Source organism: Gossypium raimondii, chromosome 2 (assembly GCF_025698545.1).
Source record: "Gossypium raimondii isolate GPD5lz chromosome 2, ASM2569854v1, whole genome shotgun sequence".
Taxonomy (NCBI): Eukaryota; Viridiplantae; Streptophyta; class Magnoliopsida; order Malvales; family Malvaceae; genus Gossypium; species Gossypium raimondii.
The window spans coordinates 13,847,217-13,919,305 of NC_068566.1; the positions used below are offsets into that span (position 1 = coordinate 13,847,217).

The following is a 72,089-nucleotide window of genomic DNA, read 5'->3' on the forward strand; positions in this document are numbered from 1 at the left end:
GATATTATTGGTTCCATTGTTTTTATATATTTATTTGTTACTTTATATCTTAAAATAATGTATTTTAGAATATGACTTAAATTTTATTTTCATAATAAAATTATATATATATATATATAATTTATATGCAAATATTTTTATTTTTCATATATATATATACATGAAACGTAGTTTTAACTTTGAATTATTTTTTACGTAGTTTTAAACATAACAATTTGTCGCACAAACTTTGTTTATTTTATTTGATTTATTGGTTGTTTATTTATTGTTATTTAAGTTTGTATAATATGATTAAAGTCAATGTTGGTATTTGCATAGCACTTAATTGTTTTTTAGTTTAAATTTAGATTGTATTTCATCTTTTACGTTATTTGTATCGTTATTCGATCTTGTGCCATTTGTAAGAGTTGAATTTAATTAAAGCTTATAATCGTCTTATTTCATAATCCTAAAAAATGTTTGGTTCATAGGTTCTCGAGTGAATTGTGCCCTAACTTACTGGGCTTTAATTCTTCTCGATGAATTTAGATAGCCAAGTGCTTATTTTGTTAAAACCATACAATTGTTAAAATAAAGTTCTTAAGATTTCAAAATGTTGGATCCTAACTTACTGGATATGACATTTTGTTATCTCGATTTTAAAATAAAGGCAATATTTGATGTTTAAGAATTTCGAGAAATTGAACCCTAACTTACTGGATTCTGATTTCTCGATTGACTTAAAATAATCAAATATCCTTCTTAAAACATACGATTTTTTTTAAAAAAAATTTAAAAAAGAAAAAGAAAAAGGAAAGACGAATCTAACTTCGAAGATTGAATTGTTGCACTCTAAGTTACTGAGTGTGGCGATTTATCTCTTTGAAATAGGTCTGTCTATTTAGTCAATTCAATTATTTAAGCTTTCATTTCATGAGATCATATTTAAAAATCTTTTCAAGTTTCGACGCTAAGACATTAAACAATTAATTCGGTACCAATTTTGGGCGTTACGAGGGTGTTAACCCTTCCTCGTGCGTAACCGACTCCCGAACTTGTTTTCTCAAAATTCGTAGACCTAAAATCATTTTTAAGGTGACCCGATCACACCTCAATAAAAGATTGGTGGCGACTCCCACTTTATTTTCAAAGTCGATCCCCGTTTTTTTTTAAATTAAAAATGGTTTTTTTTACATATATATATATATATTATTACTCCCCAACTCCCCCCTCTACAATGAAGGGAGAGGCACCTATTTATAGTTGAGCCACCCCAAATCTAACGATACAGATTAATTACATCAACGGCTAAGATTAAAAGGTATCTACAAATTAAATCTCTAAGATTACAAAATCATATCTTCTAAGATTGCATATCATATCTAAGATTACATATCATATCTAAGATTGCATATCCTTGAAGATTATGTTTCCATATGCATCAAGCTTGTAGATAGACCATCAACCTTTTCAAGTAATGGGCTATCCCGATCGGGCCAAATGATATAATTTTGGACTTTGTTTTATTATTTTAGGTTTTTTTTAAGCCCGGGCTAAATTGGCCTATTATATCCCATATATTTTAAGATAATTTTTAAGTTATTTGGGTATATAATCTTAGAATAATCAAGTGAGATTTTTTAAGAAAATTTTTTTATTTTTTAGTAGTTTATTAAAATGAAGGAACTATTTTTTTAGTTATATTGTGAGTTTTTTTTTTTTTTTCTATTTAAACTCAATTGTGTATGTAATGAAAGATAACAGTTTTATTGAATATAGTCTCTTTCACTTTTTTCTTCTCCTTGAAAAAACCCTAACATTCAAAGTCGCCGCCACCACCTCACCATCCGACCACCACTATTCTTTTTTTTTTTTTCTCTCTCTTTGCTTTTATTTTCCTCTCATTTTCTTCCTTCTTCTTGCCTTGACCTGAGAAAATCCTAAACGTAGCCATTAATTATCTGCTACAACTGACAATGCCACCAAACTCCTCTCACCTTCCCTTCTCTTTCTCGGTTTGAATCTCCAACGAAAGCATTCGAATCTAGTTTCCCTGTAAGAATGAATGGACTTCGATTTGGTCACTTCCACCGTCGAATTGAGCTGGTTTTTCACGATGTAATTATAGAAAAATATTTTTATATATAATTATAAATTAAAAGCTAATGGATGAAAGCACAAAATTCTATTAAAAAAATATTTAAGCTCAAATTCAATCCAAGTACTTTAAACCCAACTCCCGAAATCAATTTTCACAAAGTGCCCAAACTTAAATTTATAAAATAAATCCAATTAAACCCTGATTTAGCCGAAAAACCAATTTTAAATAAAAGTTAAGGATTTGAATCGATCTCTTTTTTTTTTTTTTTTTGAAAGAAATAAGCCGTCTTTGCTAACGGGGACACACTTCTTTCTAGTAACTTGTTTGCTTTGAATAGATAATTAAACTGTTGGGATTTTCACTCATGTGCCCAAGTTCTATCCACCACTAATAATTATAAGTTGCTCAATTATTTAATAAGGACCACTTTTTATTTATTTATTTACGAAAATTAGGACCACATTCCTAATAGTATTATTATCATGAGAACAAATATATTATTAATCTCTTGTTTTATATATTTGTACAATATTGTACCAAATTATTCAGTAATATCAAAATATAATATGTTCATCTTACATGTCATGAAAATGAATCTACATTGTTTGATATATAAAAAATATTAATATGCATGTATATAAAATTATTTAATTAACATTGTACGCAAAATTAAGAGTTTATGATAGATGAAGAGAAGACAATGTGGATGGTGCTATTTTGCATTTCATATATATATATATATGATAACGGAATTTTTTGGTCGAAATTAAGGTGTTCAGTGCCAACTGGCATGACTAATTCCTTAGTCATGAGTATTTTCTAAAGAGGTAAACAATTGACCATGAAATGTGTTCTATTCTCATGGGTGGAGATCAAACTCCGACCTCATAACTAAAGGATGAGATGAGCAACTACCACATCACACCTCATAATATAAAAAAAAGAATTTAATAATAATCATAAATAAATAAATAAAATTTGATCCCAATTAAATAACTGAGCAGCTTCATTGCAATTGTTATTGCTTGAGAAGCATTTGAAGTTATACATTTTCTGAATTTCGTAATTTGCATCTACTACTCATTACCGTTAGCTATTTGTCAAACTTTACATCAAATTAGTGGGATAAATATTTTAAAAAAATTATATTCACCAAAAAGCTGCCACAAGTTTGAAAATTTTACACAATTTTGTTGAAAACAAAATATTGATAAAAATTTGACCCAAAACATAAGTAGGAAACTAACATAATAGAACAAAGCAGTAACAGATAAGATGTAACCATTACATTTTATTATTATTATTATTAAATTCATTTCTTTCCTTTTGTCACCTACCGACTCTCATCATGTTTTAGCATCATATAGAATCAACACAAAGGATGGATCCTACTGTTAAACTATTCATAAATTTTAAAAATTATAGTTTTTTTTAAAAGAAAATTTCATAAACTAGGTTAATTAAAATATAAGAAAACTCTAAGCCCCAGACAATAACCTTTACTTTTAACTCCCCTCCTTCTCAGTGGAAATCGTAGAATAATCAAATCACAAAAGATCAGAAACAATACAAGGACAGATAACATGATCTGACAAGTTTGCTTCATGCTGACAAAAGGGCGAACATAGAGCTTAACCGAACCTAATCCTGGAGCAATAAACCAGAGTCTGATACATCAATATTTCGGCAAGGGCCTGCCAAAGACGTTGGCGATCCCTCCAAAATAATGTTATCCACCTACCAAGCCCGGAGCCAAGAAACAGCCTCGCGCACCCCGAAAAGTTCCTGTAATGCAGACTACAAACTCCCCCGATTCATTCCAAACCAAAGCTGCCCACCCAGCTGCCTGAAGCGTAGGGAAAGCAATGTTGCATTTCAACTGACCAGCAGGAGGCCTGCACCAGGAACTCGGATTAGCAGGGGACGACTGGCGGGGAAACAGCAGCGAGTCCTGCACCGTTTGAGCAGCAGTCTAGCTCTGCAAAAAACCGAGACAGCATGCTAAAGAATTTGAGTCGTGGTCGGAAAAATCTGCTTCTAAAAAGCCAAATTCCCATGATACTAGATACTCCAAAGAATGCAGAATGTAGTTTAAACTAAAAATCTTCTTTAAAAAAATTATTATAGAAAGTATAAATATATCATAATAAAATTTTTTTTAATATATAATTTTAACTAAATTGATATCTAATTAACTCGTGACTAGCGATAAAATCATGATAAAACATAAGGAAATATAAATATAAATAATAATAAAAGTCATTATTTTAAACATGTTAAAAAGTAAATTATTTGTTAAAAACATATCCCAAATAATGAATGTCTAAACCATTTTTTTGAAAAAAACAAAAATTTTAGGTTATCGACTTTAAAAAATGAAAATTGGGAGTCACCACCAATCTTTTATTAAGGTGTGATTGGGTCACCTAAAAATGACTTTGGTCTACAAATTTTAGAAAAACGGGTCCGAGAGTCGGTTACGTATGAGGAAGGATTAGCACCCTCATTACGCCAAAAAATTGGTACCTAGTTAATTAATTAATGTCTTAATGTCGAAAATTTGAAAATCGTAATCCTTAGCAAAAACTTAAAATGTTACGTATTAAGACCCTTATCATTTCAGAGAAATAAAATACCACACCCAATACGTTAGGGCACGACATTCTAATTTTCCCAAAAAATGAATTAGGGCAAAATACTAGTGCAATAAAAAAATGTAAAAGAATATCCATTTATTCAAGATTTAAGAAATCGCAGCCCAATACGTTAGGGCACAATTCATCTAAAATCTCAAACTCGGAATATTTCCTTTATTATTTTTTAAAAAAAATATTCATTTCGAGAAATCAATGTGTCACATCCAATACGTTAGGACACAACATGTTGAATTCCCAATAATGAGTTCTTATTTTTTTGATTAAAGAGAAATCCTCGATTGTTAGATTTTTAAAAAAATCGGAACCCAATACATTAGGGCTCAATTTCCTTGAGAAATCCTAAATACGAGTATTACCTCTATTTTGAAGCGTTTTATTTTAAATTAAATAAGAGATAGGGTAATGTTATGTTGAATATGTGAATGAATGCCCTTAAACAAATATCAATAATAAATACAACAATTTCATAGAAATAATATAAATAAACAAAATAATGACGTGCAAAATATCAAATAAATAGGCAAGACAATAATAAAAATATGCAAACATAAATTAATAAGCGAATAAAAAAATATACTGTACACATAAAAAAAATACATAAGTTTTAAACAATTAATATAATATTAAAATTAATTAAATAAATTAAACATGTGTATATAAAATATAAGTATCTAAAATTTTAGTATAAAAAACATAAATACATGCTTAAATATACATATAAAAAAATAATAATAATTGCATATGAGAATTATAAAATAAAAATTAAAAGAATACAATTGCATTATCAAAAATATTGATTTTTAAAGAAAATATGAAAATGGACTAAATTGGATCGCCAGTAAAGATCTGGGGTAAATTTGCAAATAAATAAAGTCTGGAGGACTTAATTGAACGCTCGAATTACATAGAGGGGCTGGAAGGACAATTTTCCCTTCTCCTCTAAACGACGCCGTTCAAATTAGACCAAATTGAAATAAAAATAAATAAAAGGGTAAATTAAAAAAAACTTAATTACAAAAATATTAAAAGGCGGAGGGGTTAAATAAAATAAATAAAATTCACAGTGGTATCACCTTCTCCCTTTTTTTAAAATCGTAAATAAGTAAAAAATAATCAAAAGAAAAAAAATAGTAAGCCACCTTTAAAAAACTGCTAATCGTTCTCTTTTTATATTCCTCCTCTCTTTTTTTTTCTTTTTACAATGAAGGGAGAGGCCTCTATATATAGTTGAGCCTCCCCAAATCCAACGGTACAGATCAATTACATCAACGGCTGAGATTAAAGGGTATCTACAAATTAAATCTCTAAGATTACAAAATCATATCTTCTAAGATTGCATATCATATCTAAGATTACATATCATATCTAAGATTGCATATCCCTGGAGATTATGTTTCCATAAGCTTGTAGATGGACCTTCAACCTTTTCAAGTAATGGGCAATTCCGATCGGGCCAAATGATATTACTTTGAGTTTTTTTATGAGTCCCGGGCTAAAATTGGGTATTACAATGAAAAAATGGAAACAAATAAATTCTAAAGTTATAAACCCCTAAAAAGAAAAGAGAAATCCAAAAACTAGCTATTAATAAACCCCTAAAAACAAAGTAGATTGAAAGCTAAAACTTGTTGAAGAAGAAACGGAAGAAAATGTTTGTTGGAACTTGTCCTTTTCTTAATCATGTTTTAATGGGTTAAAGATAATATTGAAATTGAGCTTCGACCTAAACCCTTAAAAAAACAAAGTTTTGAAGGTAATAGATGGTACCAAATCCAGGGGGCCTTCTCATTATATACCTACTCAGTGACTCGCAAAATAAATAAAATAATAAATTAGAGGAAGTAAATATTATTTGCTTTCTAGTAATTCAAAAAATATATCAATATCAAAATTAAATAAAGATTTTTTTAGTTAATTAAACTAAACAAATTCAAAACTGTTGTGGAATAAAAATTTAAATTACATGTCACAATGTTTTTTTAATGGAATGTGGGCAATGTTCTGAATATATAAAACCCTAAACCGAAAGATATAGACATACTTTCGTACTATCAAAACCATTTCATCTTTAATAATTACACACGGATGTTGTCCAGGACCAACATTATTGATATGATGTCATGTAACTATGTTGTTTGTTTTATTTACAAAACCAATAGCATTCATGTCTATATAATTGCCATCCACATCACATACCTCATCAAGTTTAAAAATCTCAAAATCAATCCTACATGAATAAATTAAATTTATTATAAATTCATTCAATATTTGTCCCAAAACTTATTATCTGTACAAATTAAAATGGAAGAAACTCATCCTGGGTTAGTGACTATTATATGCGCATGACATTCTTCTATAAATAGCCTACTCAACAAGCCAACTTGATTTATCTTCAAAAATAAAACATTTCTTCTATTAATTCGTTATGGGTTTGGAATCAGAGATGAAGCTTCCCGTCATCAATTTTTCTGAGGAAAATCTAAAGCCAGGAACAAGCGGTTGGGCATCGGCATTCAAGGATGTCCGGCGAGCTCTGGAAGAACACGGTTGCTTCGAAGCAAAATTCGATAAATTACCTGGTCAGCTTCACGACGCTGTTTTCGCCACAGCTGAAGAGCTGTTCCAGCTCCCAACCGAGGTAAAAATGCGGAACACCAGCGACATGCCTTTCTTCGGTTATTTCGGACAATACAAAACTGTTCCACTCTACGAGTCCTTGGCAATCGACCACCCAACATCTCTTGATGGAACTCAAAGGTTCACCAATCTCATGTGGCCTGCTGGAAACGATCGCTTTCGGTATAAATTTCTTTTGTTTTTTTCAATGAGATTTGCAGTTAAATATTTTATGGAATTTCTTCAACTTTGGATTTCATTTCTTGTATGGATATTAGCGAAAGTGCTCAAAGGTACTCAGAGGTTGTGGCAGAACTTCATCGAACCGTGATGAGAATGTTGTTTGAAAGCTATGGTGTTGGAAATTGCTACGATTATTACATTAAAATCACCCGCTACCTTCTACGATACTTGAGATACAGTGAGCCTAAGATGGGGGAGAGTAATGCTGGTTTATTGCCTCATACAGACAAAACTTTCTTGTCTATACTTCATCAAGGTGATATCAGCGGTTTGCAGGTGCAATTGAAAGATGGTCAATGGGTTGCGCCGCCACCATCGCCAACTTCTTTCGTTGTCATGGCTGGGGATGCTTTGATGGTCAGTACTCCAATCTCGTCTTTCAACTCCGTATTATCTTTATATCATCGTTCCACCCCTTGGACTAATTAAAATTTTCAATTAATGAACAAGTTAAAAAGGTTAAAATCCAAAAATAACTTTGGCAGAGGTTTCCATTTACTTGTAGGTCCAATTGTAGGCAAAGTTAAAATTATTTTTTTTGTTTTTAAATTTAAGTTCATAACAATGATATTTTCTTACTATATGGCTATCAAATGAGAAATTTTTTATTTCAAAATATCATAACAACAAATTTAATAGAAGAATTGTAATGGAGTTAATAATTAGATTTAAATTTTGAAATACGAAAAGTTTCTTGAAAATAAAAATAGATGGACTAAATTTCACGTGTACGAAGAGTAAAAAATGATAAGCTTAATGATGTTGGTTTGATTAGGCATGGAGTAATGACCGAATACCATCTTGTAATCATCAAGTAATCATGAAGGAGAAGGGAATAAGATACTCATTGGGCATGTTTACATTCATGGATGGGATCATACATATACTTGAAGAGGTAGGGGACGAGACTCACCCCATCAAATACAAGTCCTTCCACCACTTTGAACTCCTTCAGTTTATGAATTCCAATTTGAAAACCAACCCTAACATGTGCTTTATCAAAGCCTTTTGTGGTGTTTGAGACCTACACAACAAGGATGCTGGAGGAAGTGTTTCTACACAATCCCACCCCCTATCAATAATCATCTAGCTATTGTTTTGAATGTTTTAATCTCTTTTATTACCCCCAAAAAGAAAAAAGATTGTACTTCGTTGCCAACTCAATGTTCACTAGTGGCAATTTTTATGTTTTTCATATTTAAACGTTAATGTAATATAAAATAATGCTAAATTAGCTAAAATGGCCCATTTTGAACAAAAGTTGGAGATTTAGGTCGATTCTTTTATTATTTAGAGAAATAGGTCGCTAAAAAGTTAAAAGCGTGCCTTTTAGGGCGTGCTTCTGAAAAGCACTTTATACAAAAACGTATTTTTCTTTAGCATGTTAATCTTGAATAAATTATTAAACTATTAGTATTTTCACCTATATGACTTAGGTTCGAATCCTCCTCAATAATATTTTTTTACAAATTACAGTCAAATAAAGCATCAACATCAAGGAAAACATTGTTACAGTAATAAAATTAAACAAATATGTGCTTAAATACAAATGTTGTTAATGAAATAGAGAAAAGCTTACTTCTTTTTACTCTTAGTTTCACATGTGATGATAACCCTATCTCCATATGTATAAACATAAATTTTATTTTCTTGAAAAAGTAAAGCAATATAGTTTAAATACATTTGTTGATAATGAAAAGAAATTAAATTAGGCAAAATCTTACTACTTTATACTCCTCGATGAACCTTTCTCCATGTGTATAGTAATACAATTTTATTTGTGATAAAAATTAATTGCTTGCATAGTTCTTCTCATTCTCAACTCATCTCCTAACTCATTACTCAAATCTGTTACACCAAAATTCAATTTCTCTAATCAATTAGTTAAAATTATTCAAACTCTAGGAGCATGTTTGATTGGGGGAATAGGAATGCATTCCCCCTATTCGGTGGGCCCACCACCAAACCAACGTTTGGTTGGCTGTAATGCCATTACAGTCTGATTCCATTCAGACCCTATTACATGAAAAGGCTGTAATAGCCATTCCTTGCCCACATATCCGATTGGCTATTCCATCCGGCTCTCTTTTTCCATTTTCCAATTTTTGCCCTCCTTCATCTTCTCCTTTACTTTCTTGCCATATTTCAGATTTTCTCATTCATCTTCTCCCACAGATCTGTAACTTTCTCTCCTTCTGTTCCCATATTTCAAGTAATTTTTTCCTTATTTGATTTTTCCATTCTTTTTAAGGTTTCTCTTCTGTGTTTTTTGTCGCTTTTGCAGCCATGGTTCTCGAGGTAAGCTATTCAATTAGATTCCTCTTTTGATCTCCTTCTTCTAAATCATCAATTATTTTAGTATTTTCTTCTTCTTTTTTCGTTACTCAAAAGGGTTTTGTTGATTTTTCTTTTTTGGTTTTCAATTTTCAAATCGGTCAATTAGGCTACTATGATATGCATTGATAACTCAGAATGGATGCGAAACGACGATTATTCTCTGTCTCGATTTCAAGCCCAAGCTGATGCTATTAGTCTTATTTGTGGAGCTAAAACCCAAGTAAAATGATTGCCTTTTAATGGAATGTAAAATTATGGGAATTTGATTTCATTTAATGAATTAATGGCAGTCTAATCCGAAGAATACGGTAGGGATTTTGACTATGGTGGGAAAAGGAGTACGTGTATTGGCTACTCCTACTAGTGAACTTGGAAAAATCTTGTCTTGCATACATGGTACTTATTTTTTTTAGTCATGTTTGGAGACTATTAGAACCTTAGAAGTACGTGTATTGCTTTACCATTGCACTCCTAAAGAGAGAAATTGGGTTCGAACTTAGAACCTTAGAGACAAACCCAAAAGGATTAGTCTTTATGAACTTATAACGGACATGGAGGATACTTTATTTACTTCTAATAAGAAAAATTGACGTATATGTGGAAGGAAAACAGCATTAATAGTTTTACGGCTTGATATTTGGATCATACGAGTACTTTACTTTACTTAACTTTAGCAAATTTGTACCATGACCTATGTAAAGCATGCAGTTCTGTGAGAAATCCATGTTTGATAACCTCTGTGAAAGACGAGCAGCTTTTTATTAGAGTTTAGAAATGGAGAACTTGTCATTGCTGTTGGGTTTCAGGAGTTATATTTAGTGTAGCTTGTCATTTTTATGCAAAAGTAGCATGTAATTAATGAGTAATCTATGATATTTTATTTACATATTTCTGAATTAAAAGTCATCTTCCTTCCACTCTATTAGCTATGTCATCATCGTTACCTTCTTATTCTCCATGTACGTTTCAATGCATACAGGTCTTGAAATGAGGGGTGAGATGAACCTAATAGCTGGAATTCAGATTGCTTAGTTGGCTCTAAAGCATCGCCAAAACAAAAATCAGGGGCAAAGGATTATAGTTTTTGCTGGAAAGTATGTTATATTGGCCGTTGATTTACTAGAAGGTATGCAACCATCAAGTACTTTTGAAAGATTAAGATGCAGTTTACTGGAGAAATTCAATGCATTTACTTTTATTGATCTGTTTATGCTTTTTTTTGTTGAAAAACCAATGATGATGAGTAATGGATGTTTGGTTCTGGAACATCTTGTTTGAAGAAATTGTAATGATAGTTGAAGAGGATGTGAGAGGAGACATTGATGTGATGATTTTGCAATTATATATTTGTCATTGAACCATATTTGACTATGATCTTAAGTTTTGGTGCTAAATCGCCGTTGGTACAACAGTTTAATAGATTTCTACTTCAAATTAGACTGTGTTCCTAGTTTGGATTGTGTGTCACTTTTAGAAGGAAATCTGATTAAAAGCATAGAACATATGTGCAGACCTTGAGAGAAAATTGCAAAATTTTACTGCTGTATACTCCCTTGGCCTCAAAGCAGATGGTTAAAATGCTTAAAACCCCTACAGTTTAATCCTTGAAATTGTTGAGTTTACGGTTTTCCTTTGAAATGATTGGAAAGTGCTTGATGTGGTGCAAGGACTCGTAGCTTCAGCAATGGTGTTTGCTATACAAATATATGTTGTTAATAGAGGAGGCCCTTTGTTTGTCTCAATGTATTTGCCTCTGCAAACCTTACTTGCGGCTTTAATAGCTGCTGTTACATTGGGTGAAGAATTCTACTTGGGAGGGTAAGCCTTAACTTTTAACCCATACATTGTTGCCTACAATCATACTTTGCAGGGTTGGAGTGACATTGAATATAGCTTGCAAAATATGTGAAACTTGCAGGGTAGTAGGAACAGAATTGATAATAGCTGGATTGTATCTGGTTATCCTAGGAAAAAGTGAAGAGAGCAAGTATCTGTCTGAAAATGAACCAATTTATTCAGTGTCTGAAAATAATGACATGGAATCCACCTTCATTCGGCCATTGCTGGGAAATAAATTGCAGAGCTGAGGCAAATGGATGAATTTTCATATCTGCTCCATGGCAAAGTCAGTCATCCAATCCACACTAATGCCATTTGAAGCAGCTTGCTGCTATTGAAATTGAAGGACAACAAACGTGAATGATGGAGTTTCCAACAATTGAAATGGGAAAAAGAAAAGTTGAATTGTTTTGATCAACAAGCATCATGGATGACATATGAAATCATTTTTTATTATTAATTCTTAATGGAACACAGAGGGTGCCTTCTCGAGCTCTAATGACCATGCTTATGTATTTATTTATGTTTATTTGACCTGTTGGTTTGGATCATCATTTTGTGAAGAAATTCAATGGTAATGTTGTAACTTTTGATGTTGTAAAATTTTATAACATATGGATTATGACATATAAATTAATGAAATCATGTAACCTTTTGTTAATATATGAATATTATATTTATGCAAAATATAATTCTCAAGTTATTTATTACTTCTAATATTTTTTTGTAGAATAATTAAATTATTTCATCCACTAATGATATTTTAGCACATTAAATATGTATTGCGATTTAAAAATAATAAATGATATTATATATTATTTTATACTATTATATATTATGATTTTAGTAAATTCATATAAGAATAATTATTTTAAAAATTTTATTAAATTATATATTTTTATTAAATTATATTTAATAATAATTATGTTAAAATATGATTAAATTATTTATTATTTATATTAATAATTTTATTAAAATTTAATACCAATAATAATAATAATCTACCTAAAAAAATTCTACTAAGGGTATTCTAGTCATTTTAGTTTTTTTCCTTATGCTATTATAACATCATTCCATTCAACCAATCACAATAATACTATTACAGTTCTATTCTATTCCATTCAACTAAACAATTGAACTATTCCATTACTGCTCTGTTCAATTACAGCTCTATTCTATTACAGCGAATCAAGCGTGCCCTAGGTGTTATGCCCACACCCAAATAAGCGTAGCCCACAACAATGAGCCCACTGCAATCAAATGGCATTGCCAGTAGTGTACTTGCATGCCATAAGAAAAAGGGTATTTTTCCTCCCTTACCAACTAATTAATTTTTAAATTTTAAAAATACTTTTATAACGATTTTTATCACTTTTATTTTTAAAATAAGTTAATTGTTGGCATACATTCACGAGACAATTCATATGTATGTGAGATTAGTAAAGTTAACATATGTTATTTTTTTTCATATTAGTTTGTAAATAACGCACATTTAAGAACTAAGAAAAGACGAAAAATTAAAATAATATTTTCATTATACCTTATTAAAACAATAAGGATGAGCCAATTGATTTGATTTAGCTTCTTTGGTTCCAAAATGGAAGAAAAATACGTGCACATTAAATCCTTTGACCAAAAATCCCTAATGCCGTGCCTTTTGGGTGACATAAAATATTTATCTTTCATTTGTTGTAAAAGAGTAGTAACTTTTATTACATCATTTCCTTATTTTCAAATTCAAACATTAGATTTTCAACTTTATAAAGCTTAAAGCAACCCATTAATAAACTTCTTATATACAAAAGGATAAAAGTGCCATTGATATTGCTCAATTTAAATTTTAAATGAATTATTTTAAGGATATTTGGCATTGGCAAAAGTTTTAATTTGAGGGACAAGGGCTTTTTTTTCTTTTTCTTTTAATTTTAATTTTTTCCCTATATGTTCATTTTGTTATTAATGTAATAATACAAGGAAATTTTTATTTATTACATATGTATTATAATATTAAGACATAAAATAAAAAATAGTAAGAATAAATTTAAAATTAGAATTAGAAAGATTGAATAATAATTCTTGTAAGGAAATAAGACCGCTTCAAAATAAGCGAAAAAATTTCCTTTCGTTTGCTAAAATAAGTAATGGGAGTGACTAAATATTACAATTTGAATTGGTTTATTGCTAACACATATATTAAAAATGTGTAAAAATAATACTCCTATCAAACATAACATTTATTTATTACGTTTTAGTCTTTATATAGAGGTAGGATCTAGTTGCACTGTATAAAACTAAAGTGGTTTTACACCTTTCTATAACATCTTATACGATAAGTATTTTTACACTCCAATCATTGAATTTATCGAATATTTGTATTTGTTAAGCATGCCAAGTTTGACGTAAATTAAAATTTTCTAACTATTTGCTTTATATAAATAAAAAAATTCAACCGTTAAATATAAATTGATGCGGACAATATTTTTATATCGATATGATAAAGATATCGATCAATTTAAAAATTTACATGCATGACAAGTACAATTATCTTGATAAATTCAATGATTGAATTGTTAAAATATTAATCATATAAAACTTACGGAAGAGTGGTATAAACTTTGATATATTTGTGTACATATGTCAAATTAACGTTATTTTTCATGTCATGTCTTGTTTGAACATTTTATTGTTATGATTCAACTTAGAGAATAATGTATTAGTCAATAACATGTTTTAATTTTCAACATATTCTTACATAATTTATCATATTGGTTTAATTTTAAAAAGATTTGGGAGTTTGTGTTAAATATCATAATTTTATAATTTTTCATGTTTGAGTTCAATTTATTATAATAATTGATTTAACTCTAAACTCAATTATTGATTATATATGAATATAAAAATAAATAATTATATTATGATGGATAAAAATTTACAAACACAAAAATTAAATCATAAATGTGAATCAACTCGAAAGATATGGAAGTTTGTCAACAAATTATATGAGATAAATATCAAAACTATACATGAACTTTGATTCAACAAACAACATTATTGAATTAGCACCATTTTAGATTGATATATTACATACACAAACAATTATATAAATCTAATATGAAAATAAATCAAAATTTTATGTAAATATGAATCAGAATTGAATGCACTAAATTAAAATTCATGTACAAATTTAATATCCATCTCCAAATTATATTTATAATTTAATATTCGAAAAGAAAAGAAAAACGAATAGCGGGGGATAGTAAGTTAAAAATATCAAGATAATGACAAAAAAGAAAAGAAAAGGCATTTACTCAACGATCCACACCCTAACGTTAACAAAGGAATTTCGAAAGGTACCCTCTCATTCAATAATGTAAGATAATTCATTGAAATATTTACGATGCTAAATCCTATTCATCCTATTTTTGGTGGAAAATGCCAAGTATTTAATTTTTGCGTGGGACCAGCCCAGCAAATGTAGAATAATGTAGCCGTTGCACTCCCCCCTTCGAATTTCGCTTACGTGGCACCTCTTAACTTAAAGCTATCAACAAGGAAAAATCTTATATTATTGTTTAATGATACACACAATTCGACCGTTACCTTCTATTTCTTAATTCCCAAACCAAAAACACCCCATTTTCTCTCATTCGTCTCTTCCATCTTCACAAGAAAAACACCAACAGCAAAATCTCACTGATAGAAATGGCAGTGGAATACGCCTTCGCCGACGAGGAAATGGTGATCGATGAGGGTCTCGGATACCCCAGAGCCTATGCCAAAATATGCCGGGGCCGTAGTCTTGGTCCCTACCCCCATGGCCCTCCTTTCACCTTCATTCCTTACGTTTTGCACCAAAACGAGGTCATTTTGTTTACCACTTTTTTTTTCTTTTAAGAAGAAATGGGTTTTTGGCGTTTTGGGTGATTTTGTTCTTCTTTTCCTTTTTGATGAAATGAGAACCGAGGCAATGGAGATTAACTACTAGTTTTTTTTTTTTTTGTATTTTGCAGAATCTGAGAGCAAAGGAACTGGATGAACTGTTCCCACTTATTGATCCAAAGGCAAGACCATCAGCCAAGCCAAAAATCTTCATTAATCTCTTGTGGAAGCAGCTTAGTCATTTAGGGTAATTAACTTGAACTGAAAAACTTACGAATATATATATTTGTTTTGTTTTTCTGATATCTATGGGTTTGTTTTAAATCAGGAACGCGGGGTTTGATCCGGAAGTAATCCGAGTGGATCCGTACGGAAATGTCCTGTATTACCATGCTGACTCAGCTTCGCCTCTTTCATGGGACATTGATCACTGGTTTCCTTGTTCAAGTACATCAACACCAACCTATCTATTGTTTGTTTGTTTTTATCTTGGGATATGTTTTAACCATGGTGCTGATTTGAAATCTTTAGGGGGTGGATTGACGGTTGCAAGTAATCTGCGGATACTACAATGGCAAGTGTGCAAGAAAAAGTATAACAAGCTGGAATTTCAAGTTCCTTGGTGGGATTTCCAGTTGGGGATTTCTGTGAACCAGTTCTTATCAATTTTCGCTTCTCGAAACTCCGATTTCAGGCACAGGGCATTTTCCTTCTTGTTTGCAGAAGGTGAAAATGAGGAAATAAATGCTTCTCAAACAGTGGATTCACATTCTTTCCCACAGCATTTTATCAAGTCAAAAGATGAATTCGGGCTTGCCCCAGCTGCTGTTGTTGTAACTCGGAAGGAACTATATGATTCTTCATCAGCTTTAAAATCACTGGATTACAACAGGCAGATAAGGCCAGAGTCTCCTATTATAGGTCGGTTTATGTTATTCGGATTTGAATACGATCCCGATTTCCAAAAAAGTGTTCTTCAATCACTTGTCTCATACTTATGTCTTGGTTTTTGAAACTTTTCAGCTGCTAGGAAAATGAAAGGTAGCATTTTGAAGGAAAATGAAAACCCAGATTTTGTTACAAACCCATACCAGGCCATTGTAATGGCCAGAGATTCACTGAAACAAAGGGAAGAAACAAACAAAATGCAAGCCGAAATCCAGAAGTTGGATGCTGAAGTGAGTGAAATGAGGAAGAAAAACGATGAAGAAAAGTTTGCCATTCAAGACTTGGAAGCCGAGCTGATAAAGCGGCGCAGAAGGGCCGAAAAGTGCAGGCGGCTGGCCGAGGCTCAATCTTCATACCGGACTATGCTGGAAAAGATGATTCGGGATGCCATGCACCAGTAAGTTTGTCAAAAACATGCTGTTAATCTAACAATGTTTCAGTCTTGTATAAATAGATTTCAAGAGTTATTGTTTTGATTGTTGTAGGAGTGTTGTTTACAAGGAACAGGTAAGACTGAACCAGGCTGCTGCCAATGCTCTCACCGCAAGACTCGAAGCGCAAAAGGCGATATGCGATGCCTCGGAGAAGGAACTTCACAAGAAATTTAAACAACGAGATGAGCTCGAGAAGCAGATAAGGCCGGAACTGGAACATGCAAGGAAGCGATCTCGAACCGATACTTTCTTCCAAGGACAAGATAGCAAAACTGTTCTTTATCTACCAGGAATCAGGCCAATGACACCTTCACACAAGGAGCTAAGGGTGTTTCTGGAGGAAGAGCATAAGGCATCTGTAGCTGGTTTATCTTCAAATGAAGATCAAAAGCATGAAGAAATTGAGGAGGAACTCGCAATTACAGCAAGAAATGCCCTCAAACATAAGCGAGAGGAGCATAAGGCATCTGTAGCTGGTTTATCTTCAAATGAAGATCAAAAGCATGAAGAATTTGAGGAGGAACTCGCGATTACAGCAAGAAATGCCCTCAAACATAAGCGAGAGGAGCATGATAAAGCCATAGCTGGTTTAGAAGATGAAAGACCAATTGAGCAGAAGTTTGAAAGACTTGAAATAAAAGAGGAGAGACAAGGAATTCGATACCCAGTCATCAAAGGAGAGGAAGACGAAGAAAGTCGGAGGCAGCGCGGAAAAGGGAATGTAGATAGGTGGCTCCAAATGCTGTTAGAGAACAGTCAAGAAGAATTGGAGCCTCAAAATGACAATGTAGATGCAGAGGAAGTGAGTGGAACTGATGACATCATAAAAAAGCTAGACCTCAAGTATCCCCTGAAAGAGAAGAAAGAAGATAATAATGTTAATGTAGAAGGCAACAAAACACCAAGGAGAAATAGCAATGCTAGTGAAGTCATCGGAAGCCGAAAAGAAAGAGTTCTTAAGAGGTCGGAGAGCGCCAGGGCCTTTCGACGAATCCCATCTTCACCATCTTTGATCTTGGGAGGTATGAAGAAAGGAGTGGAATGCATAAGGAAGAAGCCAATAGTAGCTAGTGACGATGAACAAGATTATTATGCTGTGGGAAACAACTTCATCAAATCTTCCTTCAAAACAATAAAGAAGGCAGTGAAAATATGAGCCAGTGATGCCTATCTCTTGAGTTTATTTATCTTCATTCTTTCTACATCGAGGTGATGTATATTTATATATTGATTTGCTAAAAGTATGTATCAAGTTGAATAATTGAGTGAATGTATGTATTTTCAATTTTGATTATTTTATAACAGCTTGTTGTTTTGTTTATAGATCTGTATACTTTTTATCAGTGGGTTTTCAAAAAAAATGATTTGGGGGCATAATGAAATGTATGCTTCATCACAAGCAGGAGCACAGAAGCTGCTTAGAGTTTAACAAATCTTCACGAATATATTTAATATTTAATTTAAAGAGACAAGTCCGTAAGTAGATGATTCATCCATAATGAGTATCTACAATGGAGTTTAGCTTTGTTAGATGGTAGAAACCCTATATGCAGCCCCGAGGGTGCTTCTTCAACATTCAAACAAAAGAAACCTAAATTCATGAGCAAAATAGATGTATTTCATTATGATATCGTTGCGAAATTCACTTTTATAAACCATTTTCTTTTCCCCATTTTAACTTTACAGTAGAAATACAATAGAGAGAAAAGCAGAGTAGCAGAAACACCTTACCATAACTACAACCTAGGCACAAACCCCCTACTTGATACAAGTATGAATTGCACTATATCTATCACAAGCCTATAAGCGTTGAGAGCCCAGGTCAAGGAGCTCTCTCAAACAGAGAAAGGGAACTCAAAAGCTAAAAACCTGTCCAGCCTTGAAAACCCGCAGATTCGAAAGGAGCCTCTCCACCTTTGAAAGATGGGAATCAACCCATATCCGCCTAAAGTTTATAATTCAGGGAAAGGGAGGCTGCCGGGCTTCTGGGAGCACCATGCCAATAACCCCAATGCTGTTTCCCTCATTTAAAAGTACATCCCAATGCAAACAGAAAGGAAGCTTTTTCAGTTTTCGCTCTTCATGCCAATGGAGCATCGAGATGATTCACAGCATTCCTCCAAGCTTCCTAGTCTTTCTGTGATTTACATGTAAAATGTTTTAATTTTAACTGGCTGATCCATGATGCATAGCTCAATAATACATTTAAGCTGCCTTTTACATATCTACATTCTATATGGGAGTTAATAACTTCTCAATTTCTTTCAGAAGTCGTATTTGTCAAAGCTTTCCTTAATATTTCCACATCACCACAAGAACAGATGCCATCCTTGAAATGGTGGAATTCTTCAGTATCCCTAACAGAAATCTCCCGTCGTACAATCTTAGAGATGAATTTAATGGTACTGTGACAGCTTTGGCACATATAGAGATTCTTGGTTACCCAAATAGGCGTTCCAGGAACAGTATTAATGAGACCAAATGCAACAGCTAGTCTCTCACTGTGCCCACAGAAGATCTCAGCTTTTGAAATTTCAACTCCATCCATGGAATCACATTTTGGACCACCCAAGCCAGCTACTCTCATTTTCTCATAAATTCCTTCTAAAAGTGCATTTATTTCATTGATTTGAGGATGAAAATCATCACCGCTGAGGAAAGCATGAATTTTTCCCTTAACTTCCACCCAACTGCATCCAGGATCAATGACAAGTCCATTATCTTTCATCATCTTTCGAACTTTTGCAACTTCATCCCATTTACCACTGTTCGCATAGAGATTACATAACAAAACATAATACCCAACACTTCTTCTATCACTTTCAAAAATACGTTGAGCTGCAAATTCACCAAGCTCAACCTGCCGGTGAATTCTACATGCATTTAACAAGGCTCCCCAAATAGCCGCATCAGGCTTTATAGGCATTTCCTGTATAAACTCATAAGCCTCCTCCAACTGCCCAGCACAGCCAAGCAAATCCACGACACATGCATAATGCTTCAAATTTGGGGTGACACCATATTTCAGTTCCATGCTATTAAAATACTTCAAACCTTCGGTTACCATTTCCGATTTACTGCAAGCACATAAGAGTGGAATAAATGTAATCTCATCTGGACTGACATTAGATTTGATCATTCTATTGAAGAACTCCACAGCCAGTTTCCCTTGTCCCCGCTGTGCATATCCTGTCAGCAGAATATTCCATGCCGAAACATCTTTTTTTTGTGAGTTAAATTGGTTCCAAGCAGGTCCCATCCTTCCACACCTTACATACATGTCCAGAAGTGCATTGGGTAGGAAACCATCAAGCGCCATGCCAGTCCTCAATGCATATGCATGAATCTCTTTTCCACACATCAATCCTCCTATCCTAGCACATGCAGATAGAACAGATACCAAAGTCACAGAATTAGGTTTTAAACTCACTTTCATTTGCCGAAAGAAAATCAGTGCTTCAAAGCACCGATTGTTGAGCCGGAGTCCCAAAATGATAGCGGTCCAAGAAATGACATCCTTGTCAGGAATGCTGTGGAACACTTCTAGAGCCTTATCAACACATTTACACTTGGAATACATATCGACTAATGTATTAGCAACAATAATATAAGATATGAAGCCTGTCCTTTTAGCAAGTTCATGAAGCTTTATCCCCATATCTAGCTTTCCTAAATAAGCACAAGCTGAAAGAACACTGGCTAAAGTGATCTCATCAGGCGCGAAACCATGCAGTTCCATCATTCTGTAAGTATCCAAAGATTTATCAGGCAGTACGTTGTTCTCATAACCCGAGATCATTGCTGTCCAGGAAACTACATCCCTCCATTCCATCCTATCAAAAACCTTCTCTGCTGTTTCCCAACATCCTAGACTAAAGTACATTTGAATCAAAGAATTACAAACTGAAACATCAGCCGACATCCCTGTTACAATCACATATCCGTGAATTTCTCTGCCTAATCTCTCATTTCCAAGGCTCTCACATGCAGAGATCACACTCGTCATAGTCATCAAATCTGGATCAAACCAGTGCTCACGCATCTTAAAAAACAACCTTATCCCTTCCAAATACTCTCCATTCTCAAAATACCCTGAAATGATTGCATTCCAAGATATCCTATCTCTCCTAGCCATTTTATCAAACAATAACCTCGCTTTTGGTAAATCCCCACACTTTACGTACATAGTTATCAAAGCATTAATCACGTCAACATCTGCCTCAAACCCGAACCTAATAACATGAACATGAACTTCTTTACCTCTTTCCAAATTTGGAACAGCACCACAAGTTCTCAAAACGCAGGGGAAAGTATAAACATCAGGCTTAAACCCGACCCACAACATCCTATGATACAAACACAAAGCTTCATCGAAAAAACCTTTTTTTGCGTACCCACTAATCAAAACATTCCAAGAAAAAACATCTCTTTCTACCATTTTACTGAAAACATACCAAGCATCACCCAATTTCCCAAACCTCACAAACATACTCAAAAAAGCATTTCCAAGCCTAAGACTCAAAGAATTACTCGAATTCGATACATAACAGTAAACTTTAGAACCTTCTTCAAAAGCTCTCTTCCACTCACAGAGTCTGACCATACCAATAGCCGTGTCTTCATCTAATGGAATCTGCAATTCTTGCATTGAGTCAAGGTAGTTTAGAGCTTCTTGGAGTTTCCCATTGATACAAAGAAGGTGGAGATGGGAGTTGGGGTCGCTGCTGTTCAAGGAATTGGTGTTAAGGAATGAGAGCTGCTGTTGGGGTTGCGTTGAGGAGATTTGATGGGTTTTCCGTCGGTTCGAGATATATAGGAATTTATGTTTTCGGAGTTTTCTGTGGATAGGACTTGGGAGGTCGGATTTGATAAGGCTTCGAGGAGTTTTTGCAGAGAAAGCCATTTTTGAAACTACAAAGCATTGCTGGTTTTGGCAGGGGTTTTCTGAAGGGTTTAAATCGTCCTGGATAGAAGATAAAAGCCAAACGCTGTCGTTTGAGGTTGTGGGGAATTTTTGAAATGGATATACTATTTCTAACTTCACTAAACTATTAGTAAGTGTACATTTTGGTCACTTAACTTCAAAAAGTTACAAAATTGTCACGGAAATATTCAAAAGTTTTCATTTAAGTCACTTAACTATTTGAATGTTTGTATTTAAATCAACTAGCTGTTAAGTTTTTTCTAAAGTCTAACTAATGAGCTCCAATCAATGATTCGATGATCGGTACAATGAATCAATGCCCATCGACAAGTAGAAAAATATATCTTAGATCCAAGTCAATTTTACAATCAATGTTGGAGATAAAAGAAGAAAGCTACTTGGGTTTTTGTTTGCAAATTTGTGACATTCAAAGTTACTTCATGAAAAAAAATGTTTAAAGGGAGTAAAAATCCCTCAAACTTTTTCAAAAAAAGCAATTAAGCTCTCTTTTTTTGCACTCAATTGAGCACTTGAACTTTTAAAATGCATAAAAAAGCCCTCAAACTTCTTCAAAAAAAAGCAATTAAGCCCTTACTTTTTTTCACTTAATTGGGTACTTGAACTCTCAGAATTCATAAAAAAAACACTCAATTTTTTCAAAAAACAATTAAGCCCATGTTATTATTAAAAATTAGAAAAGAAATTATAAAAATAATAAATTTTAGAAAAAAATTAAAATTTAAGAAAAATTTAAAAATTTAAAATTTATTAAAAATAGAATTTTTTATGAAAATCGTAAAAAAATAAAAAAATTGTAAAATTTAAATCATAAAAAAATTAACGACCCCTATTTTTTTCAATTAAAGTCATCGTGTGTCGCAACACAGCGTGACATGTGGTGAAAATGATAAAAAACTAAAATCAATAAAAATTATAGAAAAATTATGAAATGTTTCTTTTGGTACGATAATTTTATAATTTTTTTGCAAAACTTATATTTCTTTTCATTTTGTATAATTTTCTTTTAATTTATAAAATTTTATAATTATTTTTATTTCTACATATTTTTATATTTTTTACGATTTTTATATTTTTTTAATTTTTAATAAATTTTTAATAATTTAATTTTTTATTAAATTTTAATAATATTTATAGCTTTTATTGATTTTATTTTATTTATAATTTTATTTATAATTTTAATAAAAGCAGGGGCTTAATTGTTTTTTTTTTGAAAAAGTCTGAAGGTCTTTTTAATGCATTTTGAAAGTTCAAGTATCTAATTGAGTGCATGTAACAACCCGATAGTCACAGGTGTCGGAAAGTGCATTTTCGAGACTCTGTTACCGTAAATCAGACTTGTAAATATTTATAATATTTATTAAAAATATTTACGAAGCTAGTTGTGTAGTTAATTAGGTTTTGATTAAGTGAATTTACATGAATTAAGAGTAATTATGTATAAGGACTAAATTGCATATAGGGTGAAAGTTGAATTATAGATTAAAGAAAAATTAAAGGGACTAAAGAATAAATTATACCATTACTCTTTAATGAGGCGGCATTAGTATAAAATTATTATATATTATTATTAAATTAAAGTTAAAATATATATTATAATATGTTTTACTTAATATTTAAGTAAATATATATAATAATATAATAAAGTAAATATAATAAAATGAAATGAAATAAAGAAAGAGAGAAAGCAAAACGAAACAGAAAGGAAAGAAAGAAAAGAAAAAGAAAAGAGAAAGAAAGAAAGAAAAACTCAGGGCCTTAGGGGCTTCAAAGTTTCCAAGTTTATTTGGTTAGTTTTAGTCTCTTTTTTTGTAATTTTTATGTTTTTGTAATCTAGGTGTTAAATACTACCCGACCCATGTCAAAATTTTAGAAATTATTGAGTTTTTAAGTGTTGTCTATATTGAATAATTTTAATATTAGGGATTGAATTGATAGATTTTTAAGTTAGAAATGAAAAAGGATTGAATTGTAGAATAAATTATAAATTTTGAGTAATAGGGACTAAATTGTGAAAAATTCAAAATTTAGGGATTTAAGTAAAAATAGGGAAAGAGAGAGAGAGGGAGAGAGAGAGAGAGAGAGAGAGAGAGAGAGAGAGAGAGAGAGAGTGTGTGTGTGTGTGTGTGTGTGTGTGTGTGTCTGTGTGTGTAGGTGTCAAATTTATATAGCTCTGGGCACAGTTATTACTTTGGATTATCCAATGAGGCACTGGGTGCTAAACTGGTGTGTTGGTTGGATCCATGTATTCGTCCGAGTCTAAGTCGTGTTAATAGGGGTAATTAAATAAAACGGTACTATGATTGATATTGGATGATATTGTACATGAATTAAAAATGGGATAGTGAATTGAAACATGAAAATGAGATGCATGAATTATGTATTCATGAATTGGATATTGTTATTGTTTCAAATGATATGTGGATCAAATTGTGAAAAGCTATTATATAGCAAGTGATGAGAATTGAATAAGAATATGTTATAAAATGATGTATTTATGTTTTGAGTATTGAATGGTTAATGTTATTGTATAAATAAATGTGATTTTAAATATTCAATTGTGTCTATTATATTGTTTTGTCTTTAAATATTCGAATTATAGAAATACCACTAAGTTTTACTCAGCGTACGGTTTTGTTTTCCGTACACAGGTTAGGTACTTAACTTTTGATCGCCGATTCAGCATCCAACAATGATCTCGAACTCAAATGTGGTGATGTTTACCTTTTGTGTCGGCATGTACCTAGGATATCTAAATAATAGTTATTTTGTGGATTAAATGTAAATGAGGTTATAAATTTAATATTGGTATGATATATACATATAAACACGTGTCTGTTTTTGAAGCTTTATTATGGCATGTTAAGTTGATGTTTAAGTGTTCATACACTAGGCAAAACGGATTAAATTAGGTATGTTTATCATTTGGATTTCAATGATATTTTGATAATATAATTTGATGATATAATTGTGGTACCAATGAAGGTACATTGTTTAGGCACCTAGGATGATTGTTTTGACGTGATTTGAATGTGTTTGGTTGCGTTTTGAACTGGTTAAATGAATGATTTTTGAATTGTTTAGTATCCAAGCTTGCAGGGAATGGTAAAATTGTTGTTTAAGGTACATTTTGAGTCCACGCGGGCGTGTGACTGGGCAGTGTGAGACACACGGCTAGCACACAGGAGTGCAAGGCCATTCGAATAGGTACATGGCTTGGCACACGAGCATGTGGATTGGCCGTGACCCAAGTCAAAGAGTTACAAGGGCTGGGACACGACCATGTGTCCCTATTTCTAATGTCCACAGGACCTAAGACATGGGCGTGTCTCTTGGCCGTGTGAGTCACACGACCGTGTGAACCCTAAAGCTTTGAAAATTTTTCTAAGTTTCTGAATTAGTCCCAATTTATTTCTAACTTGTATTTTGGGCTTCGAGGGCTCGAATAAGAGACAATATGTATTAGTTTAATTAATTTATGACCTAAATATTATATAATACAAAATGTTTGAAATTTATGTCTGTTTGACCAGTAAACTTCGGTAATACTTCGAAACCCTATTTTGGTGACAGATATGGATTAGGGGTGTTACAGTCCAAAAGAAAAGTAGGGGCTTAATTGCTTTTTTTGAAAAGGTTTGAGGGTCTTTTTGATGCATTTTGAAAGTTCAAGTACCTAAATGAGTGCAAAAAAAAAGGAGCTTAATTAATTTTTTTTTAAGTTTGAGGACTTTTTACACCCTTAAGCAAAAAAAACTAAATTATAAAAAAGAATTTAATGAAGAACTTTCAATTGGTATAAGCAATGCGAACAAAGAAGGTTATACAACAACAGTTTTAACATCCCAATGCCTTAAATGAAAACTTTCGAATAATTTAGTGACCAATTTGTAACTTTTTGAAGTTGAGTAACCAAAACATAAACTTATTAATAGTTTAATGACCTTAAGTGTAATTTGCCAATTTGAAACTAATCTTGAGGAAGACAAGAGTTTATAGGCCCATTTTAATTTTCATCTAGCGACTTTTCATCTGAATTTACTTTTTATCTGAAAATTTAAGTCTCAAATATTCGGTTATCCCTTGAATTTGTCACTTTCTCTTAACTTGGTATTTATGGTTATTTGTCCCAATTTCATACTCGATTTTTGTAACACCCCTTACCCATATTCAACTCCGGAATAGGGTATGAGGCATTACTAGAACACTTACACATGTAAACGTATTAAACCGAGTTACAAAATTTCATTCAAATTTAAACTCTTCAAACTTTTAACATGCTTTTATAATTATTTACAACATATCCTCAAAATATTATATTCATAACAAATAGGGCCTACGAGACCTGATACTTACTCATGTAATTCAATGCTTCATTTCCATTTTATTCAATTCACAATCTTTCATGTTCACAATTCAAATCAATTTCTCAATCCAATATATATATTTCAATACCACAATAATTCTTTTAATTCAAATCATATCACTAGAAACTTCCATTTAATTCATGTACACTTCAATATCGTTAAGTTCAATACTTATACGTATTCACCATTTAACTCAACGTTTATCAATTATAACATCCATTAACACATTTGTAAAATTCTTAGTATTACAATGAAACCATCACTTAAGCTTAAATAACAACATCAAATCAACTCATCATCCCCTTTTTCGTCATTTTATTCTTCAAGTATGAACTTAGTATTTCATTTCCTTTCCACACCCATTTCCTACGAATATCACACAAAACAATAACATATCATTCAACCATAGTCACAAGCTAGTACATTTAAACATAATTCTTTTTGGAATTAACCACATGATAAACCATTTCAAGTAAGTTTACATAATTTAAACATTACCACCCTTTCCATGATCACAAGCATATTCCCAGCTAGGCGCTTACCATTTCAATGCATAACTTATAAATTTAACGTGGCATAATTCAGCCACCACTTGGCCAAAGCTTAAGCTTGTACACTACACATGTTAGCCAAATAAACATATAGCGTAAGTATTATAAGTATGGCCGAGTTCAACAAATTATTATCTTCGAGTCGCTAATTAGGGTTTACGAGGCCCAATACATACCCATTCATATGCTCAATATATCCGTTAAATCAATCCAATATTGAAGAATCCACTTTAAGTCAGAATCAATATTAGTCACAATCATAAATCTTTTCATGTTATTTTCATATATCACTAACTGAACTTCGAATGTCAATTTACGAATATGTAATTCACTAACACATTCTGGTATACACAATGTTTAATTGATGAAATCATTTAATTGAGCTAAATTTCATATTCACTCCAAATTTTCTTCTATATCCATAAATGCTTTCACTTACCATTTACCTAACCAATTTCTCGAACCAAGCTATCACACAACAATAATACATCACTTGTGCTGCATGAATTCAATGTTCGAATCTTATCACCATCAAATCCATGTCATCCGAATACTTAAAGTTTATTCAAGCATATATTATTACGTTTCATATAACAAGCATATGTCAAAATTACGAATACGAAATCAATTCATTTGTCATTTATTTGACTAGCAAATTAATCTCAAAATTCATAACATTCCATTACTTAAGATATGCCATAAAACACTCCTTTAACATAAACTAGCACCATGACCAAATTTTCAGTATGCTATTTATTCCCCTTTTTCAGAATCACATAGCAAAATATTACAAATATGTATATATTTGAATACTATAGTTATGCATCAACTTACCAACATGAGTTAATTCATGAGCCACTCATGACATCATTTCATGCCAAATATACCACATGCATATGCTATGAAACTTTATTTTCTCTCATGAGCTTACCATGACCAGTAATGCACCAATATAAGCATCACTCCTATTTCAACATTTATCGATTATAATCGAGCATATAATCAATTATACACAAATCATTCATATATATAATTAATTTTCCTCCTCTCCATTCCACATCTTTTATGTATAAAACATGCTTAAATAGCATTATACATAATTTTACTATTCACTTATATTTAAATTCAAAGATGTCTATTTGAGTCGAGTCACTAAATCATTTTTCTCTGAAGCGTCGGAGATTCAAATTAATATATGTTAATTTTCATAGAAACTATACTCACATATATTCTTACCATAAAATTTTTAGAATTTTTTACTTGGCCAATTAGTACAGTTTATTCTTTAAAGTCACCCCTATTTCACTACTCAACATCTCTGACCTCTCTTCACTAAAAATGAATTATCTCATTGTGCAGAATTCTGATGATATTTCTGTTTGTTTCCTTTGAAAATAAACTCATTAAGGATTCTAAAAATATAAATTATAACTTGTAATTATTTTTTTAAAATTTTTAATTATTTTTCAAAGTCAGAACAGGGGATTACGAAATCAATCCAACCCTGCCTCACTAAAATTCAAATATCTCAAAATGTATAACTCTTTTGCTTGCTTTGTTTCTTTTATGTAAAAATAGACTCCTTAATCTTTCATTTCATATCTCATTCACTCTCTAATTTAATTTCCACAATTTTTGGTGATTTTTCAAACTCACACTATTGTTACTATCTAAAACTATTTTGTTGCCCATTTTACTTTTTCATAATTTCATTACTTCTTTTCATCTTACTCAAGGGTCGATTAAATATCGAACCCAATATTCATCACGTAACCTTATTCGATTCACATATATTTTTACTTATCCAATTTCCCCGATGAACACTTCGGAATATTAACCGTTACATTGTGGAATCAGCACTTAGCAACCACCTCATGTTCAAAGGATCCCGGTGGAATCAGCACTTAGCAACCACCTTATAATCAATGATACGGGGAATCAGCACATAGCAACCCCTTTCACAATCAAGGATACGGTGGAATCAACACTTAGAAACCACCTTATAATCAATGATACGGGGAATCAACACATAGCAACCCCTTTCACAATCAAGGATATGGTGGAATCAACACTTAGCAACCACCTTATAATCAATGATACGGGGAATCAGCACATAGCAACCCCTTTCACAATAAAGGATACTGTGGAATCAACACTTAGCAACCACCTTATAATCAATGATACGGTGAATCAGCACATAGCAACCCCTTTTTGATCAATGATTTGGGGAATCTGCACTTAGCAACCCCTTACATTCAAAGAATCCCGGTCAAATCCGAGTGTTCAATCGGGAACCTTACTTCACAACATTTTACCAAATTTTCCAATTTATTCACATTTTGTAATCTACATCAAACACTTATTCTATGTTCAATCATATCTCAACAATATATTAAATAAAATTAAAACAATGTATTATTCACATGCAAACTTACCATCATGCTTTCAAGGTCAATTCCTTATCTTTCTTGGCTTATAATAATACATTTAACTTATTTAACACTCACATTATTCAATCTAGTCCTAAAATCACACTTTGGCAAAAATTACATTTTTGCCCCTAAAGTTTCACAAAATTACGATTTTACCCCAAAGCTCGTAAATTAAACTTCATCCCTTATTCTTATGTATTATGACATGCTGAACATTTTTCCCTTCTATGGCAACATCGAATTCCCACTCTAACACTTACTTATGAACATTAGGTATTTTTACCGATTATGTCGTTTTACTCGTTTTCACTTAAAATCGCTTAGAAAAAGTTGTTTAACATAATTTCAAGCTTCATATTCTACCATAAAACATCAAAATAAACACATTTCACCTATGGGTATTTTTCCAAATATAAACTCTAGATTAAATTATTGCTAGAATAAGCTAAATCAAGTTACCGGGACTCCAAAAACGTAAAGAACATTAAAAACGGGGCTTGGAATCACTTACTATGGAGCTTGGAAGCTTGAAAACCCTATAAATGGCTTCCCCCCTTGTGAAATTCGGCCAAGGCTTGAAGATGATGATTTTTGGCCTATTTTGTCTTTTTAATACATTTTAATTACCAATTTACCAAAATACCCCTAACTTAAAATTTTCCTATTTCACTTATCTCATGCCCATTTTTGTTCACAATGTAACCAATGGTCTAATTACCATTTAAGGACCTCCAATTTAAAATTTCATAACAATTGGACACTTCTAACATGTAGAACTCAACTTTTGCACTTTTTACAATTTAGTTCTTTTGGCTAAATTGAGTGCCCATACGTCGAAATTTTTGAACGAAATTTTCACGAAATCATTCCGTGAAATTTTAGACCATAAAAATATAATAAAAATAACTTTTTTCTCGTCAGATTTGTGGTCTCGAAACCACTATTCCGACTAGGCCCAAAATCGGGCTGTTACAATTTTTTTGTCCACCATTTCAATATTTTTTTGTAACGTTATTAAGTTTGGACACGTGTACTAATGACATAATCATCTAAAAATCATTAAAAATATAAAATAAATAAATATTTTATAAACAAAAATCTCGATGCCTTAAATGAAAACTTTTGAATAATTTAGTGACCAATTTGTAGCTTTTTGAAGTTGAATGACCAAAATATAAACTTACTAATAGTGTATAATTTACCATTTTAAAATTAATCTCGACGAAAAAGGAAGAGTTTTTACATCCGTTTCAATTTTCATCTAACCGCTTTGCATCTAAATTTACTTTTTATCTGAAAAATTAAGGCTTAAATATTCAGTTAGCACATGAATTTGTCACTTTCTCTCAACTTTTTATTTCTTTTTAGTTAGCCCCTAAATATTCTTTTTTCCACCATGTTGTTTTTTTAACGTTGTTAAATTTGAACACGTGTCACTCTACAATTGTACACGTGTCACTAATAATGTCATCATCTAAAAAATCAATAAAATTATAAAATAAATAAAATTATAAAAATATTTTATAAACAAAAATAAATATATATTAAAATTTCAAAATTGACAATAATTAAATAAAAATTACAAAGTAACAAAATTACAAAAATTAAATAAAAATAACTTTTTTCTTTTATCCAAAAAAATCATGATCCCATTCCCTTGATTAATTTTTTCTTCTTCTTCTTTCAAACTCTAGTCGTCGTTGCCATGAGCCACCGCTATTCAAGGCCTTCTCCAGTCCGCCCTACCATCAAAATAATTCTCTCTTCCTCTTCGTCATGTCACCACCGGTTGGGCTTTTTGACCATAGTTAATTACCATTTTGGTCCTTTTAGCATTTTAAATCTATAGCGATTATCTTTTACCTCTTTTACAATTTAATCATTTTACCTTAATTAAGCAATCAATCATCAAAATTACCAAACCAAACTTTAATTCACTTATAATACGACTCTGTAAATATTTAATAAAATTATTTGACCCTAAATTACAGAAACGAGGTCATAATACCTTGTTTTCAATAACCACTTGACTTTTGAACCGAACCATTTATACTAACTTTTAATTCAATTAGTTAAATTCATCAAATAAAAATTCAATATAAAAATTATTATTGACTCGTATAATTTAAATACTAATTATACGAACTTACTCATCGAATTTGTGGTCCCAAAACCACTATTTGCGACACCACTAAAAAATGAGTTGTTACAATGTCTCCCATGAAAGCATGTGAAAACCACCATGTCTTTGGGTATAAAAGTGATGTCAAACCAAAGCTTTTCCCTCTAAGTGCAGCATGATAGTACAGACCTTTACATTAGCAGTGATGCCTTCTACTTCAAAATACTACTCAAGCTTGGCCCACCACCCTCTGAAGTCATTGTCATCAAACCGGGGGCATTCCAATTTGTGATGTCGAGAAACCGGTTCCATACTTCCACCTTGAGAAAAATAGCCCAAATCACCCCTTGCTAGTGTTGACAACATGCGTACTGAGGCAATCCTGGTACAGGTTCCTTAAGTGGGAATCCTAAAGGAGGTCCTCCTAAAACTCCATTTCCTTTGTCCGGTGACTCATCTGTGGAAGAAGAAGTTAACAATCAACCCAGATATTGTTCAAACAAGCCTTAAAGCTCTACCTTAAGTTCCCCTCTAAACTCATCTTTTGGATCCTTCAATCAGCCATCCAAACAAGTGTCTTATTGCAAAAAAGTAGTTTGCATCTTAACCATCTCCTACTAGAGGTGATTTACTTCCTTTTGGAGCTGAATGGATACACTATTGCCTGTCATCCTAGAATGTACTGACTCTGATGCCTTGTCACAGTGAGAGTTTGTTTCCCGATTTTAGAAGAAGAAAAGAGAAGAAACAGAGAGAAATTGAGAAGAGAAACACTGAATTTCATTCCATAACTAACATAATAACCACCTTAAGCTAGCCTGCTACTTTAAAGGCTAATAGAGTCATTCTAACAATTGAAATACAGTTAGCACAACTATCGAGATAACAACTTAACGAAACATTCCATTTCATTTAAAAGCCTTGCTGCAAAATGACCCGTTTGCTCTAAACGCATCGTATTCCTTATTCCTTGAACTCACCATATTACTAACATCATCAACACTAAAACACAACGTATTTTGACTAATATCAGAATTAACAGAAAATTGAAATTAACCTATGACATCTTGCTCTCTTTATAGGTTGTAAATTTCATATTTTCAAATAATTTTAAATTCTTGAAATTGTTTAGATTCTTGCTCTTATTCTAGGTTCATAATATCATATTAGGTTGTAAATATTTTTTCTAGATTGAAATTATGTTGGGTTGAAAATGTTGAGTTCTTTGTCTATTATTGAGATTGAATTTGAGAAGATATTGAGTTCTTTGTTGCTTTTGTGAAGATTCTAAGTTCATTGTTTGTTATTTCTTCTTTGAAGATTTTGTGTTCTTTGTTTGTTATTGGGTTTGATTTTTGAAAATCAAGAAGGGAAAATTGTGAATTTTCTTTTCAATTTTGAAAATTGAAAGAAAAATGGAAGATCATTCAATGAAGCTAGATGAAGTCATAAAAAATATGATTTAAAACAATTGTAAATATTTAATCTTAAAAGGTAGATGAACATTTATTTTCATTTTGTTATTTAGAATTTTAAGTTATTTTATTAATTTGAAATTTTATTATTATTTTAAATTTTTGGGATTTTATTATTCTTTTAGATGATGACATCATTTGTGACATGAGTTCAAATTTAAAAAAGTTAAAAAAGGTATCAAATGGACAAAAAAATCGAATATCAAGTTGGGATAAAATAACCATTAGTACCAAATTGAAAGAAAGTGACAAATTCAAGTGTTAATTGAGTATTTAAGTCAAAATTTAAAGGTTAAACTACCTAATTAGTTACTAAAATTTTCGTACGTTTCTATTTTGGTCATCAAACTATGAAAATTTTCAATTTGATCACTAAGCTATTTGAATTCATTTTTAGTCACCGTATAGTTAAGTTTGAAATGGTTACATGACACTGTAACAACCCTAACCCGTATCTGTCGTCAGAATAGGGTTACAGAGCATTACCAAACAAACAGAATAGTAAACCATTCAATTCATATCTCAATGCAAACATAATCTAATTTCATTCAAATGCAATCATAATGTCCCTTAATCGAGCCCTCGAGCCCCTAAAAATACTATAGAAACAATCCGGGACTAAATCGAAAACATTTGGAAAGTTTAAGAAAAATTTGAAAATTTTGGACTAAAGGGTTACACAGTCGTCTGGCCAAGTTGTGTGACTCATACGATTGAGACACATGCCCGTGTTTCAAGCCATGTGACTTTCAAAATAGGGACATACGACAGTGTCTCTGCCCATATCCATGCCCGTGTAACTCTCTAACTTGGGTTACACGGCCAAGCCACATGCCCGTGTGTCAGGCCGTGTAACCTTCAAAATGGCCTTACACGCCCGTGTGCCAGGCCGTGTGCTAGGCCATGTAGCTTTCAAAAAGAAACCATTAAATCTATAGGGGATACACGGTCGTGTCGCATGGTCGTGTGGACACAAAATTGTCCAAATTCAAGCCATTCTCAATACTAACTCATGCAATCACTTAAAGAGCCCTTATACATATCATCCATGCATCAAAACCTGACCAAAGCCTATATAAAATGACCACTTTAAAATTCTAAGATCATTCAACCAATATGCCGTACAAGGCACCTTAATTTTAAATATTCAAACATACATTCTCAATATGACATTAATCAAGCCAAAAACATACTAGATCAACCTATTAAGTGCCTAACCAATGTACCTATCATAAGTACTTCAAATACACATATCAATAACACATATCATTTCTATTTGCATTGTAACATCTACTTCATTCACATATGTCTTACAATTAACCATATTTAAACATAAGTCATCTTTAACATTACACACATCCAAACCACTTATAAAGACATTGATAAGCTGTAAAAGTAACGTATTTTAATTATATTATTAATGCAATTTTGGATGATTAATTATGCAAATTAGTGAATTTGATGCTTCTAATCCTTTAAATTCATGTTTCTATACTTAGGAGAGCATTTGGGAGCAAAAGGAACAAAAAATGAGTCAAAATTGGACAAATAAAGCTGTTTTCAGGATCCACACGGCTTGGGCATTTTCAAACGGGCTGGCCACATGCCCATGTGCAAGCCCGTGTCGATTTCATACCCTGCTTCCCAAATACATGGAAAAACCCAATTTTTAGGCTTTTTGAGCATTCTAAAGTCTATAAATACCAATTAGAAAAAGACCTAAGGGAGCAATCAGAGAAGATCAAAGAAAACACTCAAAGAACTCCATCAGAACCAACTCGGAAGCGGATCTCCAGCAAGATTGAAGATCTCCCTTTAATTTCTTTTGAAGTTTTATTGAGTTTCTTTATGTCTTATGGTTATTCTGACTTTGAGATGTTTCTATTTAGGATTATGAACTAATCCCCTAGATACCTAGGGGAGATGAAACCTTTGATAAATCCTATTATTTAATTTCTGTTTTAGGCAATAACTACTTGATTATTATTCTCAATTATGTATGCTTATTTCTTGTTTTAATATTTCTGGGATATTAATTCATGTTTAATGTGCTTAATTCAGTGGAGCAAAAATCACTATTTAAGAGTAGATCTAGCATAATTTAGTGGAGTTGCATGCAATCCTAGAAATAGGACAACATAAATCTACTGGATTAGAGTCAAATATAATAGAGGAATCCATAGATTGAGTTAATGTGACTATAGGGGTTTTAATTAGAAAGAGATTTCAATTAATCAACCTAGATTCAGTTGTTCTTACTCTCAAAAGAGATATTAACATAATTTAGGAATTTCTACAGATCAAGTAACAAGTGAATAAATCGTTTAATTCAGATTCATAATAATATGTGAAGTCTAGGGGATTCTTTCCTGGGTATTGTCTATCTCATTGGTTATCTTCGATTATTTTCCTATTTCATTCTCTATTGTGTTCTTAGTTAGATTAGTTTAGTAATTTTAGATTAAAAAACAATCACTCCAAATTGTCGGCTAAAGAATAAAAAGACGATAATTACTAGTACTTTTAGTCATCGTGGATATGATATTCCTTACTCACCATAGCTATACTATTGTTCGATAGATGCACTTGCCTTTGTCGTATTTATAATTAGTTTAGTGATCATCAGACATACACTTCTAATACATGTCATATAAACCAAAAAGAATGTTCCAAAAACTATCGAAATTAAGTTGGATAGTGTGACTTGAGTGCCGATCCGATCGTCCAACCTTCCGAGTATCTACAAAAACAAATATTAACACAAGTAAGCTTTAAGAAGCTTATTAAGTTTGACGTACTAAATGATAGATCTTACCGCAGTAAATAAAACAACTCAAACAACAACAATTCAACCACGAAGGTTTCCTATCATCCAAAATCTCAACCGATAAATAACATACATTCATTTTAATACTCAAATGAATAGAAAATTCATGAAATTCATTAAAAAATTATCTTACCGAGATTTTAATTTGAAGAACAAATTATGAATAAGAGTACATCGTCAGTCCAATCATAACACGCCAATGCTCATAAGAGCTAATCCAACCGAAACACGCCAATGCTCATAAGAGCTAATCCAACTGAAACACGCTAATGCTCATAAAAGCTAATCCAACCGAAGCACGCCAAACAGAGAATATAACACGAGAATTCACAATAAATTCTAAACCTCGGTTTACTCAAGAAATAAATAAATCAATCCCCCTACAACATACCATATTACGATTGTACTCTATCTCACGTTCGATCCAATCCGAGCTATCAAATTCAATAACATATCTTAAATAAGAATTCATTTTCAACAATTGAATATATGGATTTTATATCATGTTATACCATTCATCAATTCATATATGTTAAATTTTAACTGTAACTGTATGAAGACTGAATTATAGTAGTTGCAGAAGTTCAGGGACTATTCTGCTATTTTTCCTTTTCCACGAGTATCTATGGGATCTTGATCTCAAAATATAAAATTTTCTATTATCAGCTTAAATTTCACATTCCAATTGCAAGTAATACCCTTTTATTTTTTTGAATTTACACAATTACTTCAAACTTTTACAATTTTTGCAATTTAGTCCCTTAACCTAAAATCCATCAAATTAACCATTTTTAAATCAAAATTCTATTCAAATATACTAGGCCCTTCAACAGTCCCTAATTAAAATTAAATTTTCTATCAAACCCTAAAATTTTATCATTTTCACAATTTAATCCTAAAATCATAATCTAACAAAATCATTTTACAAAATTATCAAACAACACAATCAAAGCTCCAAATACATGGAATTCATCAAAAAATTTCAATATTAATTAATGGAAACTTCCAAAATTTTTAACAGAATAAAAGAAGAAGGTACGAGTTAGCTGGACCTAGTTGCAACGATCTCAAAAATATAAAAATTACAAGAAAATTGGTCATATTCATACCATGAAAAGATAAGAGATGAAAAAAGCTTCCCCAAATCTTCAATGGTGAGGTTCGGCCAAGAAGAAGAGAAAAATGAGAAAAATAATGCTTTTGTTTTAAATTGTTTTATTAATTTTGAACAAAAATGTCATTAGACCCATTTTCTTTAAACTTTTCGTTAATTATTAATTCCATTACCATCCACTACTAACTAATGAGGTCTAATTGCCTTATTGGTCCTACCACCTTTAATAATTAAGCTATTAAATCACTTAAATACCATAATTACTAAGTTTTCCACCTTTTACAAATTAATCCTTTTTCTTTAATTAGCTATCTAAACGTTAATATTTCCGAACCAAATTTTAATACGACTTTAATGACTATAAATATTCTAAAAATAATATTTACGAGTCGACATGATGGAAATTTGTGGCCCCGAACCACTGTTCCGTCACCACTGAAAATTATGTTCCTGACACGATCGTTATAAACGAAATGAATGATCACTCAACTATGATAGTGGTTCTATTTGATCACCCAACTATAAAATTTTTTTCGATTTAGTCACTAAATTTTTTAAAATTAGATTTTTTTTCTAGTCACCAAGCCATTAAGTTGATAACAGAAGTTTTATGTGACCTTTTTTATTGGCCTAATAACAAAATTTTCCATTCAATATTTAGCCTAGTAACATATTTTGCCATTTCAATATTTGTATGTTTTATCAATTTAATCCTAATGCTAAACAAATCAATAAATTTGACCCTAAACATTCTTACTAGTATTTGGCATTAGAAAATTTTTAATAATGTTTTTATTTGACGCTAGTAAGATTTGCATTTTAGGTATTAGAGAATCACTATTTTAACATAAAAATTACAATAAAAGAATTATGACAATTTATAATCTTTCTGGTGTCAAAAACTAAAAACCTTTGAGTTTTTTTAATGTCGAATAAGCACTATTTAATCTAAAATGTTGAAAAAAACTTATCAATAACTTATGATCTTTCTAGTGTCATGGGTTGGCATGGGAGCACGCAACCATGACAAACTTGCGCGATCCATCATATTTGAGGGAGGTCATTTGGCCCAACCAAACTGGCCCGTTGCCTGGAGAGATTAAAAGCCCATCTCAAGAGCCTGGTAAATATGGAAAATGATCCAAGAAGATATGATTATATAATCTTAGAGTTCTAATTGTATACAGCTTTTAATTGTAGCCATTGATGTACTTTGATTTACACCGTTGATTTTAGGGAGGCTCAACTATAAATAGAGACCTCTTTTCTCATTGTAAATTATTCAGTTATCAATAAGAATTTTGAGAATATTCACTCAAACTTTTCTCTCAAGTGTTCTTACTTTCCCGTGGCTTTCGTTCATCTTTCAAGGTTCGTTCTTGCTTCGTTCTTCTACTGTTCTTTGTGGAAGCAGTGAGGGAATTATGTTGAATCTTTTATCGTTGCAAGTTAGGCTGACTTAGGCATTTTTGAGCAAAGAAGCTACCTAAGGCCGCACGGATCACGTGGGAAAAACCTAAGTCCGTGACAGTTGGTATCAGAGCCAGGTTCGAAGCCACCGTTGAAAGATGTCGAAAGAAGTTGAGAGAATGGAGACTCGTGGGAGGGCTAGGAAAGCTAGTCACTCGAGGGACATATTGTCAGCTTTAGAGGATCGTGTCGTCACTCTCGAGTATTCCGTGGGGCATATCAAGGAGAGGATTGATGATGTCGATGATAGGCTCCATGATGGATTGCAGTCCATGCAGGAGCAACTCAAAGTGTATGTGACAGATAATGTGGAACAGTTGACTGGTAGAGATGATGCCATTGAGGCTATGGTGGCGACCTTGAAAGGGGAGATTGCGGAGCTCAAGGGTGAACTCACAATCTACAAGACTACGTTGGGCAATGGTGGGTTAGCTGCTGTCACACCCAAGCCCAATATTGATGTTCCCAAGCCCAAGGAGTTCAAGGGAACAAGGTCCGCAAGAGATGTGGACAACTTTTTGTGGGGAATCGAGCAATACTTCTGTGCTAAAGGCATCACGGAGGATGTCACTAAGGTAACTACTGCTGCGATGTATTTATCTAACATTGCTTTGTTGTGGTGGCATCGTAGGTCCACTGATGTGAGACGTGGTGGGACCGAAATTGAAACATATGAGGCGTTTCGATGTGAGTTCAAAGCACAGTTTTACCCAGAGTATGCCGAGGATGAGGCTCGGGTAAAGTTGCATCGGCTTGCACAAAAAGACACTGTGAGGGAGTATGTGCAGGAGTTTAGCGAACTTATGCTCCAAATCTCAAATATGAGGGAGAAAAATGCATTCTTTTCCTTCATGGACGGATTAAAACAATAGGCGAAGCAAGAGTTGCAACACCGAGGAGTTCAAGAACTCAATAAGGCTATGTCAGTAGCAGAATCGCTTGCTGAATTTGGTGGGAAGAAAGACAATCCCAATTCTTCTAAGCCCAGATTTAATCAAAAGGGTAATAGTGGGGTAGATAAAGAAAGGCTCACTAGGAACGACAATGGTAAGAAGCGTTGGGATAAGAGAAAGAGTGGGCCTATAAGTTGCTTTCACTGTGATGGTCCACATATGATCAAGGACTGCCCAAAGAAGGCCGCTCTCACGGCTATGGAAGCAAAGGGGGAGTCCGATGTGGAGGATAACAATCTTGGTTCGATACTAGGGGGTGTCGAAGATAGAATGAGCCATGGTTTGATGTTTGTAGACATCATTGTGGCTGGTAGAAAATTGAATGCGCTCGTTGACACAGGCGCTTCTGATTTGTTCATGTCCGAGGAGGCTGCTCGTAAACCGGGCCTCAAGATAAATAATGAAGTACATCGGATCAAAACAGTGAACTCAGAAAGTGTTCCAATCAAGGGGGCTGCAAAGGGAGTGGATCTTCAGCTCGGCAAATGGTCAGGGAAGGTATCCAGTAAGGTAATACCACTTGATGATTATGATTTTGTGGTTGGACTAAGCTTCATTGATCAGGTTAATGCTCTTATTGTCCCTTCAAGCAATTACATGATGATTTCGAACACGAAACATCAATGCATGGTGAAAGTGACAAGGAAAATAAGCTTTGAGGGAAAAACACTATCATCAATTCAGTTTGCTAAAGGTGTACGTAGAAATGAAGTCTCATAATTAGCCACCTTGAAGATCGAAGAGACCGCTGAGTCTGTTAGTGAGACCCCGAAAGAAGTGGGTCAATTGTTGCAATCATTCTGAGATGTAATGCCTGCTCAGTTGCCTAAAAGTTTGCCACCCAAGAAGGAGGTGGAATACAAAATCGAGTTAGTGTCTAATGTGGTGCCGCCAGCAAGGGCCCCCTATCGTTTGTCTTTACCAGAATTAGAAGATTTGCGGAAACAATTGAAGGAACTTTTGGATGCGGGATTCATTAGACCATCTAAATCCCTATATGGTGCGCCAGTGTTGTTCCAAAAGAAACATGATGGGTTCTTGAGAATGTGCATCGATTATCGAGCTCTAAACAAGATCACTGTGAAGAATATGTACCCTATTCCTCTTATTGCAGATTTGTTTGATCAGCTTCGTAGTGCAAGATGGTTTACCAAGTTAGATTTGAGATCGGGGTATCATCAAGTTCGGATAGCCGAGGGGGATAAACTAAAGACAGCTTGTGTAACACGGTACGGTTCGTATGAGTGCCCTATGATGTCTTTCAGACTCACGAATGCCCCAGCAACATTCTGTACCCTAATGAATAAGGTACTTCAACCATTCCTTGATCGTTTTGTGGTTGTTTACCTTGATGATATTGTGGTCTATAGCAAGTCTCTTGAAGAGCACATGGGACACTTAAGGGAGGTGTTCCAAACTTTGAGGGAAAATGAGCTATTCATCAATGAGGAGAAATGCTCATTTGCCCAACAAGAGGTGCCATTCCTAGGCCACATTATGGGAGGTGGTAAGATTCGAATGGATAAGAGCAAAGTTCGAGCCATTTCAGAGTGGGAGCCTCCAACCAAGGTAACGGAGTTGAGATCTTTCCTTGGGTTGGCAAATTACTATCGACGCTTTGTCGAAGGCTACTTTAGAATTACCACACCCTTGACGGACATGTTGAAAAAGGGGAAGGTATGGGATTGGAATCCGAAATGTGAGAAGGCTTTTAATCAATTGAAGCAAGAAATGACGAGGGAACCCGTACTTGCCTTGTCGGATTTTGCGAAGCCTTATGAGGTACGCACGGATGTATCTGATTATGCTATTGGGGGAGTACTGATGCAAGATGGGCACCCAATTGCTTTCGAGAGTCGAAAGCTTAATGAGATGGAGCGTAGATATACGGTCCAAGAGAAAGAGATGACTGCGGTAGTACACTGCTTGCGCACATGGAGACATTATCTATTGGGTTCCAGGTTCATGGTCCTTACCGATAATGTTGCCAATAGTTATTTTCTAACTCAGAAAAAGTTGTCTCCCAAGCAGGCTCGTTGGCAAGTTTTACTAGCGGAGTTTGATTTTACAATGGAATATAAACCAGGAAGTGCTAACATTGTGGCTGATGCACTCAGTCGAAATATGGAATTTGCAGCAATTAGTCAACCTGATGATTCTTTATTGGAACGCATCCGAGAGGGATTGTCCCATGATCCTACGGCCAAAAATTTGATTGAGCTTGCCAAAGAGGGAAAAACGAGAAGATTTTGGCTTGATGGGGAGCTGTTATACACTCATGGACACCGCCTCTATGTGCCCCATTATGGGAAACTCCGTAAGGAAGTCATGAAGGAGTGTCATGACTCGAAATGGGCGGGCTATCCAGGGATGCATCGCACTTTGGCCCTTTTGGAGGATCGTTATTACTGGCCTCACATGGGTGCTGATGTGGAAACCTATGTGAAAACTTGTCTAGTGTGCTAACAAGACAAGGTTGAGTTAAAGACTCCAGCCGGTTTGCTTCAACCCTTGCCAGCTCTGGAAAGGCCATGGGAGAGTTTATCCATGGATTTTATTATTGGTTTGCCTAAGTCTGACGGGTTTACGAGTATTCCTGTTGTGGTGGACAGGTTTTCAAAGTATGCGACATTTATTCCGATGACCAAGGAGTGCACTACTGAGGAAGCAGCTCGGTTGTTCCTTAGACATGTGGTGAAATATTGGGGAGTGCCACTGTCTATTATCAGTGATCGAGATGGGCGGTTTACAGGCCGGTTCTGGACGGAGTTGTTCAAGTCAATGGGCTCAGATTTGAACTTCTCCACGAGTATACATCCACAAACCGATGGGCAAACTGAACGAGTAAATGCATTGTTGGAGACGTATCTTCGACACTACGTGAGTGCCACACAAAGGGATTAGCCAAAGTTGTTGGATGCGTCTAATTTTCATACAACTTGCAGCGAAGTGGGGCCACGAATCAAAGTTCATTTGAAATAGTAACGGGTCAACAGCCACTCACACCCAACGCTGTTGTGACCCATTATATCAGGACCAAATCAAGCAGCCTATCGATTCGCAAAAGATTGGCAAGAGAAGAATGACTTGGCTAGAGCTTGTTTAACAAGGCAAGTAAGCGTAGCAAGAAGTGGGCCGATCAGAACCGAAGGGATGTGCAATTTCAAGTGGGTGACTCAATCCTTGCTAAACTACACTTGATTTTGCAATACACTGGCTTGCACAAGGGTCTTGTGCGAAGGTATGAAGGGTCGTTTAAAGTTGTGAAGAGAGTAGGCAAGGTGGCCTACAAGCTTGAGTTGCCAGCAAAACTTAAAGTCAACCCGGTCTTCCATGTAAGCATGCTTAAGCCATTTCATGAGGATCAAGAGGATCCGAATTGAGGCAAGTCCGAACGAGCACCGATGGGGGTAAAGGTGTCGCATAATCGTGAAGTCAAAAACATTGAGGCAGATCGAGTAATTAAACAAAAGTACAATCGACCACGGCATGAGTATTTAGTTCGATGGAAGGGACTTCTTGATAGTGAAGCAAGTTGGGAACCTGCCGAGGCATTGTGGCAGTTCCAAAGGAAGATTGACCAGTTCCATAAGGAGGATGCGACGAGGGCGTCGCTAGAACAAGTGGGGGAGAATGTCATGGGTTGCGCATGGGAGCACGCAACCATGACAAACTTGCGCGATCCATCGTATTTGAGGGAGGTTATTTGGCCCAACCAAACTCGCCCGTTGCCTGGAGAGATTAAAAGCCCATCTCAAGAACCTGGTAAATATGGAAAGTGATCCAAGATGATATGATTATGTAATCTTAGAGTTCTAATTGTATACAGCTTCTAATTGTAATCTTAGAGTTCTAATTGTATACAGCTTTTAATTGTAGCCATTGATATACTTTGATTTACACCGTTGATTTTAGGGAGGCTCAACTATAAATAGAGACCTCTTTGCTCATTGTAAATTATTCAGTTATCAATAAAAATTTTGAGAGTATTCACTCAAAATTTTCTCTCAAGTGTTCTTGCTTTCTCGTGGCTTTCGTTCATCTTTCAAGCTTCGTTCTTGCTTCGTTCTTCTACTGTTCTTCGTGGAAGCAGTGAGGGAATTATGTTGAATCCTTTATCGTTGCAAGTTAGGCTGACTTAGGCGTTTTTGAGCAAAAAAGCTGCCTAAGGCCTCACGGATCGCTTGGGAAAAACCTAAGTCCGTGACACTAGCATAAGAGACTCCTTTGAGTTCTCATGCGCTCAATAACATCAGCTAAGCATAAAAGGATAACCAAAGAGTAAAAAGAAGTCAATAATTAGGAATAAATTAGCAAATTTTGTAAATGTTTAAGGCTAAATTTTTAGGATATTTAGAATTAGGACTAAATTGATAGAAAGTATAAATATTTTCAGTATATCAAATATTAACCCAAATATAAATATACACACTTCCATAAACAATCTCTTCTCTAATTGAATTCAACTTTAATTAAATTATTTTAAAAAATAAATAATCAAACTCGTGGAAGATCCACCTACACAGTGTAAAAACTAAAGTAGTTACCTGTAGCAAGGGATTAGCCACTGCTACCAACGGCGGACACCCTCGTTTCGACCAAAAAACCTAAGTGGTTTTATACACTTCTATAACTATTTATATGATTAATATTTTAATGATCCAACTATTATATTTCATGGTCTATTCCTGTAGATCATACATGTCAAATTTAACGTAAATTTAAAATTTTTAACTATTTGATTGATATAAAAAAATCAACCAGTGGAAATATATATAAAGAGTATTTTAGATTGATATGGTAGAGATATCAGATTGATTTAAAAATTTACATGATTGAAAAGTACAATAATATTGATAAATTCAACAATTGAGTTGTTAAAATATTAATCATATAAACAATTACGAAAATATATAAAACTACTTTAATTTTTACACTATGTAAGTGAATACCTCCCTATCAAACTTAATTACGAATTCAAGTTTATGGCATTGAGACTTCCATCCCTTACATGTTTCTCTGAATTCTTGAGAATAATCTTTCTTGTTTTGATATTTGATCCATAAAATGCCATTTGAAGCAACAAACTCATATTTTTATCACCTCCATTTGTTAATGTTATTATAATTGTTTTCAGAGTTTGAATGGGTTCCATTGGCAATTGAAGGGGTGTAGCACCCATCAATCCTAATAAAAATTTTAACTTTCGTTTTCATGTTCCAATATTTATCTAAGAAGCTTTAATAAAGTTTGTAGTTAATATTTAGAAGCTGATATACAATATAGTGACAAAAAATTGGATATTAACAACAAAATTCATGTATTATTATATAATATTTTATTTTTAATTAATTTAATTCAAGTTAAACAGTAAATTTTATAAGGATGTACACATATTTATATTATGTAATACTTAATTTTATTGATGTCTAAAAACCATATTTTTTAAGATAAGTCGGTGAAATAACTCACCTTAAAACAGTGACGAATCCAAGGGCTAGTACGAACATCAACCCCTTTTAAAATAAAAATATTTTTATTTAAGTTCATAGTTTATAAATTTTTAAATTAGTAATAATAAAATTATACTTTCACATAAAATTTAATTTAATCATTCAAAAATTATAAAAATATAAACTATTAAAAAAATAAAATTATATGTAAAAATATACAATTTAGGGTTCTAAATTTTTTATCAGTAAAATGTAAAATCAGTTGAAATAAGCAGCATTTGAAGAACTCAGATAGAAGGGTGTTTGCACTTTTGCTTGATGTTCATCCAAATGCAATTCTACAGAGTACAGTTTTAGATACTCATATTCTTTCTATAATAACAAAAACTTAATTTTAGAGCCAGCAGTAACCTAGAACTGCTGCTTATTCCTGCTGCTTGTTTTCTAGATATTGCTTGGAGTTGATGTTTCGGATGTGCTTCCAGTCGAGTCACCTGCTGACTGGTTTAGCAATGAGCCACCGGCAAAAGTACCGTTTCTGGTTTCAGACACAACTGGGATCTTAACGGCTGCTCTTTCCATCTCTTTCTCGAGCTCTTCTTCCTGACGCAATGCGGTGAATTGTGTATCCAGGGACTTCGCCGCTGCTAGCCATGCAAGAACAATCACCAGTAGAATCCCTCCAAGGTATGGGGTTGAACTCGCAAGCGATCCGAAGGTCAAGATCATAAACTGCTGAATAAGAGCACCCCCAGACTTCCCCAACGGATTGCAGACAACATCAATGGCAGCCTTCCCTTTAACCTAAACATAGTTACAAGTAAATTATCAGTTCTTTAAAATAATGTGGAAAGTCTGAATTGCGAGTAAAGATTCCGAACCTTGGTATCCTCGTCCAGCGGAATATAGGCCATTTCTTTGCACGGATCAAACAAACTGTACTTTGCACTTTTGCTGAAAATGTTTTGCATGGCACCTACATAAACGGCTGCAAGAAGTGGAGTCATACCGAACTTTGCAAGTGTAGGCCCAAGTGGATCACCAAATAATATCAAGGAAAAGAAACCGACTCCAGTTAGAAGCAGGACAGTGGGTGTAATCCGGGCTGCAGCACCCCACCCATATTTGTCGAATATAAATTGACTTAGTAGCATCATAGTAAACGTCGCTATCCCAGTAGCAGTTGAGAAGTCACCCATGAAGGAGGAGTACTCATTCGGACTTGGAAACTACAATATGGACAGAAAATCATCATTTACTAAGCTTTCAGATTAACAATCGTAAACCATATAATTTTTTACCTGAGCTTTGAGCTTCGATTTCCAGGTAACTTCGACGAGGTTGATGCTAATACCATATGCAACCACTAAAGTAGCAAGATCCCGAATGTACTTGGAAGACACCAAGAATTTCAAGCTCTCCATTGTTCCCATTTTAGGCTTTTCCTGCAAACAGATTGACAATAAAAGAAACACAGGCTCATATACATGTTTCGACCTCACAACTTCACTCTAACGCATACAATACTAAAATAATTTGCAAACATTTTCCAGCATCTTAGAAGAGCTATTCAGGCAGTCGAAAGCAATTCCAGCTTGTCTACCAGTCATGTTTTGAAAAAAGGGTAATTGTTATTAAGGTCCATCACGAATACAAACCAAGCAGTTAAATGACCAAATTTAATAGCAACCAAAAGACACTTTAATGCTCATAATGTTGAGCAAATGATGAAAAGGCAGACATGGAATTACCTTCTTCTTCATACTACGTGTGGGAAGAGGAACAAACTTATTCACCCACCAGTAAAGGAAACAGATAGCCAGCCCCATTAATACCACAATGCTCATCATTCCCTTTAAGGAGATGGCCCAACCATCAACTCCGGGACCCAAATTTTTCCTCAAATTAGAAAAGTACTTAACAGTTCGACCTGAGAAAATAAGAGCAATATTGGCTCCAAGTCCGAACAGAGGATAGAATCTTTTTGCTTCATCTACAGTAGTTATCTGCACAAGAAAAAATCACAGTAGGTAAATGAAGATATAGGAAACTTCAGCTGAGAAAATCTCATGTATATACAAAGATGCAGATAAATGACCTGATTGGCAAACCCCCAAAAGAGAACAGAAATAACCACGCTGCCCCAAAGTTCAGCCATGACATAGAACAAACAGAAACTCCAAATCCTCAAAATTGCAAGAGGACCCAGAAATCTAGGTCCAAGCACTGCAAGAAGCTTATCAGCAAGTGCTTCAGGGTGAATGTAATTGCTGAGAGGATACAACATGAACCCAAATGCACCAAAAAAGGCTATGAAAGGAACAATCACAGTGTAGAAAAGGGCCTTCTTTGACAACACATTAGCCAGCTTTGTGTATAACAACATGAACCCAATAGCCATAGGCAAATTAACCCATGTCTTTAAAAATGGTATAATTTCAGCACTGCTTCCTTTAGCTGTCACAACCAATACATCCTTTGTATCCCTAAGGATTGTATAATTGAAAAGGATACAAAAGAACATTAACCCAAGTGGGATAATTTTCTTAAGAGTCACAAGCTCAATACCCAAGAACTTAGGTTTCTGAGTTTCACCAAACAAAGGCTGGCCATCAGTTGCAGCAGCAGCCTCAGCCTTGCAAATGAAGTTCTTCCCTTTTGGGGGCAACCCATTTGGTTTGGCAACAAAGCTTGGAACTTCCTTATAAGATAGAGATAAACCACTAAGGCCTAAGGGTTTTGAAGCAAAAAGCCTCTGCTTCAAGCCTTGTGATGGGTTCAAAAGGCTTCTGACTCTCACTCTGGTTGGGTTTGGTGGTAATGAGAGAAGACATCTGGTTTGTAAAACAGCTTCCATGTCTCTCTTAAGGTTCAAAGAACTGGGAAATGAAATCCCCAGAGGATAAGCCCTGAAATCTTTTAGAACCTAAGAGAGACACAGGGAAAGGTAAAGCGAGGAAGGGAGATAGATAGAGAGATAAGGTAACTGGCAAGAGAAGACTGTTTTCTCAGAGAAACAAATGGGTATTTAAAAAAGGAAAAAAAAAAGGTAAAAGAAAATATCAAACTAAATCCTAAGAAAACAATTTCTTTCTGAGTTAAAAAGAATTTGAAATGGGTATAAGGAGTGGCAGTGGCATGGCGGTTAAATAAGAGGACAAATTTTGCAGATTAGGAGAGGACAGAAACTGTAAAAGTAGGAAATTGAAAATCCCCTCCAGTCCTCACGACACATCAAACGAGTTACCTTTTGTTTTTGAATAAAAATATCAAAACGGGGGATTCGGGGTATAAGAGATATTTTCCACTTTTTTTCATTGTTCCAATGATTTTTTTTTTTTGGCTATTTTATCAAATAATTCAAAAAAATTTATATTTATAAAAATAACATAGGTTTAAAAATATTCACTAAAATAATCCAAAATAAACAGTAAAATGAGGTTATAACCTGTCAATGGCCGGTACCACCTGGTATTTTGGACCCATAATTGCCTAGTAATTGTGTCAGACTTAAAAAAAATAAATTTTTTAGTTTTGGCCTGTCAATAGCCGAAACCAGTGTATTTTTTTAAATCGTATATTACTAGTATACAGAAAATTGGAAAAAAAGGAAAAAAAAAATTTTTGGGTGCTGGTCTGTCAATGGTCGGCACCCCCTTTATATGGAAATTTTTTTCGGGTGTTGGTCTGTCAATTGTCGGCACCAGAATACGAAAAAGTAAAAAATATATATTTTTTTGGGTGGCCTGGCAATGGTCGGCACCCCCTTTGTACAATAAATTTTTTTTTACTTTTGGTGTGTCAATGGCTGGCACTAGTATACGAAAAAAGTAAAAAAAAATTAGGTGGCCTGGCAATGGTCGGCACCCCCTTTATACCAATTTTTTTTTACTTTTGGTGTGTCAATGGCCGGCACCAGTATACGAAAAAAGTAAAAAAAAATTGGGGTGGCCTGGCAATGGCTGGCACACCCTTTATACAAAAAAAAATTTATTGTACAAAGGGGGTGTCGGCCATTGATAGACTTTTTTTGTATACTGGTATCGGCCATGACACACCAAAAGTAAAAAAAAAAATATTGTGCAAAGGGGGTGTCGGCCATTGATAAACCAACACCCAAAATTTTTTTTTCGTATCAATGGCCGGCACCCAAATTTTTTTTCCAAAATGTGTCCATATAGGAGCGTTTTAAGGTGAAATTTCAATAAAACGCGCCCCTGAGAGAGCGATTTTGCCACGACAGTAGAAAATGTGCTGACGTGGCAAAATCGCTTCCCCAGGGGTGCGTTTTGCTCCATGTTTTTTTTCCCCAACGGCTATTTTAGTTTTTGACCGTTAAGGGGTCCAACCGTAAAAAAATATAAAACCCCCTTCCTATTATTTCACATTGTATTTCTTCAAATTTTAGCAAAAACTTCTCAAATTTCTCCCTAAATTTCTCAAAGCTCTTAAATTTCTCATTAAATTTCTCAAAGCTCTCTTTAATTAATTTTTTTCTTTTAAATTTTTTTAAATTAGTATTATTTTTTTATAATTTCAAAAATATTTGATTGTGTTAGCAATATCCGGAGAATTAATTCGTCTCAACCATAAACATATCTCCGTCGAACAAATGAAAATGGTAAGGGTTAATTTTAATTTTTTGAATATTATTTAATATTTTTTCATTTATGTAATTTTAATTAATTTGTATTTTATAATTTTTTATAACAGTCTGTAGATCAGGTGTTACAATGTTATATTCATAATATGTCTGGTCCTCCATCACAGTAGATAGAAAATTACTTGAGGGAAGTGGGTTTTTGGCACATGGCCACTATAGCCCGGGGGTGCAAGTTGGACCAGAAACTCATCAGCGTGCTAATAGAGAGGTGGAGACCCGAGACGCACACATTCCATCTTCCATGCGGAGAGTGTACTATCACTTTGGAGGACGTGCAGTTACAATTAGGATTACCGGTGGATGGGTCCGCACTTAGCTGATTAGAGAGTCATATGCTACGATCTTTTAGGTGCGATTTCGGATAATATTTACGGAGGTCGGATCGAGATGGGTTGGTTACGAGATACATTCCCGGAGCTGGGGGATGATTCGACTAAAGTAGAAAGAATACGATATGCTCGGACATACATCTTTAAGATGATTGAAGGTTATTTGATGCCGGACTTGTCACGAAACCTCGTACATCTGAGGTGGCTACTAAAACTCGTTGATTTTAGAGCAACTGGCGAATTTAAGTCTACCGTGTTGGCAACATTGTACCGAGAGATATGCGGGGCGATGCCACCAAATAAAGCCAAAATCAAAGGTTGCCTATCACTACTACGCTCATGGGCTCGGTTTCGCTTTTCATTTTTACGTCATTGAGTAAACCACCCATATACATACCCACTCATAACGAGGTAAAATTTTTATTTGATTTTACAATTATTACATAGATTTAAAATAAAATTATATGCTAAAAATTTATTTAATTAGGTGGAACTATTCAGCGAGTTAAGTTGGAATGCCTACTGCTCTTGAAGAAATACGATTTTTATTAGACCAACGGTCGGAAGCGCAAGTAAGTATTAAAGAAAATATATACATAAAATAGTCATTTCATATTTAGTATTTAGTATTATGTATATAACTAATATTTTTATCATGTTCATATAGTTTCAATGGACACCATACGAGGATCCGGCAATTAGGGCAGTAATTCCGGATGAATTCTTTCAAAATTCAAACATTTGGCATGTTAAGGTCCCATTGGTCAACAATACTATTGTCGAGATGCAACAAACGGATAGAGTGTTGCGACAATTTAGATTCCGACAACCGATTATCGAGGCATTTGAGGTGCTCGATAAAGAGCACAAAATTGACTTACGGTAAACTAATACGAATTGGTCGATATTCTTCTTGGAATATATCGAGATTTGGGAAAATCGGTATGATCATATACCTACTCATGAACTGCTCATCGTTCCAGAGTTAGCGTGTGTGCCGGATTACATGCTATGGTTTAGGATCCATGGTAAGTCATATTTGCTATTGGAAGAGCAGAGGCGTCGGTAAATCCGTGTCGAAAGAGGAATGACGGGGCCCTTTAAATTCAAGAAGAAGGGATGACGGCACGGGCCCATCAACAACGCCCACACAATCACCAGGCCCAACGTCTCAACTGACAACACCCACACCACAGCCCTTTCAGATTATGCCAGGTGCGTATCCTAGCCCTTATATGTATCCCAACGCTTATATGTTTCCTTTTCTCAGTCCTATGCCAGGTTAGAATGCATGGCCCGGTGGGTCTCCTTTCCCGATGACTTTGACTCAACTGACGATATATAGGCCATCGTCGTCAGAGGGATCGGACGAGGCATCGTCGAGGAGCTCATCTCATTACCAATCCCCACTGCCTTATGGGATTCAAACACCTCCACATTTTTTATTCTATTAAGGTGGGTCATCTTCCCAATACCCACAATCGGAGCAATCACAACCCCCGTCAGAAGTTGAACTAAAGAGGAATCCAGCGCGTAATCGTCGACCACCCTTATGTGGCATTGATTTCGACCGACACATACATTGATGTTTTTAATATATTTGTACAAACTTTTTTTATATTGTTTCATTTAATAAAATAAAAGTTATTTTTAATATTTTAATAGTAAATTATTTTTATATTTTTAATAAAATAGAAGTTCTTTTGAATAAGGCAATAGAAATAATGCAACATAGTTTCATTATAGCAATTATCAACTATTTCGGTTTGGACATGATCGAATTGTATGACCTGGGTTCCTACGCCATCCGCACAACTTCTATTGGTTTGTTCTTTCTCGAATATCCATATTATTACGTATTCTACTCGAGAAAGGTCGACTTTTTGGTTTGCGGCATAATTCTCTATCTGGTAATAACTTAAACGGAGCAAGCAATACAGATGGCCACTTACGTTCATTTGGGACCGGTGGGAATACGTGTCTCTACACATTGTACATGTATTTTATTTTGTACACTTTGTCAACATATCTTGTGGAATCCAAACGGAGATTCTGACAAGCTGCAATTGCATGAGTGTATGGATAACAGTGTGTCGAACGTCCCACAGTCGCAAGTCCTATTTCTTAGGTGTACACGATATTGTCCGCTGGTAATACATTGGTTCGATCTATCAAACTCTGTCACACGAAACCATAGGTTGTCGCGATTGTGACACACTGTGTGTATGGTGTTGGCCCGCGCCTTTGCCTTGTTAATTTCCTGCAATACCTTCCGGAACCATACATGGCCTCTCTGCATTTGGCCTTTATAACTCGTTGCTCACTTTGGAAATAGTGCTGCCAAATGAAAATATGTCTCTCACACAACCGAGGTTATCAGTAAATAACGCGTTCCTTTTAGAACAGAATTTATGCATTCAGCCAGGTTTGTGGTCATATGACCATATCGTAGGCTGCCGTCGTATGCTTGTGTCCACTATTCGAAAGGTATGTTACAGAGGTAGTCTGCGCCTTGATCGTTAATTGAACACAAAATCCCCAACGTCTCATGAAAACGGTCCTTATTGATCTCGTACCCTACCAATATAAGTTGATAGCGAAAATTACATACCACTATTCCAATCAGAATAAATTGAATATTAAAAAAGAAATTATATTAACAGAGATTAAATACTCATGTTGGTCACTTGTTGTTGTTCAGTGGTAGACCGATATTGCCTATAGTAGTTGGATGCAACGTGCCTTAGACAATACCGATAGTGTGTGCGATCCCTTAGACAATACCGACGCCTTAGTCATCGTGTATTCCTCTCGAACAGTAGTAGATGTTGAAGTCGCAAATATTTCATCTGGTGATGAAAATTGTACATATAACTCAAGATAAGGTGATCCACTAGCGAGATGAGTCTGCATCATCGCCTCAAAGCTACGACCACCTTTGATATCAAATAAGTCATATGTCATGAGATCAATCGAAGCACAAAATCGATACTTAATAGAAGAAACCCTCATTGGCTTCGTTCCGAAGATTTTGCACCTAATTCTTTTACGAAATTCTGTCAAATCTATAGTCTGGTTAAAAACCAGTCGCGTTGTGTTCTCCAATAAAAAAACAACGCCGTTTTTGGTGTCACGGACCTCACTATCATAGTAAGTAACAATACTAATACGTCCACTCATCTTCAATTTCTATTATGCTTAGCCTCTCTAATTTTTCTTGCTGTAACTTATGCAACCTGAGAATGAAATTTGGCTCATTTATAGCCTAAGCCCAAACATGAACTACTATAGAAAAAGAGCGTCGACGTGGGAGCTTTTTTCATCAATTTTGCTGACAGTGCATCCTGCTTGAAGCATTTTTGACACTATTTGTTTAGAACCGTCTTCTCAAAATTATTTTTTTAGGAACTACTGTAGAAAAAGAGCGTCGACGTGGGAGCTTTTTTCATCAATTTTGCTGACAGTGCATCCTGCTTGAAGCATTTTTGACACTATTTACTCAGAACTGTCTTCTCAAAATTATTTTTTCAAGAACTACTGTAGAAAAAGAGCGCCCATGTGGGAGCTTTTTTCAGTAATTTTGCTGACAATGCATTCTGCTTGAAGCGTTTTTCACACTATTTGTTCAGAGCCGTATTATCAAATTTATTTTTTCAGGAACTACTGTAGAAAAAAAATCCTTATTGTCAATATAATTTTCCCTAAACCCTAAACCTAAACACAGTATTATTTTTAAAAAACTAAACCCTAATTTATTTAATTTATTTAAAACCTCTAAACCCTAATTTAATTAATTTTTAAAAAAGAACACTAAATGCTGATTTATTTTTAAAAATTTCTAAAACCTAGAACCCTAAATTATTTTAACAAAACTCTAAACCCTAAACCTTACAAACCTAAATTATTTTAACAAAACCCTAACCTTAAAACCCCTAAACCAAAAAACCCTAGGGACTAAACATGCAAAAAGCCTTAACCTAGAAAAAACATGGAGCAAAACGCGCCCCTGGGGGAGAGGTTTTGCCACGTCAGCCTGTTTTCTGATGACATGGAAAAATCGCTCCCCCAAGGGCGCGTTTTGCTAAAATTTCACCCTAAAACGCTTCTACGTGGACACGTTTTGCCAAAATCAACCCTTTCCGGTAAATAATGCAGAAATTGGCCCATTTTCGTAAATATACTTGGAAATGGGCCTTTATAGGTAAATTAGTCTCCTATTCTCTTTTCAACTCCTACTCGCGTCCCAAAGAAAAAGGTCATTGGCTTTTGACCAAAATCATACCTCTAATTCTCCTCAAATTTACTCTTTCCACTTTATTTTTCTACATTTTAATCATCACTCTTTCCATTTATGAAAAACTTTCATTAATTTATATTTAATATCACTAAACTTTTAATAAGTTTACGATCACTCAACTTCAAAAAGTTATAAAATGATTATTTAATTATTCAAGAATTTTCATTTGAGTCATTGAACTGTCAAAATTATTGTTGTATAGCATTCTTGGTTCGTACTACTTGCACTAATCGAAAGCAGTCTTTCTCCTCTTCTACAGTTAAGTTTTTCATGGAACAACTTTGAACATCATGAATCTGCAAACTAAAATCCAAACAACTTTCTTCTTCGATCTCTAACACTGATTGTCAGATTGACTTAGATTTAAGGTATGTTCTTCTACTCCTTGATGGATATTGATGTACTCTATCAATCGTTGAATCATTGCTAGAAGTTCGCTAGTCGGACTTTTTAAAAAAAAAACCTTAATAGTTTAGTGACTTAAATAAAAACGTTTGAATAGTTCAACGAATTAAATGAAAACTTTTGACTAGTTAAGTGATCATTTTATAATTTTTTGATGTTAGATGAACAAACGTAAATTTATTAATAGCTTAATAATATTGAGTGTAATTTATTCTAAATTAATTTATATTACATTTTACGTGAAAATCTTTGGGTCAAGATTTAGTTGATTTACATACCACAATTTAGTCTGATATTTTAATTATTTTATTACAAAAAAATATGTGATGTTTTTAAAATAAAATTATGTAGAAAAAAGCAATAACTTTATTTAGTATAGATAATGTGAGCAAATTCTTAAAATTTTAACTCATACTCAACATTTTCGTTTATTTATTTAGTATAGATAATGTGAGCAAATTCTTTTTATTTTAAAATGATACATAGACGAATTCAGTAAAAAAAAAAGAGAAGTTAATGGTTACACTTCAATTAATAAGTAATGAACTAAAATCTTGGAATTCAAAATAAAGGGATAAAAATTTAAATATGAGAAGAGTATATAAATACTTTTTATTATTTATAAAATTTATTACATTTATAGGTATCAATTTTAATTTTACTAAAATATTTAGTAAATGATAAGTAGATTTATCATATTTATAAATAAGAATTTTTATTTTATTAAATGAATTTATATGATAATAAAATTATTAAATTTTATATTGAATTGCTTTATATTTAAATTATTATATTTCCATTAATCAAAAAGTTCAAAAGGAAAAACAAAGATAAGCTATCCACCAGCCATCTAAAATTAGATCTTTCCCATTTTGATGACCTAATTTTTTTTGGTTACTTTAGTCACTGTCATTAAAGAAATTGATCAAAATGATCACTCAATCGTTAAATCTATCTCTTACACCATTATATTCATTTTTTAATTTTTAAAATTTTCTTTTTCCTTATTCTTTTGGTTTATAGGTTAAAAAAGCCTTAAGAAAAAAAATCAATTGAATCCCTACATTAAATTCGCTTCCAATTTAGCCTTTGTCATTAACAAAAACAAATCAATTAAACCATTCCGTTAACAGTTTCAATCTTTGAGCATGTTGGTTGTTAAAATTAATTATGTAACCAATCAAATGGTGACGCATATCATCTTCGATTTAATCTTATATTTTCTCATAAAAATAATAAAATTATTAAGATTGATATAAATTTATAAAAATTATAAAACCAAATATATATATAACTATTAAACTATAAAGTTTTCATAAAATTAATAGAACATATCGAAAATTTTATTAAAAAAACTTATAAATAATAAAAAATCATAAAAATTATAAAGTTGATGTAAATAAAAATGTAAAGAATTATATTTGTTAAAAACCAGTTGATAACTCCTAAACCCTTTTCATTAATTGATGAGACAAAACTGCTTGTAAGTTAATAAAGATTATATGAGAGAAAATTTTGTTTCTTTACTTTCCTAACACATTATCAATATGATTATCTTTGACTGATATTATGAGAAATAGATCCTACATACAATTACCAACAAATTTGAGACCTATCAGCCACAAATAAGTTTCTATTTTTGGTATTAAACAATAGAAAAGAACAAAGCTGATCAAAGTTATAAATATTACTTCCCACCCTAATCTATCATATTTTCCTTAAATTATTATATAATTAATATTTGATCATCTCGTTAATTATGATTATTAGGATTATATTTGCAAATACCAAAGTTTTGTAAGAATAGTGCATTTCTCTCTTTTATTTCTCTTGCCTGCGATTATTCATTAAATTTTTATAAATTCACTATCTAAAAGTCTATTTACTTTAATATTATTAACATGGAATAATTCTTTAACTGTGTATGAAATCAATTCTATCCATCCAATCATTTTATTAATGTTCTATTGTTTATATCATGTTTTATATTCTAATTATCATTATTTTATACCAGCTTGCATTAAATCTTACAAAATTTGAATTTGTGGTTATTTACATATCAAATAAGAATTATTTATCATGGGTGGTAAATGTTAAAATTCACTTACTTAGATGCTAAAGGTCTTGGGATTACAATTATCAAAGATATTGAGGCATCTAAACAAGATAAAGCCCAAATTATGATTTTCCTTTGCCATCATTTTTATAAAGGATTGAAAATTGAATATTTGACTATACAATATCCACTTGAATTGCGGAATAGTTTAAAAGTGTTGAGTATGCCTCATATTTCAATCAAATTTGAGAGATAATCTCCCAGTTAAACTCTGTTTATTTGTGTTTATTCGAACTCTGATTAGTCTAGATTATTTTTTTATTATTTGACCTACGAATTTAGTCTATAAATAGGTTTTTTTACAACCTTAGAAAATACACCCATTAAAATATTAGAACTCATAATACTTTTGGAGAATTTTGTGTTTACATTGTGAGGGTTCTTTATTTTGGGTTTTGGGGTTTAGTTTTTTTATCTCCATCTATTGTACTCTTCGTTCTTTTGTCATTATAGTAAAATTATCTTTGCTCGTTATTTTTTATTCTCTTTGGAGGAGTTTTTTCACGTTAAATTTGTGTGTTCAATTTCTCAATTTCTTCTGCTATTTTTTTACTTGTTCGTTGTTTAATCGGGTTGATCCCCAATAAGTGGTACCAGAGTTAGTTTAATTTTTGTAAATCTGCCTGTTCAAAGATGGTGGCAACAATGTTTGACATTGAGAAGTTCAACGGTGTCACAAATTTAAATTTGTGACAAGTTCAGATAATGACAATTCTAGTCCAGGCTGGTCTAAAAAAGGTTGTTATCAAGAAAAAGCCTGACAATCTATATTAGACAAAGTGGGAAGAGCTTGATGAAAAGACCCTGTCTGAAATCTAGTTAACATGGGTGACAACATCATCCACTAACTATATAAATACATTGGTCTAATTGCTTAATTTCATAATAATCACTTTTATAGTATTTTACTATTTAGTCATTTTTGCTTAATTAATTATCTAAATGTTAAAATTTCCTAACCAGAATTTAATACAACCCTAAGGACCTTGTAAATATTAATTAAATAATTAATATTTATGGACACACACATCAAAACTGTGGTCCCGAAACCACTATTTTCAACACCATTAAAAAATGGACTGTTACAACTCACCCCCTTATGAAATTTTGTCCTCAAACTTGTTACCTGAGAATAAATTCACGTATTGCAATCTCATTGATTCCTCAGTCTCCCAAGTAGTTTCCTTGATACTGTGTTGATGCCACAGAACTTTTACTAATGGTATTCGTTTATTTCGAAGTTCTTTTACCTTGCGAGCTATAATTCTTATCGACTATTCAAAATACGAAAAATCTAGCCGTAATTCATTCTCACTGGAAGAAAGCACATGTGAGGGACCTGACCTATAATATCTCAGCATCGAAACATGAAAACCATTGTGAATCTTCTCAAGTTTAGGAGGTAAAGCTAATATGTAAGCAACAAGATTGATTCTTTCAATAATCTCATACGTTCTGATAAACCTCGAACTCAATTTCCTTTTTCTGCTGAACCGAAACACTTTCTTCCACAATGAAACTTTCAAAAAGACTTGATCACCAACAACAAATTTTATATCTTTTTTTCTCAAATCTGCGTATGATTTCTAACGATCTGATGCAGCTTTTAAGAAATCATGAATAACTCAAACTTTATCTTTTGTTTCACGAATCAAATTAGTTCCAACTAACTTGGATTCGCTCAACTCGGACCAGTACAACAACATTTTACATTTTTTACCATATAAAGATTCAAATGGTGCCATTTTAATACTAGATTGATAGCTATTATTATAAGAAAATTCAGCTAACGACAGATATTTCTCCTAGCTACCTTCAAACTCGAAAATGCAACATCGTAACAAATCTTCCAAAACCTGTATTACCCGTTCTAACTGTCCATCTGTATGTGGATGAAATGTTGTGCTAAAATTAATTTAGTGCCCAGAGCCTCATGAAGCTTACCCCAGAATCTAGATGTGAATCTCGAGTCTCGATCTGAAATAATAGATATTAGTACTCTATGCAATCTGACGATCTCAGACACATACAACCCAACTAATTTTTCAACTGAATAATTTGTTCTAATCGGAATAAAATGAGCCTATTTAGTCAATCTACCAACAATAACCCAAATCGAGTTTTTCTTTCTCTGTGATACAGGCAATCCAGATACAAAATCCATTGTGACTTGCTCCCATTTTCATTCAGGAATCATGAAATGCTATAGTAATCTCGAGGTACCTAATGCTTGGTTTTCACCTACTGGCAAACTCGACATTTAGCTATAAATTCAGAAATTTTACGTTTCATACCCGTCCACCAATACATCTATTTTAAGTCGCAAAACATTTTTGTACTACCTGGATGTACAGAGTACGTACTACTGTGAGCTTTAGAAAAAATGTTACGTTTCAACTCCAAATTATTAGGAACACATAATCTATTGCGATAATACAATGTACCATCAACATCAACACTGAACTCTATAGATGAATCACTCTGAACCTGATCTCGTTTAGCTACCAACTTCGGGTCATCATTTTGCAACTCTCGAATTCGCTGAAAAAACAATGGTCTAGTTTTTAATTCTACTAAAACAGAACCACCAACATTCAGAGTCAATTGAGCATTTAACGTTCTCAAAGCGAACAATAATTTCCTGCTAAGTGCGTCTACAACCACATTATCCTTTTCTGGATGATAATCAATGATCAGATCATAATCTTTCAATAAATTAAGCCACCATCGTTGTCTCAAGTTTAGTTCTTTTTGGGTCATCAAATATTTCAGGCTTTTGTGATTGGTATATATGTGACACTTCTCACTGTACAAATAGTTGTCAAATCTTTAAAGCAAAAACAATCGCGAACAATTCTAGATCGTGAGTCGGGTAGTTTCTCTCGTGTGGCTTTAACTGGCGAGAAGCATATGCTATTATTTTCTCGACTTACATCAATACGTAAACCAATCCGCTGAGAGAGGCATCACTGTAAACAACATATTCTTTTCCAGATTCAGACTGAGTCAGTGCTGGAGCTTCCGTCAACATGTTTTTCAATTGATCAAAACTCTGTTAGCACTTATCTGACCAAATAAACTCAACATTTTTCTGTAAAAACTTGGTCATCGATGAAGCAACTAGAAAGAATTTTTTAACGAAACGACGATAGTAACCTGCTAGACCCAGAAAACTTCGCACCTCTGAGACATTTTTCGGAGCTTTCCAATTAACAATGGCAAAAACTTTACTCTTGTCAACACGAATCCCATCCTTAGAAATTACGTGACCAAGAAATCCAACCTCGTTGAGCCAAAACTCACATTTACTAAATTTTGCATACAACTGTTTCTGATGCAAAGTCTATGACATAGTTCTTAAATGCTGAGCATGCTCGGATTCTTTTTTAGAATAGATTAGTATATCATCAATAAACACAACCACAAATCTATCCAAATGAGGTTTAAAACCCGATTCATCAAATCCATAAATACAGTAAGGGTATTGGTTAATCCAAAAGGCATCACTAGAAACTCATAATGACCGTAATGAGTTCGGAAAGCAGTTTTCAGCATATCACAATCTTTTACTCACAGTTGATAATATCCAGATCTGAGATCTATTTTCGAAAACACAGTTGCACCTTTTAATTGATCAAACAAATCGTTGATACGAGACAAATGATATTTATTCTTTATTGTAACCTTATTCAGCTGCCTATAATCAATATATAATCTCAACAAACCGTCTTTTCTTTTTCACAAATAACACAAGTGCACCCCAAAGAGACACTCAGCTGAATAAATCCTCTATCTAAAAATCTTGCAACTGTGCTTTAAGTTCTTTCAATTTAGCTAGAGCTATTCGATATGACGAGATCGATATCGACACAGTTTCAGGTGTCAGATCAATAACAAATTCAACTTCATGTTCTGGTGGCAATCCCGGTAACTCTTCAGGAAACACATCTATTGTAATGACCCGATAGTCAAGGGTGTCAGAAAGTGAGATTCGGGACTCCGTTCTCGTAAAACGAACATGTAAATATTTATAAAATATTTACAGGGTTGGTTTAGCAGTGAATTAGATTTTGGTTAAGTAAATTTCATGAAATTAGGAGTTGTTAAGGTACAAAGACTAAATCGCATATGAGTTAAAAGTTGAATTATAGATTCAAATAAATTAAATGGGTTAGAATAATAAATATACATTTACTTAGTGATAGTGGATGACATTGGTGATATATGTTATTTATATATATTGTTAACTTAATATATATATGTATGTTATAATAAATAAATGGTATAAAATGTATGTATATTATATTATAGAATAAAATGAAAACAAAATTTAAAACAAAGAAAGTGGAAAGAGATGGAACAAATGCATGCAAATTAAAAGAAAAGAAAAGAAACAAAGAAACAAAGAGAGGTCGATGGCACCAAGGGCTTCAAATTTTCAAATTTCAATTGGTTAGTCAATTTAGTCCCATTTTCTTATAATTTTTATATTTTTGGAATCTCGATACTTAGAACTACTTGACCCATGTTGTAATTTTCAGTATTGTTCAAGATTTTAGATGTTGCTATTGTTGAATAGTTTAAGTATTAAGGACTAAATATATAGATTTTTAAGTCAGAAGTGGAAAAGGACTAAATTGTGGAATTAATTGTTGATTTTGAGCAATAGGGACTAAATTAAGAAAAAAATAAAATTAATAGGTATAATTGAAAATAGGGAGCTAAATTTAGCTTGGAGTGAAATTTGCATAAAATTTTGAGGTTAAATATGAAGATTAAAATTAGTCTCGATTAAGGGACTAATTTGGGGATTAGGCAAAATATAGTAGAAAAATTGAAATTCTTGTGAATTTAGTTGTGTATTATTAATTTATTGTAATCATTTTATTTCATAACTAACATCGTACCAGAATCCTTGAGTAAAAAGGGAAAGGATAAAATCGACGTCGAATAGCTCGAAATTCACAGTTTGTGTTTCTATAATCCGAACTCTTGTAAATTGTTGCATTTTGCATTATTATGCATGGTAAGACATGAGGTGAGTACTTCTGTTAAAATTGTGATGAAAAATATTGAATTGAATATATGTATTGAGAATTGTGATTGTTAATAAATTGAATAATATGTTACAAATGTGTATATATATATATATGTGGAAATGATATATTTGTTACATTGAAATGTGAAATGAAACCATATTAACTGTTCCGGCTAAGTCGGATATAGATGGCATGCCATAGGATAGGAAGAGTTCAGAGATTTCTTCAACCTTGAGTCGATGAGGCACTAGGTGCTAATTTGTTTTGGTTTAACTGATGAGACACTGGGTGTCAACTTATATAGGGCTAGGCATAGTTATTACTTTAGATTTATCCAATGAGGCACTGGGTGCCAAACTGGTGTGTTGGTTGGATCTGTGTATCTGTCCGAGTCTGAGTCATGTTAATAGGGAAAGTTAAACGATAAAAATTGAAACATTTGATATTGAATGGAAAATCATGTGAAAGGTGAAATGAAATGAAAAGTGAAATATGAAATGGCAGATTCTATTGTGAATATTGATAAATTATGAGTAAATCACTCATAAAGTGAAAATGGGAATGAAAAATGACATTGTGTGAGTTAATTTAACAAATGCCTTCTTAAAGGCTATTGCCATGTTTTGGAAATTACAAGATTTTGAATGTGAATTGTAACCTCCCTAACCCGGCCTAGACATTATGGCTAGATTGAGAAGGCTACAATAGCCACCGAAATGACTAAACTAACTTACGTCACTTTTGAAGACCTTAAATAAACTCATTTTAGAGAAAATCATAGTTGTACTTTGAGTTAGCTTAAAAGCATCCATTCATTAGGTCGTGTATGCTTAAGATTCATTTTATTGTTGATAGTGTTGTTTTAGAAAAACCATTTGCTTGTTGCTCTTCTTTTTAAAAGAACTCGATGTTAAACTAATGCAGCGGAAAAACCATTTTTCAAGTCATTTTGGAAACTTAGTTGCCTTATCGATTTGTTTTTCAGAAACAGTTCCTTTGCAATGCAGCGGAAATTAGGGAAGAATATCAATTTTTAATTAAGCCCGATATCATGCATTATCCGGTTATTATGCTTGAGTAATCCATGCATGCAAAAAAATCCCCAAAAGAAAAGTTACCAAGCCACAGACTAGAAGTCATTAAAAATTACAAATTGAAACCAATAGAGATTGATTAATACTTATAAAAAAATAATTCGAGGTCCAAGGTGATTTTCTGAATGGGAGTCCGATCTTAATTTTAAGGTTTACCTCAAAAGTTCAACACTATTGGGGGTGAGCTTATGAAAAGCTCAGTGTGAGTTGAACAATTATTTAAACAAACATAAATATCGAAAATAGTGAAATAGATTAGCTTTAACAGAAAAAACAAAACCATCATAGGAATTTCATATCATTGCATAGCCATGATCAAATTAATGTTAAACGATGTATAAGCATGGATCACCATTCATTCAAGTAACAGTTATTAATTTCGATACCATTCAATACAACACAATACAATACGTAGCATAAATTAATAACATTCGAATATGTCGTGAGCATGACGCAATGCAAAAAGTTTTCTACCTATACCATCCGCTACATACCACGAGTTCCCCGGAACTCGTCATCTGAACTTTAAAACCTTATGGGCTTAAGCCTGTTGTGGTTAAAACCACCGATAACAATATACAAAAAATTTTGCTAGTAAGAATGTAGACAAGATGTCAGTAAAAATGTGATAAATCGCCATTCCCCTCAGTACTTCAGGTGCAGTGCACTGACTACGAATAATGCAGACTTAATATGTCACGGGTACTCCACGGAACTCCTCTGTCAACCACAAAATCCCAACCCAATGCATATGCAATATGTCACACAATCTCATATATAATCATATCTCAATACTTTTCACATTCATTTGACATGCTCAGCATGTCCTTAATAATCACATACTTTCAATAAATGGAAACAATGTTCCAATCTTTCAAATTACGCTTGTGTTGGTATCAATCAATATAGTTCAATTTCACATACTTTATGGATTTTCATTGTGCATAAATATTGCCCTTTTAGTACATAATATAACAAATATCTCATGCATTTAAATCATACATAAGCTTAATATCTCAACACATTATATCATTTTGTCAAACATTCTCATATCTTATAACTCAAATATGTAATTACAAACTCAATCAAGCATTCATACTATCAAACTAGCAATTTTCCCAACATTTCAATCTTTTAATGCTCGAAACATACCTGGTTCGACCATTCACGAAATCAATAATTTGGCTATTAAGCCAATCCAATCAGCAAGCTAATTTATTAAATATAACATGATATTTAACATTTTCAAACAATTTTATGAGTTTAGGATCCACACCTTATTTTTCGCTTCCTCGCAGCACACTAGCGAATCTTCCAATTTTCCTTAATAATTCCTTAAACGAACCTAAATCAAAATTTAGTATAAATTCAATCAATTTATCACTAAACCATCCCCCAAACACCCACTTATGATTTCAAACCAATCATTTAAATTATAACTATTTTATGCATCCAAACTAGTTAGATTCCTTACACTATATCTATGCGAACTTTACGTACAATCGTTCTTTGCCTTTACGGATGATTTGGGGCGTTTGGGGTAGCACCTAATTCAATAATATACTGGAAAATCAGTAGATAATTAATGATTAAGTTCCTTAATTTAATCAATTCATAACCTTTACTCAACAACTATGTCGAAATAACAAACTAGTTATCCTTAATTGCACTTGCGCTTCACGATTTGTGGGATCCGATTCGCTAATTGATCAATAACGTCTCTATATAATTAAAATGTGATTAAAGGCTGATTAGAAGGTTTCAAGAACACAACTTAATGCTATAAAAATATGGGCAAGACCCAAGAAACAAAACAACCCCCTTTCTTACACATAGACGCACGCATCACCACCCATGGTGGCCAAAATTTGGGCTGAATTTTAAAATGGTTTGAGATCTTATTAAAATTTGAAAAAATTCATTTGAAATAATTTAAAATCCACCAAATACCAGATCTAAAAAATTTTGTTTTTAATTGACAAGATTAATCAAGAAATTGAAGAGAAAAGATATCTTACCCAAGCTAGTTGAGAGAAACGACAATGACACTTTCTTTGCAATGTTTGGGATTTCAAGATTTTAGATTTTGGGCTAATTTAGATGAGGATAAATGGTAGAAATAGAGTAAAGAAGATGGTGCACAATCTTGATGCAAAAAGAAGAAGAAAGAGATGGTAAAATGACAGGTGTAGGTGACGACAACAATGGCAGAAAGAAAGAAAATTGAAGAGAAAAAGAGGAGAGGGAGAGGGTGAACGACTAGGGTAGGGAAAAATTGAATTAAAGGCTGAAAAATGAAATAAAAAGTTGTATTTATACTTAGGGTTCAAGGGTATGGATGTCACACACATTAAAAAACAAGGGATTTTACAAAATTTAATTATTTCGCAAGGGAAAAGGTTCGAGCTTGGGACTTCATTTAATTTCCATGCTTTCTCATGTTTATTTTAACCATTAGGTTTTTTCATCATTATTAAAATAATTTTTCAATATTTATTTTAAAAACAAGGCATGTCACATAATAGAGTTTAAGGCAAAATTTGAAAATAATAAAAATGATGTGAGAGAAGGGATTTGAACTTGGGTTTCAAGAAACATTTCACTAACACTTAACCATAAAAACCAATACCTCATTTACTTCCTAAAAATGCATATATAATCACAAAAATTAAGGCATGACCACTCTCTCATGATTTACAAACCCGATTCTACTAACCCCCAATTTTTGGGATGTTACATGAACATTGGTGAATAAAGTTAGCATAATAAATTTGATACACTTCATGACATTTCTCTATTTCATATTACATCTTACATGTTTATATCAAGATTTAAATTGCTCAGATTATAGAAATACCATTGAGTTTTACTCAGCATGTGGTTTTGTTTCCATGTGTAGGCTAGGTACTTTTCAACTTATCGCTGACTCAACATCCAACAACAAATCCCAGACTCAAGTGTGGTGATGTTCAAAATCGTAATGGCATGTACCTAGTAAGTCTTTGGTTGATAGTTGGTTTGTTAATGTGATGCTATTTTGGTTTAAAGTGAAATGACGATTACTTGTATATATGGTTGTGATTGAAGTTAGATTTTTTTATTTGTTTTTAGTTTAAAGCTTGATATCCTAAGCAGCTAGATGTTAGTTCAATATTGAAAAATTTGGTATGAATGGAAGCCTTGAATGTTTGATGTGTTGTTGATATGTTTGAAGATATAAATTGTGGTACCAATGAGGGTACAGTGGTTAGGAACTTAAGTTGGTTGTTTTGGTATGAATTGAACATGTTTAATTGTGTTTTGAATAGGTTAAATGACTGGTGAATAGGTTAAAAGATTAGAACTCATAACACTTTTGGAGAATTTTGTGTTTATATTTTTTGGGTTCTTTATTTTCAGGTTTCGAGGTTTAGTTCTTTATCTCCATCTTTTGTACTCTTCATTCTTTTGACATGATAGTAAAATTATCTTTGCTCGTAGTTTTTTATTCTCTTTGGAGGGGTTTTTCCACGTTAAATTTGTGTGTTCAATTTCTCAATTTCTTCCGCTATTTTTTACTTGTTCGTTGTTTAATCGGGTCGATCCCCAACAAAAATAAATATATGACCATCAGAAAATGATATTTCTACCAAAAGCTCGTTATGATTGGATACACTTAAGATTACAAGATTATAAACAGTAAGTGAGTATAATTCCACAATGTTTAAGATAAGTTCTTAATTAAAATTATGTGGAGAAAAAATAATTGATAAGGACTTATTGGAGAAAACTTTCTCAACTTTCTACACATTTGATGTGCTAATGTAGCAAGAATATCATGAAAAGGGTTTTAACAAATACTCTGAATTAATCTCATGCATTTTGGTGGTTGAGAAAAATAATGAGTTATTAATGAAAAATCATGAAAGTCGTCCTACTGGTTCTGCTTCATTCCTAGAAGTGAACGCAGTAATACACAATAATTATAGAAATGAAAGAAATTGTAGATGCGGTTGTGGTCGAGGACACTATAATTATGGTTATCAAGGTGTTAACAATTATCATAACAACCAAAAGAAAAATAAAAGAGAACAAAAAGAGAAAGATGATGGTCCGAGTAATCCTTCAAAAGGCACTGAAAATTTGTCCCATCGATGTGGTATGAGTGGGAATTGGTCATGTGCCTTTTATGCACTTGAACATCTTCTAAATCTTTATCAAGCCTCTATGAAAAATAAGTGAAAGAATATTGAAACAAATTTGAATTATCAAAATGATAATGTAGAAGCTAATTTTACTTACAGTGGTGATGATTTTAACGACCTTACTAATATAACTTATCTTGATGTACATGATTTCTTTAAGGCTAGAAATCCAAAATTTTAAAAATATAGATAATAATATTTCATATTTCTCGATGATTTTGTAGTTCTTGTTATTCATATTTGTGTGAATTTAGTATGCTTTTAGTATTTTTTTATTTTTAGTGTTTACAATGTCTCTTATTATATGTTTCTTTTAATAAAGAATATGAATTTCCCCAATTCTTTGGTTGAATCAAAATCAAGAATGAAGACACATGTCTTGAATATAGTGCTACAACACATCTTGTACTTAAAGATAGAAAATATTTTTCTCATTTAATAGCAAATAATGAAAATTTAAACATTATATCTCGATATTGAAAAATTAATTAAAGGCTCTAGAAGAGCTACAATATTATTACCCCAAGGGACAATGTTTATTATAAATGATGCACTATTTTCATCAAAGACTCGGAGAAATTTGTTGAGTTTCAAATATACTCGACGAAATGGATATCATATTAAGACTGCAAATGAGAAAATTTTTTAGTATTTGCAAATTATAATAGTTATATTTGGAAAGAAATGTGTTTTCGTGAAATTACTTGCCTTATCTTCAAGCTTATACTAGAACTATTAGTACAACTGAAACACATGTTGTAGTATTAGATCCAAATACATTTACTCTTCGGCATGACCAGTTAAGCTATCTCGGGTTATCTATAGTGCAAAAAAAAAAATTCTAATGGCCATCTACTGAAAAACTAGAAGATCCTTCAATTTAAGGAATTATCATGTGTTGCTTGTTCTCAATGAAATTCACTACGAGAGCATCACTGTTTGATATTGGGATAAAATCCCCTACATTTCTAAAATGTATTCCAGGTGATATATGCGGGCCTATTCATCCACCATGTGGATCATTTAAATATTTTATGGTTTTGATAGATGCATCTATAAGATGGCCACATGTGTGCTTATTGTCAACTCGTAACTTGATGCTTGCAAGATTACTTGCACAAGTAATTAAATTAAGGGCACAATTTCCAGATTATGCATTTAAGACAATTTGTCTTGATAATGTTGGTGAGTTCACATCTTAAGCATTCAAATACTATTGTATGTCTATTGGAATAATATTTAAAGTCTTGTTGCATATGTTCATACACAAAATGGTCTAGTTGAATCATTTATTAAACGCCTCCAATTAATCATTAGATCATTACTTATGAGAACAAAACTTTATGTTTCAACATGGGGATATGTTGTTTTATATGTTGCAGTATTTGCTCGAATTAGACCAACAAGTTATCATAAATTCTCCTAATTGCAATTGACTTTTGATCAAAAGCCAAATATTTCCCATCTTAGAATTTTTCGATGTGCGGTATATATTCCAATCGCTCCACTATAACGCACAAAGATGGATCCTCAAAAGAGGTTGAAAATACATATATTGGGTATGAATCCCCTTCTATAATTAGGTATATTGAACCAATGGTAGGAAATCTAGTTACAACATAGTTTACTAATTATCATTTTGATTAAACAATATTCCCAAATTTAGGGGGAGACAGAAAACAACTAGAAAAGGAATAGGATGCATCATTATCATCTCATTTAGATCCTCTAACAAATCAATGTGAATTGGAAGTTTAGAAGATAATACATTTGCAAAATATTGTAAATCAATTGCCAGATGCATTTACTGATATTAAAAGAGTTACTAAATCTCATGTACCGGTTGAAAAGGCTGCAGTTCGTATTGATGTCCTTGTATGATAATCTGCTAGTGCAAATGAAAGTAAGCGTCGTCTGAAGCGTGGTAGACCAATCGATTCCAAAGATAAAAATCCTTGTAAAAGGAAATGAGTAACTGATCTAAATGGTCATATTTTTTAGGCAAGTGTCCAAAAAAAGACCAAAGATATAACTGATAAAAAAACCCCAAAAGAGATTTAGGTACCTTAAAATAAGGATAATGATCTTGATAAGTTATGTCACTACAAGAAAAAAATAAAACAAAAAAGATACAGTTGCCATCAACATTTTTGCTTACAATATTGCTACTAAAATGTCAATAGGAAATGATGATCTTGAACCTACATCTATTTATGAATGCATAAATAGAAAATACTGGTCAAATTGGAAAGACACAATGCAAGGAAATTAAATTCACTTGCTGGAAACAAAAAAATATATAGACTTTTTCAACACATTTTGAGCCCTAATTCATGCAGTTTTGTAGTAATTTTTGTTGAAATTCATACTTTAATTATTAAATAATTAATTTTCACTTAAATTATTAACATATTTAATTTTAATTATTTTATAACAAATTTACACAAATTTGGTTTATTTTCGACAGTTTTGCACAAAAGGTGAAAATTGGGGCAATGTTGTGCATCAAGTGATCAAGAGCAAGGTTAATAATATTTTCCAACCATGGATGATCCAAAAATATGTTTTAAAAATATGTATTGAAAAGAGACCCAATTGTGCTAAGTAAAAAAGACTAATCCACTTAGCAAATGGGGCAACCCAAACCCAATCAGCTGATTTTAGCTGATTTCCACACTTGCAAAATAGCCATTGAAGTTTCCTTAAAATCTTGTTCAAAGCCCTCCACTTTTCATGCCTTCAAACTTTTTCCCCTGGTTTAAAATAGCAAGTTTGAGCCATTCAAACTTGCACCATATGTGGTCGGCCAAGGGAAGAGGAGTGACTGCTATTTATTTTCTATTTTTAGTAGCCATTCCCACCTATAAATACCCCACTTCCCTTCCTCATTCAACACACCATTCATTTCCCACACATTTCTCTCTTTCACTTACTTTTCTCTTTTCCATTCCCTTTTTTATTTTCCCATTTCCCTTGCCGATTTCCCTTTTGAAAAAGAGTCTTCTTCCACTTGGGAATAGCGTCATTCAATTGTTTGTAGAGGCCTTGGTTCAACACAACGAGTAGAAAAGAAGAGGAGCACACTAGTCTGGCTTCAGAGAAATACTGGATTTGCTTCCTAGTTCTCTTCTATTTAAGTTTCTTGTTTATGTTGTGGTCATGAATATGAATAATTGTTTTGTTGTGGTTCTTGTTCTGATTAAAATGACTTAAATTAATTTATGTTAGATTGATTGTTTTCTATCCACTTCAATTATTAAAATTATGTTTGTGTTGTTATAGGTCTTAGTGAGTTGTTTAATTAAATAAAATCATGCTTATGTTATACTTGCATTATAAAATGTAAGGTAATGAATGAATTAATTATTAAATGTATTTAAATTATAATTAATTGACAAAATATTTAATTGGTGCATGTTTAATCTTCTAAGGTAGTGAAAGTTAAATTAGCGACGATATTAAATAGTACATTAGCCTTGCATAACTTGCAAGATTATTGTGATTAAACTGTTTCAATATAGAAATATATTGTTACCTCACTTAATCTTATATGTGCTTATGAAGATTGATTAATTGTTTGAATTGACATTGAAAAATGTTCAAGAGATTAGTTAATTTAGTAAGTATGTATATGTAGTAGTTAACAAATTACCAAGTTGCCGTGAAAATATTTGTAACAACATGAACATGGGTTTAATAATTCTAAGTTAAGGAATGTAATCGATCTAACACAATTATATCATATTTGTAATACCCGATTTTGGCCCGAGTAAAAGGCCCAAATTACAAACGAGCCTGTAAGGCCCAAAATGAACAAAAGCCCAAATTACAGTGGCCCAAGAACGTCAGTAACCCTAGGGTTTCTAGTCATTTGCGCCGCAACCATGCCCTCCGAATCTCCACGCGCTCGTACCTGCACATCAAAAAAATAAGCAAAGCAGCATATGGCAAGAAAATATTGAAATCAAAATCAAGCAAGATACTAGGAGATTTCTTTCTTTCTTTTTTTTTTTCTGGTTTCATGATTGCTATAAAAACAGTCTTAATATACTGTAAAAAGGGAGGGATTTTTTTAGATACAAAGGAAAAACTGAATACAAAGATTTTTTTCGAATACAAAGGTGATTTTTATTTCGTTTTTACTTTGTAGTGTTCACCGTTCTTTTATTTTTATTTGCATATATATATATTTCTTTTTTTTATATTTTTACTTAAAATAAAAAGAAGAGAAGGAAGGAAAGCTTACCTTTTCGTCGGAGTCGCCGTGCCGCCACCATCTCAGTCGCAATCAGAGCTTTGGTGAAGGGACAAGTGACTGACGACACCTAAGGGTTTGGAGAAACCCTAAAAGAACAGTTTTTTTTTTTGCTTCAGAGAAAGGGAAATGAAAATGGGTTTTAAATTTTTTTTTTAAGATTTAAAAAAGGGACAAAACGACGCCATTCAGTGGGGGAAGGCATTTCCACCCTAAATGGGAAATTTTTGCATATGGTCCCTCTGCGTTTTTGATTATTTTAATTTAGTTTTTTTTTTATTTTTTTCAATTGATTGTTTAAATTTTAATTAGCTTCTGATTTGGTCCTGATAAAACGGCGCGTTTCAGGGGGTAGGGATATTTCTCCTTTCGGTCCCTCTGAGTTATTCGTGCCTTTCAATTGGGTTCTTTATTTTATTTTATTTACATTTTTCCTTCTAATTTTGTTTTAAGTTCATTTTATTCCTCACTAGTTTGGTTCAATGTTTTATTTTTAATTTATTTTAGTGTATTTTATTTAATCACTTTTAATATTTTTAATTTTAAATCTAATTTAATGATTAAGCTCAATCATTATTTTAAATTTATTATTAATTTTTTTAAAATTTATCTTATGTTATTATTTTAATTTCCATATTTTTACATACCTTTTATGCAAATTTCTATATAATCTATACATTTCTAATTTATATTAAACTATTTTTATTATTCATATATCTATATATCATTGATCTAATATTTTTACCTATCTCCGTACATATTTTATTTATATTTTTACTATTATTTTATCTTCACAATTTTATATACATGTACATACATATACATTTATATTTTATAATACATATACATTTTCCTTATTTTATAATCCATGCACATATACATGTATTTTTATAATATATATACATATTTTTAGAAATTATTATAAGTTTTTTGTTTTATATATTTAATTTTGTTTTTATATATATACT

The 72,089-nt window shown here is 32.8% G+C and overlaps 6 protein-coding genes across 8 annotated transcripts; 4 read left to right on the forward strand and 2 right to left on the reverse strand.

The window, feature by feature from the left end:
* The first annotated feature begins 7,055 nt into the window (after nt 1–7,055).
* On the forward strand, nt 7,056–8,837 carry LOC105777693 (probable 2-oxoglutarate-dependent dioxygenase AOP1). Its single transcript, XM_012601070.2, has 3 exons — nt 7,056–7,536; nt 7,632–7,953; nt 8,372–8,837. Exons 1-3 carry the CDS (start codon nt 7,163–7,165, stop codon nt 8,615–8,617), a joined length of 942 nt encoding a protein of 313 aa, XP_012456524.1. The 5' UTR covers nt 7,056–7,162; the 3' UTR covers nt 8,618–8,837.
* Nucleotides 8,838–9,297: 460 nt separating this feature from the next.
* On the forward strand, nt 9,298–11,370 carry LOC105777660 (uncharacterized). Of its 3 annotated transcripts, none has more exons than XR_001128377.2 (3): nt 9,298–9,775; nt 9,881–9,894; nt 10,913–11,370. XR_001128377.2 is itself a non-coding variant. In XM_052626086.1 (3 exons), the coding sequence occupies exons 1-3, from the start codon at nt 9,583–9,585 to the stop codon at nt 10,160–10,162; spliced, it is 330 nt and encodes a 109-aa protein (XP_052482046.1). In that variant the 5' UTR covers nt 9,298–9,582; the 3' UTR covers nt 10,163–10,905. The 3 variants fall into 3 exon arrangements, 1 of the variants encoding a protein (XP_052482046.1); XM_052626086.1 differs by lacking the exon at nt 10,913–11,370 and adding an exon at nt 10,040–10,905; XR_001128372.2 differs by having other exon boundaries at nt 9,298–9,894.
* Nucleotides 11,371–11,617: 247 nt separating this feature from the next.
* LOC128033836 (WAT1-related protein At3g53210-like) lies at nt 11,618–12,020 on the forward strand. Its single transcript, XM_052622103.1, has 2 exons — nt 11,618–11,751; nt 11,852–12,020. The coding sequence occupies exons 1-2, from the start codon at nt 11,618–11,620 to the stop codon at nt 12,018–12,020; spliced, it is 303 nt and encodes a 100-aa protein (XP_052478063.1).
* Nucleotides 12,021–15,349: 3,329 nt separating this feature from the next.
* Nucleotides 15,350–18,354, forward strand: LOC105777641 (uncharacterized). The gene is made up of 6 exons (XM_012600998.2): nt 15,350–15,633; nt 15,783–15,898; nt 15,980–16,098; nt 16,183–16,572; nt 16,675–16,996; nt 17,085–18,354. Exons 1-6 carry the CDS (start codon nt 15,475–15,477, stop codon nt 18,187–18,189), a joined length of 2,211 nt encoding a protein of 736 aa, XP_012456452.1. The 5' UTR covers nt 15,350–15,474; the 3' UTR covers nt 18,190–18,354.
* A 275-nt stretch (nt 18,355–18,629) lies between these two features.
* LOC105777631 (pentatricopeptide repeat-containing protein At1g15510, chloroplastic) lies at nt 18,630–21,955 on the reverse strand. The gene has a single exon (XM_012600988.2). The coding sequence runs from the start codon at nt 21,934–21,936 to the stop codon at nt 19,288–19,290; it is 2,649 nt and encodes an 882-aa protein (XP_012456442.1). The 5' UTR covers nt 21,937–21,955; the 3' UTR covers nt 18,630–19,287.
* A 23,061-nt stretch (nt 21,956–45,016) lies between these two features.
* Nucleotides 45,017–47,853, reverse strand: LOC105777622 (plastidic ATP/ADP-transporter). Its single transcript, XM_012600978.2, has 5 exons — nt 46,838–47,853; nt 46,491–46,745; nt 46,041–46,184; nt 45,621–45,968; nt 45,017–45,543 (listed from the first exon to the last, which is right to left on the reverse strand). The coding sequence occupies exons 1-5, from the start codon at nt 47,594–47,596 to the stop codon at nt 45,184–45,186; spliced, it is 1,866 nt and encodes a 621-aa protein (XP_012456432.1). The 5' UTR covers nt 47,597–47,853; the 3' UTR covers nt 45,017–45,183.
* Nucleotides 47,854–72,089: the final 24,236 nt, after the last annotated feature.

What these genes read in the sequence shown, in the direction of transcription:
- LOC105777660 (XM_052626086.1), top strand. Translation starts at nt 9,583, where the DNA reads ATGCCATTACAGTCTGATTCCATTCAGACCCTATTACATGAAAAGGCT.
- LOC105777641 (XM_012600998.2), top strand. Translation starts at nt 15,475, where the DNA reads ATGGCAGTGGAATACGCCTTCGCCGACGAGGAAATGGTGATCGATGAG. An exon ending in ACGTTTTGCACCAAAACGAG is followed by an intron (nt 15,634 to 15,782) that starts GTCATTTTGTTT and finishes TGTATTTTGCAG; the next exon opens with AATCTGAGAGCAAAGGAACT. An exon ending in TCACTGGTTTCCTTGTTCAA is followed by an intron (nt 16,099 to 16,182) that starts GTACATCAACAC and finishes TGAAATCTTTAG; the next exon opens with GGGGTGGATTGACGGTTGCA.
- LOC105777693 (XM_012601070.2), top strand. Translation starts at nt 7,163, where the DNA reads ATGGGTTTGGAATCAGAGATGAAGCTTCCCGTCATCAATTTTTCTGAG. An exon ending in GCTGGAAACGATCGCTTTCG is followed by an intron (nt 7,537 to 7,631) that starts GTATAAATTTCT and finishes TATGGATATTAG; the next exon opens with CGAAAGTGCTCAAAGGTACT. An exon ending in TGGCTGGGGATGCTTTGATG is followed by an intron (nt 7,954 to 8,371) that starts GTCAGTACTCCA and finishes TGGTTTGATTAG; the next exon opens with GCATGGAGTAATGACCGAAT.
- LOC105777622 (XM_012600978.2), bottom strand. Translation starts at nt 47,596, where the DNA reads ATGGAAGCTGTTTTACAAACCAGATGTCTTCTCTCATTACCACCAAAC. An exon ending in CACGTAGTATGAAGAAGAAG is followed by an intron (nt 46,185 to 46,490) that starts GTAATTCCATGT and finishes ATCTGTTTGCAG; the next exon opens with GAAAAGCCTAAAATGGGAAC. An exon ending in CGCTGGACGAGGATACCAAG is followed by an intron (nt 45,544 to 45,620) that starts GTTCGGAATCTT and finishes AACTATGTTTAG; the next exon opens with GTTAAAGGGAAGGCTGCCAT.
- LOC105777631 (XM_012600988.2), bottom strand. Translation starts at nt 21,936, where the DNA reads ATGGCTTTCTCTGCAAAAACTCCTCGAAGCCTTATCAAATCCGACCTC.
- LOC128033836 (XM_052622103.1), top strand. Translation starts at nt 11,618, where the DNA reads ATGGTGTTTGCTATACAAATATATGTTGTTAATAGAGGAGGCCCTTTG. An exon ending in GAAGAATTCTACTTGGGAGG is followed by an intron (nt 11,752 to 11,851) that starts GTAAGCCTTAAC and finishes TGAAACTTGCAG; the next exon opens with GGTAGTAGGAACAGAATTGA.